Raw genomic sequence first — 65,967 nt, forward strand, 5'->3', positions numbered from 1 at the left:
TTTTTTTCAGAAGTTTATATTTGTATTAATGCTTTTACTAATTAGGTGCACTAAAGTTATGTATACTAAATTTATACAATAGTCTCTCTGAAAAATTCTGCACAGCTCATTCCATTTGACGGTTTTTGGTAATTTTATTTATTATTGTTTTTTCATTTCTATATGTTCAACTCAAATGTTTCGTTTCATGTCAGGAGTGATAAAAACCGAACCAATTTAATTAAAACTGAAAAACCTAATAAATAAAATCAAAAACCGGATAAACCAACAACAACAAAAATGAAAAAACCAAAAAATTAATTGAATCGATAAATTTTTAGATCCAAATTTCAAAACCTAGTCGATCTAAAGTAAACCAAAATCTTATATATACTTTTTTGAAATAATATTTTACTTAATAATATTTTGTATTATCCATACTTAGTTATGAACCTTTCTATTATAACTCAAGCCAAGTTTAATTCCCTCTCTTAGGTTTGTACCTATATTATAAGAACAGTAGGATTGATAATTAATATAAAATTGTAGTCAAAATTTATATTTGTATACCGATATATTTATTTAAACTTGTATTTAATGTATCTGATAAATTATTTTACACTTGTATTTGAAATATTTTAATAGAATTAATTTTTTATATCTTGATAAGTTCATATATATATATATATATATATATATATATATATATATATATATATATATATTTTTTATTTATTTTCTGATAAAAAAAACCGATGTAATCCAATCCATGAAGAACATGCTCCCTGTCCCCTCAAACACCATTTTGATGGCCCAGACTTCTGAGCTTGCATGGACAAACTATTCTATTTGTGAATTGTGACAACCTATTATATTCAAGGCCACCTAATTTTCAGATGTTCACCCGTGACCTAACCCAACTACATGAATAACATGGAAGATGGAAGAAAGAAGAAAAGAAAACAGCTCAATCATAAGCAAATAGTGCTTTTTTTTTTCTTCTTCTCTTTTTTCCAGCAAAATTGATTTCCAAACAAGTAGGAAAAACTCCCCCAATAACAAGCTCATACAACTATACAAACAAAAGGGACTTTTTTTTTTTTGATAAACAACAAAAGGGACTTTGGATCTATTTGATTGTGTTCTGATTTTTTTGTTCTTAAAATTATTTTATAGAACAGTTCTGGAAACATGTGTTTTCTGTATTTTTTATTTTTAAAAAAAAATTAAAAGTCAAAACACAAAACAAAAACAACTCAAAAAATTCTCTAAATTTGATTTCTAAAACAAAAAAACAGTTTTAATTTTTTAATTTTTTTTTTTTACAAAACAGACCTTATTAAATGATTTTTTTATTTTTTTGTTCTGAAAATAAAAACCTATTTTTAGAAACAATATTCATACCTTAGTTTTTAAAAGAAAATAAAGGGCCTCTTTTATATATCGATACAACACAAAGCCCACAAAATTAATCGAACCCCTTTTGTTTAGACTTTAGAAGACTGATGAGCAAGGATATGCGCTGATGGCTCTTATGATTGCTAATGGTACGCACTAAATTGAGTAATACAGTTTATTTAACTAATATGTATGATTCACATAGACAAAGACTTAACAGCAAAAATTGAGTTAGGAAGCATCATGGGGTTTTCCAATTTCTTGAAAAGTCATACAATATTAACAAGCAAAAAAAATTCAAAGAAAGAAGAGGAGGAAGAGGAACTATAAAAATGAATGATATAACATAAAAAGATCAAAATAAAATATCACTCAAGTTTGGATGATCCTTACACAGGGAGGCAACCAGGTGAACCTGAAATTATTACACAATGGTAACAAGCAATGCTTCTGATATTGGTGATTCACCATATTAGCCGTAACGTTATAACCTAAATACTAATATTGAAGCACATCCCTCCCCTTCAATTGGATTTCTCAAACCATATTTCTCGACCAACATCTAATTGAATTATTAGTTTTCTTTACTTGTTTCAAGGCTGCTATAAAAAAATGATCTAGTTTGTAAGTTCAAAGCAGATTTCATAGTTTGGCTCCGGTTGTGCACTACAACAATTTAAAATAATTGGAACAAGGCTAGGTGAAGTAACACGAACACAAGTGAATGGCCTAAAGGAGCTTCGTGGATGATTAGTTGATGCCCTGGAACATCAATGGGGCTTGATGCACTTCTTAAGTTTGAGGTGTTACCTAACATGTTACTACATGACTACAGCAAAACATTCATATAAAAGCAAATGCTGCAATCTGGCGAAATATTTTTAGTTGTGAAACACGATTTTAATTCCATTCTTTCCACATGTAAAGAGGGAAGAAAAGGGGTTTTGTAACTAAGTTTCAGAAGGCTCCTCCACAATTCATAAAGAAATAATGTGGTGGAATAAGGAGCATATGCAGACCTGCTCTATCAGCTAACTAGGTCTCTTGGCATGACTCAAATAACATGGAAGAAGTTTGGAGGGGCCAAGGGAAATTGGATTTCAGGGAAGATAGAGTTTATTTCCTAATTCCTACTATATAACCCATAATGTTGGGGGAATACAACATTCCCTTCAATCTAAATGACAATACCATACTCCCTCCATCAGAAGCAAATGTTAATATTAGTGATTGGGAAAAGCATCACAAACAAATTATGCACAATTTAACAACATTCCAACATCCACGGATGAGAAGGGTAAAATCTACTATCAAATACAACTCTAGCTCACAGGCTTCCTTAGAAAACAATCTTTCTCACAGTCTCATTCTCATTCTCATAACCCTTACAATTCCATGATACAACTAACTACCCTTATACAAAACAACGTCTCTGGTTTCTTAATAAAAACAAATCCCTATCCAAACTCGTACACATCTTTTAAATCTCTCACCAATTTTTTACCTATCTTTTACATATCTCACACATATCTACCAGCATAATAAGAAACTATCGGGAACAATCTTTAATGAATTTTTGGTCAAACCCAACACATAATGAAGTAGTTGTTGAAATATATAAAATCATTAATGTAGTCTCACTCAATGGCTTAAGCTTTTGGGTGAATTGGTTCTTTACATGGTCTCAGAGCTTGAGTGACTACAAGGTCACAAGTTCGATCCTCACCGCCTCCCACTTTAAAGTAGAATTAAAACAAAAAGCACAAAAAGATAAACCAAATATTGGGCCTGTGCAATATCCACACTTCAAGTCTTTAGAGCTGTGAGAGGGTGTGTTAGAGATTAATATAAATCATTAAAAAGGCCCTCACCTAACACCTTAAGGTTTTGGGTTGAAGTGGTTCTTTACAGTAGTAAAGAATAAGTAGCAAGATATGGTAACTAAACTGCAACAGCAAGCATGATGGTTTGATATGCCATCAAGAATCACATATTAAATAAAATTCTAAAGTGCAAGAATTGATAAACAAGATTTAAATCAAAGTGGTTCCCAAGCAGGACGTGCAAATATTTTACATAGTTGGTTACAATAAATATACATTATCAGAATCTCCTATAAAAGTATTTTCACATCTTATAGATACACAACAACAACAACAACATCTAACAAAGTAATTCACATCACCTACATTCTAATTTTCATCAATCCCGGTATTCTTGTCAACAGCCACATCAATTCTTTCATACCTGATATCTGCAGGGTGGTCAGGGATTTTAGGAAGAGACTCTTCTTCATGCTTTTGGAAAAAGATCACCCACATAAACAGCACCACAAACGTCACCAACGTAACACACCCAGTGCCGAAAATCACCCTAGCAAGAACTTTCAAGGGACGAAATTTCCCATTCTTCTTAGCATCGTAACCAAGAGGTTCCGCAGGTTGAGAATGCAATGACTTTGAAACATTCCTCAAAGCAAGCTTCCATGAATAGACACTAACAACCTGCACCGACTTGTCATCATTGGAAGAGCTTACCCCAACAAACACAGGTTCACCACCCCAAATCTTAAACAAATCAACGGAATGCGAAATGATTGGATTTGAAGGTCTTGGTTCTCCCATTTTGCTCAACCTAACTTCCAATGTCTTAGAACTAGCCTCATAATCAACCCAAGCATTCATCTTTTTTCCACTGTTGAGAACCAAATTCACAGCTGAAACATTTGCAACAGCCACGGACACGAGGCTTCCAACATCGATGCCCACGTGATTCGCGTTCAGATCACCCACATTGTCATCCTTTGAGGTATCAAACTCAATGGCAAGATATTTGTTCCGTGAAGAAAGCCCGAAGGAACCGTTTCCCGGGAACGAGGCGGCGAAATCGCCGGGAACCAAAACGAGGACGAGGCCGTCACCGCCGTCGGGGGAGACGGAGAAGGAAAATTCGGCGGAGAGGGAGGTGGGGTCCGCAAAAGTTACGGGCTTTTGGCGGAGGAGAAGGCCGGAGCTAGAAGGGGTAGGTCGGGTGAGTTTCACGTGGGACCCACCGTCGGAGACAACAACGTGGGCATCCCCGAAGAGGTCGATGTCGGGGTCGAAATTGGGGAGGGATTTGGTGGAAGAAGGTTGTACGAGTAGAAGGATTAAGGAACAATAAATGAAGAGGGACAATGCAACCATACTTGTAAATTTCGATTTCTAAGGAACAACAACAACAACTCTCTTTATGTCTATGGGGTTAATCCTTAATCCTTATTCCTCTTCGCAAGCTAATGTTACTTGTTTTCTGTTTTTGGTAGCGCACAAAATCTATGCATTTTTTGTTTTGTTTTTTTGCACTGTGGCCTCCGGATGTTGCTGCTAGCTATGCCTACCGCTCGATCAAACATTTGGTAACATGAAGTTATCTCAGAGGATTTTAGTTATGCAAATATAGATTAACTCGATCCTTTATACATTCGTTGTCTCAATACATTATCTTAAATGATTGAGATGTGTGATCTATGTTTTCCATTCACTCAAAATTCAATTGATGACCAGGCAAATTCGTGACGGTGAAAACAAGTTAAGATTTAATTGGACTGATTTAACTAATTGATGATAATATTAGGATGAAGCTTATAATTATAACATCTTTTTATGATTATTGAATCAAAATCAAATTAACAGTTACAAAATAATATCAAATAAAAGTAATTAATTTAATTTTGATACAACAATCATAAAAATAATTGTAAAAAGTTGTAAATAACATCACCCTAATATTATTATTCAATATCTTTTTTATGTTTCGTAATATCTATTTTATATCATTCTATTTGAAATAATTTTTAATACTTGGCTTAATTCATTTATATTTGATTGATAATAAATTGTTATTTTGTTTATATTAATAATATTAATAAAATATATCAAATATAGATTTTATTTTGTTTGCAATATATTTAAGAAAAATATTTATTAAAATTTTAATTTTCAATAATATTGATAAAAAATATTATTTATAAATATTTTTATATTAAAAAATTCAATTAATATGCCAAAACAAATATAATAATATCTAAATTGTGCATCTATTGTACCAAAAAATATGTATCTCATAGCCGCCTCAAAGAGTCGAAGCTCGTGGGGATACCGGAGGGAGCCAACTCGTCTCAAAGAGATAATTAGGGTTGGGTAACTCCAAAAAAAAAAAAAAAAAAAAAATATGTATCTATAGTCAAACTTCAAAATAAACTAATTGTATATATATTTATAAACTAATAAAATTATATAGTCATTAAATTTTAAATATAACTCTTAATTGTATTTTATGATAAGTATATCTAAAATTTTAATCAAAATATTATTTTTGAATATTTTTACTTATAAAGTGTTCATTAGACAAAATAAATTAATTTAAATATACATTAAATAAATTTTTTTGATACATACATTAAATATTTATTATTAAATAAAAAATTCACAATAATTTAAATATACATCTTTTATTGAATTTAATTAAGCTGTGTAATGCGCGAGTAAGTTAATTAGATATATTTATTATTGTTTGATGCAAGAAAAATGTGAACTCATATATTTTGCCAAAAGAAAATAAGGATCCGTTGAAAATATCATTTTCGTTGTTAGCACAAAACTCGGTTGATCTTATTCATAAGCTAGCTAGTTTTTTCTTCAACAATATTTTTTCTTGTGATCTTATTGTAATAACAATAATTGCATTCAGAGCTGGCTTCCAATGGATCTTAAGGAGCGTTTGCTGTGCAAACAGAAACTGATGAATTTTTCAAAGCGGGAACAGGCTCATCTTAATTATAGAAACATTTATTATTTTGTGTCGGTGCGTATGCGTGCAAACGCGTTGGATTTGGGCATATGCTTCTCGGAGTTTTTCCTTATAGTCTTTGGAAGAGTGACTAAAATGTCACTGTTCATCAAATTTTTTATCTAAATGCTACACGAACCAGTGTTATTTTTTAATCTGCCACGGGGCAAGTTTGCTATCCGGTATAGCGAACTCGATTGTCTGACGTGCCACATTTCTAGTGGACACAAAGTTCGGTACAAGGGGTAGCGAACTCCATACTTATTTATTTTATTTTATTTTAATTTGGTACTTGTTATCCAGTAGAAATGTGACACGTCAGCAAACCGAGTTCGCTACACCGGGTAGCAAACTTGCCCCCGTGACAGATTAAAAAATAACACTGTTCACGTGACAGTTAGGTAAAAAACTTGGTGAAGAGTGACATTTTGGTTGGTGTTCCTAGTATTTTGCATTTGTTCAACTATACAAAATTGTGTGGAATTCAACCAACCGGATATTCTAAAATTCCATCGGCAAACATCAACCTAGACCAATTGATGTTATATTGTCAAATACAACCTTAAGCATATAAATTATTTATAAAAAAACCTATTTATCAACTTGTAGTTTTTTTTTTTTAAAGATATAAATCTATATTAGAAGTCTTAAAGGGTCCGATTGATCTAATTTTGGATTTGAGTTTTTTTATCTTTTTCAGAAATTGCAACTCTAAATAACTTTTAAATACACAAAACTTAAAAGTAATGTTATCAAATTCACTTTTATCAAAAAATAATAATAAGGTATATACTAATTGCAATTTTATTAATTTGTCGGATTAATTGATGCAAATTAGGGCGCGACATTAAAGAATATGGTCCAAGTCCCAATTGGTCCAGATAGTAGAGCCCGATCAAATAATTTTAAGGAAACATTCAATAGGTTGATTCAATCCATTAAGCATCACCTACGTTTTCAAGAATATGACTTCAGAAAATTCGACGATATAAGAATTGGATGTGTCTTGAACATGAGCTTAACGAATGATAGATTTTATTTAATTGTAATTAATTATTTTATCTTTATATTTAGAAACTTTTTTTACTTTTAGAAAATTGTTATCTTTATTTTTAATTTTAGAATTTTTAATTGGGAAAAATATTTCTGCAGTTACTGCAGATAAGTTATCTGTATTTATTTTCAAAACGACGTCGTTTTTTGGTATTGAAATCTTAAAAAATTATAAATATAAAGACTATTACAATCCTGAAATAAATTAAAATTATAAAACACCATAATTTCTTCTCAAAACGACATTTACTACAGATAACTTAACTTAACTTATTTGTAGTGACTGCAGAAAAAAGCAAACCCTTTTAAATTTTGATTGATTTGTAATTGGCCTATAAAAGAAGATTAAAGACCTCCATTTCTATTATTTTGATAAAAAGATGATTTAGATCTATAGGGTCGTTGGCTTTCTAAAATGGATGAACAAAATCGTGAAGGTTGTGGAAAATATGGTTATAGTGCTAGAAGACGTAGAATCAGTCTCAAAACAACCGCATCAAAGATATCTGCATGAAATAGAAAATGAAGGGTAGAAAAGGCGGCTTTAGGATTTGAAACAGTTTGGGTGCTCAATTGAAAGAATGAGCGGAGTCGAAGGACATATTTGATGATGAAGAATGTGATGTCAATTCTTTTAGGCTGGAGTTGGTTTTAGGAGAGGAAGGAAATGAAAGAGAGAGTTTTAGTAAGGTCTTTTCTTGTTTGTGAGTTTAAAAAAAGGAGGGGAAGAATTTGAGAATTTTTACTAAACTCTCAAAAACCCTCATTCTTCTTAAAATTAAAGTTCTCCTAATTTGGAGGGTTGAAGGAAAAAAATATTGAAAATTACTTATCTACCCTTAGCATTAAAATGTTAAAACTACATAATTGTAAATTATTTTTAAACGCGATATTATTAGAAAAGTCTCAGATATCGACAGAATTTATTGACAAAAAATATTTCGTCAAAAATAGTGATGAAATTTTTGATGAAAATCATATACGTCAAATTTTTTTCGTCAAAACTAAAGACAAAATTAGAGACGAAACCAGATTTTGCCATAATCACTAACATAAATTTTGTACGAAAAAAAAAAAATCAGTCAAAATTATTAATATAATCTAAATTTCGTCGAAACTTTTAACGAAAATATTTCCGTCCAAAATTTTGGTGAAACACATTTCCATCAAAAAGTTTCGACATAAAACAATTACGTCAAATTTTTTTACGAAAAATAGTTTCATCAAAATTTATGACTAAAAATATTTTTGTAAAAAATTTTGACGAAATTTTTTTTTTGTCAAAATTCTTTACAGAATCTATATTTTGCCAAAATATTTCACAAAAAACATTAATCAAAATTTTTGACGAAAAATATTTCTATCAAAATTTTCAACGAAACACATTTCTATCGAAAATTGTTGACGAAAAAAAATTCCATCAAAATTCATAACAAAATTTAAATTCTATCGAAAATTGTTTGGCAAAAAAAATTTCTGTTGAAAATTTTAACGAAACACATTTTTATTGAAAATTTTCGACGGAAAATATTTTTGTCAAGTTTTTTGATAAAAAATATTTCCATCAAAATTTTTGAAGAAAAATATTTTGACAAAAAATTTTAACGGAAAAAATATTCCGTCAAAATTCTTTAAAGAATCTAAATTTCGTCGAAAGTTTCATTCGAAACATTTCCCTCAAAATTTCTAACAAAACAATTTCTGTCGAAATTTTTGTTAGAACATATTTCCATTGAAACATTATTGACATAATTCTTTTTTCGTTTAAAACATTTGATGGAAACTAAATTTCAAAAATTTAGTTTTAAAAAAATTTTCATCGGTTGAAAAATTCCGTTGCTTTTTGACGAAAAGTATTCCGATGAAAATAATAATTTTGTGATGAAATTTTCATCGTTTGCAACGTAAAAATTTCATCTAAACTATGATCTTTTCTGGTGTTGTGAAAAGTACATACATAATTTTGTTAGAAATTTTAAATTTAATTTAATTTGTAATATATAATAATTATATTAATTTTAAAAAAGAGAGTAAAATGATAAAAATATCTCATTAACCCTCAATTTTCTTTTTTTGCCATTTTTTTAACTCCCAAACAAAGGAAGCGAATATCCTTCAATTTCCTTCCCTTCCTTCCCCTCCCTCCTCCCTCCTCCCTTGGATCTCCTTCCTTCCCCTCCCCTCCAAACTCCCAAACAAAGCCTTAGGATTTGGAAAATACAATTGAAAAATTGACCTCTTTTCAAAAGAGGTTCCATTTTTTACCATCAGGCATGTCCTTCAACACTTCAGCGTAGCGTATGATATACTTAAAATAATTCAATTTAAGATGAATATAATGAAAAACAAGAGTATGAAATCGAATTTATAACATGATTATAGATAGAGATATTTGGAAGAATTTTATAACCTTATTGTTAGTGGTTAAATTTTATTTTTTTTTAATAATCAGCTTATGAACAAGGATCTTTCCTTTTAGATCTCAATTCTTCTATTTAGGCATGATTTGAATTCTTAATCCTCATTAATCAATCCAAGAGAACCGTGAATATAGACCATATAGTTGTAATCAATATCTATTTGTACATTCGCGGTGGTCTATAGAAGAAACGTGGTAAGAGATGATAAATCATTATGCATTAAGAGGCTCAAAACAGTTGAAAGTGGGTGTGTACACAATAACAATAAAAAAACAGGAATCAGAAAATATATACTTGAAAAGTTTAACCCTTTATTTATAAATATAGTTTCATGTTGGATAAGGTATATATAAGGTGATATATCTTATCCCTCATAATCTAGACTGTTTGTCTATTCTAATACTGGATTGTTATTAATAAATGATGTGAGACCCATATGTTGAGTCTAGAAAACTCAATTTTTAATTTTTTTGATTGTCAATTTTTCAATTTTTAGTTAGTTGTATAGGAGCACATTATCATAGAAAACATCGTGTTCTTTTTTAATTGAAAAATATAATTATCTCCAGCTGAAAAATAATTGTAGTGATAACTTTCCTTGTCACCTTTTCGGGAAACAAATTTTTTTCCTGTCAAGCTATTGTGATGATGAGACTGGATTGAGGGAGTTTCAATAGATCATAGTTAAGTAGGGCCCATATAACGTGGGCTCAAGCTTGGTGCGCATACCCATAAGCCTTTAATGCTGGAGTCTGGGTTAGTCGAACTCCAAGCCCAATTCACATTTTTCAGTGGCTGATATTTCTATCCCAACAAAAAATTCCCATACCCAAAATTATATGGGCAAGCTCCTTTTTTTTTCCTTTCTTTTTTGGTTACGACTTAGGAGAGAATGAAAAAAAAAAGAGAATTTAGAATACCGAGAATTTATAAATACTTCAATTATATTTTGATAACTTATAAATGAGCTATGAAGTTGTTTGAAATCGAAACACAATTCGAAAACAATAAAAAGAAAGAGAAGAGAGATTTGACACAGTGATTTATCTTGATTCATCGAATGCAGGCTATGTTTAGCTTGTCTGTACTATATTCATCTTATCGTCATTCGTTTCACTCAATTTACGAGGCAATTTAAATAGTATTTAAAAAAAATCTTAACATAAGTTTTTTATGAGCCCAAATCCAAACTACTAAGAAAAAAGAAAATTACAATAAGTCAGAGGATCAGTACCATACCTCTACCGGTCAATTAACTTTCTGCCGGGTCAATTAGCTTTCTGCTAATCCCACAAACAAAAACTCTCGTAAGTATACAAAGTATACTACTTACGTGGTCCTCCCACCTTCACTCCCACATAGCGCCAATATTGATAGTACTGCCATCCCACTAATGTGCAATGGCATTGTTGCCATGGTTACTCATTCATATGCAGTGCACAGGTGCTGGACCACGCTAGCTAGTAGCTACCATTACCATGCCTTTACCCATAACTAAACTTTGGCACACAAACCTATACACTAGCTATTAACCAATGTCACGCTTGACGCTACCCTTCTTCTATCCTGTTTATGCACTTTGTAATATGTATGGTTGAACTGAAACCTAGCTGACTATTTCTGATCAGTCATTTGCATCAAAGACATGATGCACATATCCCTTTAAATTAACTATAGCTAAAATAGAGAATCCGTAGCAGTATTCATTGCTTCTTTCTGACCTCAAAACTAGGGTGCATGAATTGATTTGCTCGTTTCCACAACATGGTCACCACTTCTCCTCATTAAAGGAATAGTTTGAAAATGTACATTGGGAGGTGCTGATTTCAGTCAAATTCACTGTTGCCTTAAGTTCTAATACATGCATTATTATTACCTTAAGGTCTGTGCAACCGATGTTGAAACCTCACAAAATCAGGGATTTTGGTTTGGTTACTTGCAATGGTCCATCATTCAACAAGTAGCTAGGTTTATGGTAGTATATATTTTTTGATCAAAGAATTAATTATCAATTCACAGATTATTTTAAAAAAAAAAAAATTGTTGATGTGTGTGCATAAAAAATATAATCCATTAAATATCAAGTACACAAATTTAATATCTTAAAAATTCGAAATAAAAATAAAAATCAAGGAATTAGAATACGTAAGATATTATTAAAGAATAATTAAACATATTGTGCAATTAAGGATAATCGTGGGAGATAATGTGCAAATAACATTTCTAATTAATGTTTATTAAAAACAAAATTACATTTTTTAGCTTTCAAATTTGACCTCTTATACCAAGATGCACATCATATGTATAACGGGCAATAAATACAAATTTCATTTAAAGATTGTTTGATCTGTAAACTATTCGTGTTCAAGAAGGAATAACAGCCTCCCAGCTCCAAGAATGGCATGTTATATAAAGATGAAGATATATAATAACATTCTTTGATTCCCTTTTACCTTAACCTGAGTCTTGTTTTTTAGCAATATTTTATATATCGAATGTTATATTGTATCCTTTTTGTTTAAATAATAAATTAATTAATATTTTTACCGTGGCTTTCTTTAAGTTCAACTTATCTTTATCTAAAACGACGTTAAGGATAGTGTAGTTATTTTTTCAAAAATGCATTTCGTGCTTGAGTTCTTACATTTGTATGTGCAGTTATACTATAGTAGTAGCTGACGTATGCTTGCATATGGGGTTCAAAACAATTTTATGACTCATTACACTTAAAAGGTAATAATATTATCGTTTAGAAACAAGGTTGTTAGAGAGATATAATATAAAATTATTGAAGATCCATCGTTTACAAGCTTAAGGTTTTGGATTGAATTGATTTTTTTGTATGAATTAGATCCTCATTGCCCTCTACTTTCTAGTGAAATTTAAGACAACGCAAGGTAGAAGAAAAAAATGAGCTTATGTAATATTCACATTTCAAGCTCAAATGATTCTTGCGTGAGGGGATATGTTAGAGATATAATATAAAATTATTGAAGATCTATCACTTATAAATTTAAACTTTTGGATTGAATTGATCTTTTACAAAGATTATACAGACTTTATAATTAATCTGAGCATCCATGCATGATTTAAGGTTAAGACTTACGAGTAGAGCCGGCAAAACGGGCTCGGCTCGGCGGGCCAACTCGCCAAACGAGGCGGGGCAGGGCGGGCTGAGTTTTTTAACTCATCTCAAAAGCGGGGCGGGGCGAGCGGACTCATTTTTTGGCGGGTTGATGGCGGGCCAAGACGGATCAGTGTAAAATAAGCTCGGGCTAACGGGCCAACCCGTCCAACGAGACGGGACGAGCTGACTTATTTTTTGACAGATTGATGGCGGAACGTCGGGACGGGCCGCCCACTTTGCCACGAGTGCTCTATATATTTCTTACAACAATAGGCAATTGTATATATTCTTTTTGTTATCTATGCAATTATTGTGGTCGCCAATGACATTTCTTGTCAACAACAGTACTTGGGATGTCTTATACTAGAGTTAAAATTACTTTGTAATTTAATCAAGAGCGTGAAAAAGAAATGAGAAGAGAAGAATTAAAATGAGTAATACATATCTTTTAACTTTATACACACATCTTAATCAAACGATCCCTCATAAGGAAAAGAAAACAAATCTTTAGATCCTCAATTTATGGGTGCAACTTCACAAAGTGCAATAATTCTAAAGAATGAGAAGAAATTGAGGAAAGGAGTTTGAATTTGGAGACAGGTCAAGGTATCTGGGGCCCCAATGTGACGCACATACATTCAATCTATCCTCCAAAGCATATAACTTTTTATGTAAAATCATATAATTTTGATTTTGAGATTGGTCTAATTTCTGTATCAAGCGAGGAACTCACTCTAACGAACTAATTCAGTAATTCTTATAGAAAAAAGTGTGAAGGATGGTGTATGAAGAAAGGAAATCATTTATTAAACTTACAAGTATCTTTTCTTTTTTCTTTCTTGAAAGAAACACATCTATTTTCTATTTTTCTTTTCGCAGCTTATGTCTTCTAAATAAAGTTTTGTGTAGTCCAAGAGGGAGACATTTGAACTACATATTTCACATTTGAAGACAATGTATACACTCTTTTTATGTCAAAAAATTCTTCCTCCTCAGACTATAGGACCCATCTTTGCGTACAATTTTAACTCAATGTCATTTCATTAGAAATTTGAACTACGTACGAGCACCTCTCTAATTTAAGAAAAGGAGAACAGTGAAATCACATATGTTCTAGCTAGCTACTAGATTAGAACAATTGCGAAGGCGATCTTAATTGGTCCAAACTTTTCAGTGTTTACTGATCTAGAATCATATTAATCAAGATTCTAAAATGTTTACAAAAAAAAAAAAAATCAAGATTCTAAACTTTTAATGTCCTTTTATTGTATTTCCTTGTAGCTATGGTACTCATATGTGTACATATATATATATATATATACCTTATTTAAGTTGTCAAACATTTAATAGCTTTTAGTTGTATCATAAATGTTTTAAATTTAATAAATTAAACATAATCAATGAATAATAAAATGTTTGGTAATTCACTAATATAGTTGAAAAACTGGATATTAAATTAATTTCTTTGTTAATTATTTTTTAGTGATCGATGGTGATTGACTACATATAATTTTATGATTTAATTTCGAACCTTATGCAAATCGACTAAAAAAATGGTATTACCATAATTGCCAGATTCAGAAAGTTCTATACCCAGTTTATAGAAGGCTATCAATAGCCATAGGCCACGATTAATTAAAAAAGAGAGAGAGAAGGGCGAAATTTACCAAAGAAACCATTTGAGCAACAATATTAAAGGTTCTATTCAATTTTATTAATGACATCTTAAATTTGGCTAAGGATGACGGTTTCTCTCCTAGCATGTTAGCAGATTTTTTTTTATACGTTGGTGGGAGTTGAACACATAATTTAGTACAACTTATTCAAATCCCTCGTCACTAGACGAATCTAATGACTTATTATTATTAGTTTTTTTTCCTTGCAAACCATACAAAGAGACCAACTTAAGCATCTTTTTTTATTTTTAATCAAACCGAAATATGTTCATATCAGCAATCGAGCACATTTTGGGTCATAAAATATTTAAGAATTGTGAAAATAGCATTTCATATATTACAAATAAACTATATGAGATAATGGATCAATGAAACAAGTTGGAGAACCCTTCATTGTGTGATTGTGTAACTAGCCCTTCCCAATATATTAGTCTAAAATTCTTTTGCCATTTCGGGGCATAGCCGATAAAGAGGTTTAACAGCTCATACTTTGACAGAAGTGGAAAAAAGAGAGTAAATAAATAAATAAAGAAAGAAAGAAGAGAGAAAGTGAGAGTTGAGAAGGTTGGGGCCATGTGATTAAAGGGATAACGAGGAATGCATGGGTTCATGTTTAAAATGTTGGGTTCATGTGCCAAGAATAAGATGGGATACCAAAAAAAGAACCTTTATTTCATTATTTTTTTTTTCATACAAACCCTAATTATTAGCGAGTCGGGAGCTTGGGTATTCTCATAAATTTCAAGTAGTTATGAGACTAATTCCGAGTCAGAACTTCGTTATCTTTAAAACACTAGATGTGAGGCCCCAAGATGTATAACATGCTTAAACAACAACTTTTAATGCCTAGGATTCCAATTAAAGTCCATAAAAGAAAGTGTTTTTAGAGTACAAAGGAGTCAGGGCCACCAATACGCTGTTCCTATGCGTGACCATGAAGCCTATTCCAGTATTCATATATAGCCATTGGAACACTGTTTGGTTAAGCAGAAGATCATGTCAACACAAAACAACTTAAGTGTAACCAGAAAACTATGAGTGCCATGTTTCTCCAGTTAGCTGTTATGCTCAAAATTAAGGATTATTTTGAATGACACCCGAAAAAGAAAAAAGAAGAGACTTTATCAAAAGGTGAAATCAATTTGTTGGATACATGTAATGATCAAAAGCTTCCAAAATGGGGTAGATATGATTTTTACCAAGCAAAAATGCACAGAATCATTGCCTTCTAATTAATCATTGGGTACTGTTTTATTCGTAGTACTGATTGCTAACTAGTTTGCTTTCACTTTGTTATTGTACTTAATCATGATTTCTATTTCGCCAACAGTGGCATCCTCTTATTGTAAAAGCCAAAATATGCGCATCTGTAGCACTAGCAGAAGACAATTTTTTTTTTCTTCCTTCCATTCTAATTTAAACCCATAAAAAGTACCATTCTTACTGATTAAGATCAAGAAAGTTACTTGCAATGGATGAAGTTTTATTCATTATTCTTTAAATACATCTGCCCAAAAGTTTTTTTTTTTTTTTTTTTTCAATCCATATCGCACCACTCAAAGGTGCATAATATAAACATCCAATGACTCTTAACACACAAACTGCAAGAAGGTAGTTCCATATGTACTTCACCTAGTAAAAGTTGGCATTAACTGGCATGTTGTTCTTTTAAAGTGTAATAGATGTCTAGTTTCAGAGAGTGGTCTCACTCTGACACATATATATACACACACACACTCTGACACATAGCTAACATTCATGGAAAACTATTACTTAGGCAAAATATACAGAAGCTATACGATGAAAAAACAGAAGAACTGAGAATGAGATAAAACTTTCTCCAAAAATAATTTCCTTCTCCTTCAAGGGTCAGATCCAGCGCCCCCCAGGCAGAAGAAGTGGGTCTATGTGAATTTTCATATTTGGAATATATATATATATATATAAAGGTTATATTTACGAATTTTTTATTTGCAAACTCTTACAATAACTATTTACTAAGGGTAGTACATAAATCAACTCATATATTATTCTTAATATATAGTTAAATTTATAAACAAAAAAATCGTAAATATAACCTGACCGTAAATATGTGTATAAATTCAAGCAAGCTTAGAAACATGAATAAGGCAATTAGAAAGTCAATTTTTATTTTTTTTACAATAATTAAGAGTATATATCATTGGATTCTGGCAGAAAAAATATTTTGCATATGTGAAATTATTTCATAGATCACCAAAGAATGTAAGATAAGATCAAAGAAATTGCCTAGGTAAGTGCAAGATATTAAAGAGTATGTATGTGGGCTTACAGAAATTATGCCATTGATCTCTTCCAGAAACAAATTGCAGCAGTAGTGTGAAGAACCGAATATTGAAGTATGTAAGTGTTTGTGAAGCAGCAACTAGATGGTTGTTCAGCAGAAAGCATCACGAGCCATCATTATAGAAGCCACTAAAGGAGAAATCCAAAGGGATAGCATGATCCCAAATATTGTTGGAGGGGAAAAAGAGATTTAAAAGCTGAGATTTGGGATCAATGCGATCCCTTTGGATGCCTCCTCAAGTTGCAGTGGAATAACCAAACCTCTCCTTCTGAATTCTTCAGAGTTGAGAACCCTCTATCTCAGGTGTTGGTGTGTGAAGGAAATAGGGTAAGTTTGAGTTTGAGGCCTTGAGGGAGAGCCTTTCAGTGTAAAGAGAAACACTATGGTGCTTATATTATTAACAAGCACTCTCTTTCCATTATCATTTTCTTTTATTTCCAAATTTCATATAAATTATTTATACCACTGATCAGTGTAGATTTGCCATGTCATCCGAAGATGTTTTTCACATATTTAAGATAATATTTATTGAATTGTAGACCCCATTCCCGATCAAATCAAACACAAGGAAATTTTTTTTACCAAGCAGTACTGGGTCAGCTATCCATTATTGGAAATTCCCTAGTAATTGCCTAGCAATTATATTTTTGCTTTTTATATATATATATATATATATATATATATATATATATATATATATATATAATGTTGCAAGATGAAAAACAAGTTTCACATAACACAATAAACACAATAAACTGGTGAGGTCCACTAGTTAATTTTTCTCATTTCTCAGTTCACTTTCTCTCTCTTTATTATTGTCTTTGTCACAAACTTTTGTTTTGTCCTATAACATTATTGTTGTATTTCCCATTATATTTTGTAATTGTATTCTCCAAATTATTTATAGATGACTCTGTTATTGAAGACAGTGGGTGATATTAAATCACTAAGATATTTGAATTCATGTATAAACCAGAAGAGATAGATGAACAAAATTATCATTGTGCGATTGAGAAGAATTAGAACATACTTACTTGATGTCAGTATAATGGAACAGACAGATGAATGTATGCAGTATGAGGAATTAAATTCGAGTCCACAGAACGTGTCTCCTTAAGACAATTTGTCCCCTCACTGATGCCAAAGATTGACAGACACTTGTCTCCCAGGATAGAACGAATTTCGTCTGAAGAGTGGCGGCACTACCAGTCAACAGCCCAAACGAACACAACAAAATGTCAGAGGAATTACACCAGAAAAATAGAAGGAAGTATGCAAAACCGGCAGAGTAACAGTGCAAAAAAAAACTGAATCATATTTTCTGAAGGGGTCAGGGTCTATTTATAGAAAACGTAAGGTCACGTTTCAAAAGGCACCTATTCGACGACGAAACAACACATCCATTGGACACGAAAAGACACATTCGTTCAACACGAAAAGACACCCATTCAAGTATGAAACAACACGTCCGTTAGGATGAAACAACACGTCCCTTAGGATGAAAAGATACATCTGTTTGTCGACAAAAAGACACACCTTTTCACTACCCAACTTCTTATTCATAACCAATAGATTGTCTACACAATTTATATATATATATAAATTCCAACAGATTCTTTTTTTCTTTATTTAAAAAAAGGATGTCGTGCTATTAATCTAATGACGACTTAGTTAAATCTTAGAATTTAACTTGATCAAAAGATAATAGATTCAATTTTTAAAAGTCGCAACTCCTAGGAAGAGCGGAAAAACTCAAACTTAAAACCGGATTTGACAAATTTGTTAGGTAGTGTTTGGTTCAGGAGGAATTTTTTTTACTAGGGATCTGGGGGGGAAAGTGAGTTATATAGGAAAGTTTAAAAAAGTTGTTTGGTTGGGTAAAATTTTACCAGGAAAATTGAGTTAAATTACTGAATGTGTGTTTGGTTGAAGATAAAATATGGATGGGAAAATTTAATCAAATTACAAAATAACCCCAATAAAAATAACCCTGTATTTTTTTAAAACTTATTCAATATTTATTGAAATTACATTCAATTGAGCCAACGCAATCTCTGTCTCTATCCCACGTTGTCTCTGGCTGTCGTTCGAATTTCACCCGTCCCACATCTGGAAAGGTGACGCAAGGAACCGCCGCAACCACAGGCCAGGAAACGTAAGGTTGTTCCCCAAGCGGAGCACGTCGGTCAGAGGAAAACCGGAAATAGCCGTGATTGAACCTTCGTCCCCGAAGGTTTCGTGCATGGGGAGAGTGAGATCTAAGCGTGACCGGAATCGCAGGTTGAGAACTCGTCAGAGGTCCATTTCCTGCTCCTCCGCCACCGCCGTTGCCGCCGTCTCCACCGTCATCAGGCAAAAATCATGCGTTGCCAAAGAAAGAAAACCGGTTTGTTTGAAAGAGTTCGCGTTATTTTCCGGTCCGGCCGAAAAGGAAAACCGGTCCAGAAGCCCGATCTTCCGCCGCAGGATTCATCATCAAAGAAGAGAAGCTGCAGCAGGAAAGCGCGGGGTAGCAGTACGGCGAGATTATCTTCCTCACATTAGGATAAGAGGAGGGGTAAATCTGTCACATTTTTCATCCCCTTTTCAACTTGTCCGGCATTCACAATAATACCATCATCGAAGAGGGCTTCTGCAACAGTGAAAATCTCCCTTTTTTACACACATATGTCGATAGCCAGGGAAGCAGGTTTGATGGAGAAATTTCAGTTATCCCTCAACCAAACGTGGAGAAGTGAGATACCCACATGCACTTTGCTGGGATAGTGAGCATTTCCCCTGAATCAAACACTACCTTAGAATTTTGAACCCCGGTAGGTATTAAAAAAAAAGGCAGTCATTTCTACTCACACACAAAATTCTATCAATACTTGTCTCACAAGGTACACACCATAAATTTATGACACACATTATATATGTGTGGGCTGAAACACGTTTTGTATCAATGATTGGATGATCAATGTGACAGACCAGAAACTAAACATATATAATGGGATATCTGAAGCAATCCAAGCTGTTAGCGGTGTAAATGGGCTAGGTCGGCCTACAGGGACCTACAGCCTAGCCTATATTAGGTCAAACTTGGCCTACTATAAATAGTAAATAGAACAGGTTTAGGCTTTTAAAAAAATCTATTTAGAAAACAGGTCATAGATTTTTTTGTACGTGTCGGGCCTATAAGCCTACAGGTCGGCTTATGTCATATTATTTATTTTAAATAAAATAAATAAAATTATTATTTTAATAATTTTGAATAATAAAGTAATATTATTTTAGTTATTTTTTTAATTGTTGAATATTTAATAGGTTTAAACGGGTTAACAGGCCTAGGTCAAGGCTTTGATTTTTTTAAATATAGGTCAGACCAGACTTGTAATTTGAGGCTTACACAGGCTAATAGACCAGGCCAGACCCAATATTTGTCACAACCTAGCTCATCCTAGCCTATTTATACCCCTACAAGCTGTGTATATATTGGTCAAAGAAGCATATATTAACATTACTTATGATTTTTTTTTTTTGGTAACAATGAATTTTTATTATGTTATATTTAGTTCATATTAAACATAATAATAAAATAAAAAATAATATTGAATTAATCTGAAATTCTATGCAAATAATTTACATGATAGAAACCTATAATGTAAGAAGACCCCTTTTTAGGAAAGTTAATTATCCAATCTTCACAATTTGAAACAAATCGCTATTATCACCTCAAACGATCATAAGACGAAATAATAAACAAAAATTACATAATTTAAGTGATGTACAGTGACACTTAAAGTATAGTGAATAATATATATACCCCCCCAACTTCATTATTCAGAACCTTTTAGGGTACCTTAATTAAATTAAGGCGAAACAGTGGTTTTACTTAATTTTGAAGGAAAGAAATTAAGTCATTTTTGGGATACCATAGTTAAAAGTAGTTCAAATAATTTAATTAGCTAGTCGTTGAAAAGCAAGAGATAGTATTTTTCTTAGATCCCTACCAAGCTTTGAATGGGCAGACAAGTGCATCGTGGGCACCAAAGAAAGTAGCATTTATTTCCTTCCAATCCAGTAAAATTGCACATGAATAGGCACCAATAGGCGGGTATTCCTTTACTTTCTTTATATCTGATGTAAACTTCCCATGTGATCATATAGCTAATATTAAGTGTCTTTAAAATAAAAATAAAAATTGATCAACATACAGCCAGAGTTACATATACCACATTCATGAACTGGCACCAAATCTTAACATGAAATCTTAATACATAGGATTCATGGGGTTCTTTCAGTTCTACATTTCTTGCTTAGTCTATTCGTACTTCTTGTGTAACTTTATCACTCTGATTTGAATTTCCAACATATACACGCTGGCCAAATGTTGCAATCATTCGTAAACTTTGAGGAATGATTTGTTCTTTATTAGCGCAAACAAAAAAACAATACGAGTCCAACCTCATCAAAATCTTAATGTAATGATATATTAATTATTTTGTATCTTTTGTAACTCTTTAACACCACCTCCTTATGCAGGAGTCCTTTGAACTTGATGTGTAGATGCCAACATAAGCTCATTTTTGGGTCTACCTTGTGCCTTTCTTAATTCTACATGACAGTGGAGGTCGGTGAGGATCGAACCCATGATCAAGGCCAGTGACGGACATGTGTGTGTGCAAGTGTGTGCAAGTGCACACACAAATTTTTTGAGGAAAAAAAGAATAAAATATATTTTGGGTCATCAACAAAAATTAAAGGACTCAATTTAATCTCTTAAAAAAAAGTCGACTCGTGATCCCTTTAAATTCAAAAATAGACCCATGTTAGTCCTTTTGAAGGATTAATGTTAGTCCTTTTTGAATTTCAAAAATAGACCCATGTTATCCCTTTATTTTTTTTCCCTAAGAGATTAAATTGATGCCCGTAATTTTTGTTGAGGACTCAAAATGTTCTATTGTAACAGTTTAGTTGACTCTTGATTACTTTTTTTATATCAAGTTAAAGTTTCCTTTTCTTTTTTTTGTTTATATTCTTTTTTATTTTAATATATTTAAATTTTTTTCCTTTATTCTTTTATTCTAAGTTTGCAGACATTAAAAAAAAAATCTAGGTCCGCTATTGATCAAGGCTCTAATACCATGTAAAAAATCAATTTAACCCTAAAGCTTAAACTGTTGGGTGATGATGGCATTTTTAGTCGTTTATATTATTCTCTAACATGAACTTTCTTGTGACTTCCCCACTTATTCTAAGTTTGCAGACATTAAAAAAAAATCTAGGTCCGCTATTGATCAAGGCTCTAATACCATGTAAAAAATCAATTTAACCCTAAAGCTTAAACTGTTGGGTGATGATGGCCTTTTTAGTTGTTTATATTATTCTCTAACATGAATTTTCTTGTGACTTTCCCACATATAATAATACATTTTAAATTATGACATAATTGTTAATTTTCTGAAATATTTAGAGCAGGATATTTTTATTATTGGGTATGACTTATACTTCATTTTCACATGACAACTTTTGTTAGTCAGACGCAGAGAAAGCCAACGGGGATCGCGAAGGCTTGAAACTATTGCAGGTCCTGGGCTTATTTTATTTTTCCTCTTTTTAGTAGTTTAGGCTTGGGCCCTTGAATAACTATTATTACGTAGGGTTTCTAAGTCTATTTATATTTTCCTCGTAAACAAAATATTTTGTAACGGGTGCAATAAGGAGAATATAATAAAATATTTTTAGATGTAGTCCACATAGTCATGTTGGATAAATCAGGGTAAATTTGTGTTACTATTCTTTCTTCTCTTCTCTTTTTACAGTTTTTGCGATTATATATTGGGTGCATCGAATGTCCTGATACAAGACATCCTGCAACTCATTTTTAACTATATACTCCCGGGAAATACATAATTGTAATATTAAAGTTATTTTTTTTAACTATGTACTCCCCGGAGAGTACATAATTGTAATATTAAAGTTATTTTTTTTTTACTATGTACTCCTAATATTTAAAAAATAATTGCAAGAATGAACAATATCATTCCTATTGTTATATTCCCGTTACATATTAGCCTTTATTAAGTTTACTAAATAAGCGGGTATCAAATTACATGCAATACTCCAAAGTCCAAAAGCTGTCACATGCGCAGCCCGTCTCACAAGTGATCTTGTGCTTCTATAGCAATCAGTTGATGGCTCCAGATTATGATTGATAGTGTTAGATCTTGTCCACACTAACGAAGCAAAAAATGACTACAGATCACAGCCGATTGAATCAAAACATTTATGGTGCTTGATAGACCCTACCACAACATAACATTTTACAATGCTCTATGCGATCTCACGTATACACACACAAAAATTTAGTACGATAATGTCTGATGTGATTTGAAAGTCGTAGAAGAGTTTTAGTTCAGCTATGTGACCTCTGAGGGAGAATACATTATATGTTTGTTATTTGAAGGAGACAAATGTTAGTTCCACCAAGCTATAATTGTAAGCTATCGATCGAGTGGAACACAAGTGGCCTTCGAACACGCATGCCCCCCATTGCTGCCTCTACCCCTTGTGTTTTTTTTCTGTTCGTTCTATATCTATGTCCAACGCACATACAACAATTTTCGCTCAGTGCCAACTTCCACTTACATAATTTCCATCTTTTTTATTGCTTTCCACTTTTAAGGTTTCAATCTGCGTTTTGGGGTGTGACAAGGTTACATAATACGAACCTTAATTTTTTTTTTTTTGATTTTGAGGATCAATCACCTGCTACCATCAAAGAAACTTCGTTAAATAGTAACCCTTAAATTGTTCTTTTTTTTTTTTTTTTTGATAGCCTTAAATTGTTCTTTTACTAGATAGAAAAGTTACATTCCAATAAATTTGGTATTTTTTTAATAGGACTCTGCATGAGTATAACTAGTTACTCTTAAGAAACCCATTTGTTTGGATTATATGTATATTTTTCGAATAAGACTCTTTTAAATAAATTTGTTTAAAATGAATGATGTCACAACCGATATTACGATAAGAGACAAGTAAAAAGATATGATTGAAGTCATACATATATATATAAGAAATCGTTAACTATTATAAAGAATAACAAAGTTGAATCCTTTGCGGGGAAAAGTTCAAAAATATCCCCTTGGTTTCCTTTTGAATTACTTGTTCCTTATTTTATTATTAATTTTTTTTACCACTTATCTCCTATGCTTTTTTCTATTTAAACACGGTTAGAAACTTAACCAATATGTCCATTTTACTGTTTTTAGAAACTTGCTAGCCTCCACCATTTGTTGTGATTTGGTATACAAGGATACCCTTTTTATAATAATTTCTAATACTTTTCTTCCTTTAAATAATTAATCTATTTTTGTGAGCCAACACTTGTTGTATTTAAAGAAATTAAGAATATTATATCTAATAAAATTCATTTCTGCTACAATTTTTTTTATTTAATTTCATTTTACAGCCCATATTATGACAAACTATTCCCAAATTATATTAGAAAATTTAAACAATTTCATTAAATTAATTTCAATTAATAAAATATTACATCTAGTAAAGCTCAAGATCACACAGAAAAACTCGATATCTTAGTTCTACTCACAAAGTCTTTTTTAAAAACTGTATATTCTTATAAAAAGAAGGAAAGCATTTTACAACAAAATTTAAAACATGTCTAACAAACTGAAAATTGGATCAATGTGATTAATGGCTGTTGATTTATTTAATTTTTTTTGTCTTCAATGGATTGTTTTTAGCTTTTATCGGTGCAGCTAAAACAAGTATCATAGCTCATTGAAATATTCCAGTCCAATCAAAACTATACTAGAAAAAACGCATGCACAATACGAAAGCGACCATGTCAAACTTGTTTTTATTTTTATTTTTGCAGGCACAATATCTCATATTTTTACATATCCAAAATATTATAAAAATAATCAATACTAACATTCCATAACGAAAAAAAAAAATCACTCATAGATTAAAATAAAAGACCTAGTTCTTCTAGATCTAATTTTCAAGTTGTAAAGTATAAACTAAATTAAATAATGTGGGCTGTAAAATGAAATTAAATAATAAAACTGCAGACATTTTATAATATCGAAAGAAACCCTTGCAAAGTTTTGGGAACAAGATAATACACAAGGTAACTGAAGTATTTTCGTAAGAAGGGTAAAATAAACATATTGGTTAAGTTTCTAATATTGTTCATGATGAATTTGGATGAAAAAAAACATATGAGAATAAGTGATAAAAATAAAAATATAGGGGAATAAGTGATTTAAAGGAAAATCATAAGGAGATTTTTGAACTTTTCCCTTCTTTGTACAATAACAACATATCTACACTTAAAATTCATACACCTTTCTTATACTTAACTATTTTTGAAAAAAACAAAACAAATTAAAAAGGAAGTAAAGAAAAGTGAGAGTAGTTTGAATTTTTTCCGAAATAGTAAATGAATTAAAGAATATATAGATGAAAAATAACATTGTCCTTCTTTTTATATATATGATGAAAGAGTGGAGGTTAAGACTAAGGTACAAAGCTTGATTTGTTTTTTTCACAAGCACATGGATTTTCATTATCACATGGACTCAATTAGGAGGTCTTTCACAAAGGACAAATGAATGAGGGCTGACACCTCCTACCCCATTCCTCTCTACGCCCTACCACAATTAGTTTGGTATCGAACCCTACTATTTCTGATACATAGGGCATTAAATGTCTGCGGAGGAATTAGGGTTTTTGGACCCCCTCACATGCAGAGTATTTTATCTTCTTTTTTTTCATCTTCCTTTTTTTCTCCTTTAATTATCCTTTTTATTCTAAAATCGAAACATGAATTTAGTTTTATAAATGAGAAAAGTATTTATTCAATTATCGGAGTTAAAGTTATCTCCAGTGAATCCAAAATGACGTCGTTCTGAGATTGTATGATTAAAAAATTATAATGATAAAAACTAATATAACCCTTCAATAAATTAGAATTACATAAAACTTTAATTTCTGTCACAAAATGATGTGGTTTTGAACCTACCGGATAATTTATCTCTTACCCTTTATAAATATATATGAAATGAGCACTCGTTGTCACTCAAGTATATATTATGTCCCCAAGCACTTGTCAGTATATAGTTTCACTTAGCCTGCCTAATCACGTCAATGAGATCTTGTTTTCCATAAAAAAACTTCAATCCCCGAATGCACCATAACAAATCAAATTGGGAGGCACTTGTATATGTGTTGAAAAAGGAAAGACCCAATCCACTGGTGCACCTACTTTCTTATGTGGTCCTCTTAGAGGTTGCAATTTTGCAAATTGATTGGGGTCCATGCACTATGGTTGGTTGCAAAGCAAGGTCACCCATTTTTAAAAGCTTGTCATCCTGCTCCTTCATTGACGGTAATGATCCAAAGCAAGTTGTTTTCTTTGCCTTTAATTTTGATCCTCTTTATTAGCTTTTACAAGAAAACAAGTAGAAAATAAAAAAAGAAAACTTTAAAGGAATTTTTTTTTAATGAGCTGGTTATGTTTGGCCATGGCCAAATATGCCAATATAGGGAGAGGGGGAACCATTTGTGATGGAGAATGTAGACAGAAGGCAAAGACTCTTCGACAAAAAAAAATGTCATTTCGTCGGCTGCCTGTATCTTCAATACCTAATTATTCAATGCATATGTTCCTATTTCATAAATAAATAATGTGTTTAAAAGGAAACATTGTTTATATAGTATCACAACCTCTGTGACTAATAGCTTGTTTGACACAAATTTTTTAAGCTAAAGTTAAAAAATAAAATTAAGGAATGTTTAATAATTATATAAAGTTGTTCTTAGGGTTTTGAAGGGAGGGAGATGAAATAATTTGTTATTAAGGTAAATTCTTAGAATAAATGATAAAATTTAGAATAAATGTAAATTGAAAAAAAAAATATGAGAACTCCAAAAAATTGACATATATATTAAAAAAAGCTCTTGGAGGAGCTTTTGGCTTCTTCTTTTTCTTCAGTATAACAAAAGCTCTCTTTATGATAAGAGCTTTTGTAAAATTATTTTTGACTAAATTTCTGCTTATAAGAAGAAGAGAAGCTAAAGATAAGGGCTTCAAAATTGCCACACTAAATGGTCACAAATTCGATCCCATCGCTCCTATTTTATTAAAAGAAAAAAATTATCATTAAAAATTATCGTTTTTTAGCATAGGTATATGTGATCGTATGCATTGTCCACCTTTTAAGTTCAATAGGCTCTTATGTGAGAGGATATGTTAAAAAAATTAATATAATCTCACTTAATAGATAAACTTTTAGGTTAAAATGGTGCTTGTTTACCCAAAAAAAAAAATGGTGCTTAACATATAAAGAACTTCTAATTTAAGTGGAAAAGACTATATAGCTTCAATCCTTCAAGGTTTTGAATTAAAATGTGCCAAATTCATTTATTTTAATTTGATTTCCATATTATTTATTTTGATTTTATTTCCATATTATTTAACTCATTGTTGGTGGCTTCCTCTATTTGGCTCCTTATCATGACAAGTGATATCAGATGTCATCAGTGTTTCAAAACTCAAATCGGACCGACCGGGTTAACCCAGGCTTCAGTGACCCAGTGAGGGTACCGGTTCGAGATGGCCATTGGATCGGCCATGCAGTTGAACCGTTTTAAACTAGTTGAATCGACCGAGTCTCAATGACTCAACGGGCCATATGAAACACAAGTGAAGCTATTTTATAAAAAAAATTCGGGTGACTCTGGAATTCACAGTGAGTGCTTCCTCATTCACCATCTTTATTTCAAACTCTAGCCTCTGCGATCTCATCTCCTTCATCCAAACCACGAAGCCGCAACAACAACGATGGTGGAGATGAATGAGTAGGTTATCCGATGGTGTTTTGACTGGTGCACCGCTCGAGCCTTTTCCAATCGAAGCAGCAACATCAGCTTCTTCACAGGTCTCCAGGGGAAAGAAGGTTTAAGAAGGTAACTTTTCAACCTTAAGAAGGAAAAGAAATGGGAAACATTGCATAGGATACAGATAGAAAAAATGAAAAAAAAAAACCAAAGGCAGGGCACAACCTTGTAAAAAGAATATAAATATTCATGATGAATTGGAAAGCCATGAAGAAATGAAGGGGTCTTTTGCTAAGCATGTGACTTCACAGGAATCAAAGGCCAAATATCAAGTTCCATCAAGTAGTGTGCTCCACAATGACACTAACACACCTTTTGCATGTTCCGATTCAACCACTTGCAGGGGAAGGCTCGAGAAGCTGCTGGATAAGGGCGAATTGCTAACCACCAATGATATTGCTTCATCTGAATTTCCCACTAGTAAGAGCATGCTATATCAGCTTGTGACAAATAACACAATCACTCATATCCTATGGTTACCACTGCAGACATCTTGACCATTGATTCAAATGGGCCACCAATCTCAGCTGTTAAACCTCAAGTCGATCAGCCTGTTGGATCACACGTTGAGGACAAGGTTAGGCTTTATGGGGGGAGCGAGTGTAACGACCCAACCTGTAATGTCTCATTCTAGAATTGGTTTGTTATCACCTATTATGATATTAAATACAGCTACAATCACATAATCCAATTAAAACCACGGGTACAATTTTATTTTAAATTCCCTTTCTTTATGCTTTCTTTGATTATTGACATAAATATTCCATATGCATAATTGTAACATTTAATTATTGCGAAAATAAATCTACAAATGCTTAATATCATGTACCAAGTAGCTCCCATAAGCATACAAGATATTTAAATTTAAAACTGAAGACCTGACGTTGCTCACTAAATTGATCGCTTCAGCGAGCAAGCCTAGAGAACTACCTCATTCTTCGCTGAACAGCTCGCTCAGGCAAGGAGAACAGTGAGTAATTAAACTTCAAACTAGAAAGCAACTCAACTGTAGGGGCTTGCTCGCTAAGCAACTCGCTCAAGCGAGCGTGCCAGCGAGTAACCCCTGTTTTCTACAAGAGTTCTCCTTGTTTTCTTGCACATGCTAGGGGTTTTGATCCCCACATTTCTAGTCTCTTGGGTACCTAATTGACCATACATATATATTCCAATGTCTAAAGTCATAACATCAATTGTTTCATTAAGATTCCATATGATTCTCATTCTTTCTTACATCCCAAGTAATCTATTAATGTCTAACTTGTTTCCTAAGAAACCTTGGTTTTCTTACACTTTGAGTCATACTCAAATGAATTTATCATATGGCCTAGCCAGCCATATATTGGCATAGGCTTTTTTCCAACTTCTCATCATATGGAAATGGACTCTATGTCCTTCAATCCCTCCAATATGGTAATATACAATTTCAACATATAACATGAACATAAATTTCATCATTTTAAATCCAATCTTGACATATATAATTCTCATTTACAAACATCATGGTGCATCCTTATGCACAATGCCATAAAGGCTCAAAATCATTTCTTATCTACTCAACACATAATCAACATAATGGAATCATAAATACATCATGCAATTCCATTTCCTTACATCTTCAATGCTCATCATAATGTGCTCTACATATTCATATGACAATGTCCCAAAATACATAATTACAAGGCAATTTCCAAATTACATAATTTATATGCATGAGCTCTCTCCACTCAAAATACATACTAAGAATCATGCAAATAACACAATGTCTATCTCTAAGTCTCCAAAATACATAGACTTTTGTGAATTCTCAAAATATACAAAATGTCATGTGGAATACATCAAAATGACTAAATCTCTATGTCATGTACATATACACTAAAATGTGATAAATATCCACATGTCAAGCACTCTGAGGCCTCTTTCCTAAAGAGCTCTCACCATCAGTGGTGATACCTGAAATGAAATTCCCAATAGGGGTGAGTCGCGACTCTCAGAAAACCAAGGGCTCTTGGAGGGTCACTCTGCCCTATAGTTCACTTACTGCACAGGCATCATATATACATATTAATCTCATAATTTTTAACACAAACTTATCATTCTTGTAATTTTTTTACATATTCATAACATTCTCATAATTCTTCATATACATATACATATCTCATATCCGAGGAACTCTCGAGAAACTTCTGAATCGTCCCCTAGGCGGCTACCCTCATAGAGGCCATAATGTCATACCCATGGAGAGTTCCTTTAAGGTGTGGTCTTTTCAAGAGCACCTCTGTCTCATAAGAAGCTACCCTTACAGAGGTCTTAATATCATATCCATGGAAAGACCACACTTACTAACTCATGGAGGTCATCCACCCTACCCACTCATGGTTTTCATAATAACTTACCCATGGTGAAGGTCCTTAAACATACCCATGGAAGGTACCAAACACATTCAAACATATATCTACTTGCCAGAGTTTCTCATCATACATACATCATATTCCTAATCATTCTATCTTAATCTTTATTATACATATCATATTCTCAAATATTGCATTATGCAATTCTATATGCTCTCTACTATGTCATGCTACTACCATGCACGAATATCAACCTACTATTACTCCAAAGGAGTATGGTGGAACACATAAAGAGATTAATCCCAAGGATCCAAAGTTTACCTTTATAGCACTCTTAAACCAAGCTTCTTTCTTGAACTAGTAACACAATCACAATTCATCTCACAAAGGCAACATATGGCACAAGGTGAGATCGTTATCAACATATATATTATACATCATAACACAACACACAACACGTGTATTGGCTAGACAATATAATTTCTCTTGAAATAAGACTTATCCACTTAGGGAAATTATTTAAATTCTTAGTCTTAGTCTTCAACAATTGAAGTCTCAAACGGTCTCACCACCATCAAGGTGTCTTCATGCTCAAAACTACATATCCCACACAATAACCACCATCAACATACTAATTTCAAGACTTATTCATGAAAGGTTCCAACACCAAAATTTGACATTTTCTCAAAGTGACCAATTCAAGTATTTCTTTGGATTTCCATCAACAAGAGACCATAACCAACATTTTTAACACTTGTATCAATGTCTCAAACATCCTCTAACTACACATTTCATGAAAATTCCGTGCCACTATTCATATAAACCCTAGGTGTGTACAAAGTCCATGAAATCATGAAAAGTGAAAAGGAATCTTACCATAAACAAGCTTAGAGGAGTGTAGGGAGTGTTTTTCATGCACCCTTTGACCCAAACACCCTATAATGCGCAAACCCTAGGTTTCTTCCAAAGCAAAAAATTCTTCCAAAAGACCACCAAAATGAAAATGGAAGAGGGAATATTGATGAGAAGAGATTTCTAAACAACTTTCATGTTTACCTCACATGCCATCATGGTCTCTAGTGAAATATGTATTTTTAAGCTTTCTTTCTCCTCTCTTGGTGGTTGTCTCGGTGGTGGGTCGGTGTGTTTAATGAGAGAGACCAAAACCTATTCTTTTAATTCTAATTTCGCGTTTGCTCATTGAGCAGCTCGTTAGCATGTCTTAGTGTGTTTTTTTCACATTATTTTAATAAATTAAATTCTCATTAATTATCACAAGTTTTAAAAAAAATTGTATTTACCTAAACCTCTCCGTAGTGTGTTTTATCTGTCATTTTCTATTCTTTAATAATTCATGAAAACTCTTAATAATTCTAATTACTAGGTTGAGATATTATACAATCCAATGGCATACGACCCAAATCCCAATAGTAATATATTCATATTTTTTAATATGTATATCCGAGTCAACCGGTTGAACCAATGACCCAATGATCCAATGTCTCGACCAAGTCGATGATCGGTTCAAATTTTAAGACACTAGATGCCATAGTTGAGTTCATTACTTAGCTTTATCTATCATAACATGCACGTATTTTGAAGATTAAATCAATCATTGAAGCATCAAAAGAATTAATTTGATTCAGTAATTTAACCGTAGATAAACTTATGTACAATTAAAAATGTATTATTAATACATTATAAGAATATATTAAATCTAATAATATACACATTATAATTAAAGATAATTGTAATCTAGTGTTTGCCATTGCTTTTTTTTTACCACAAGTATCCTCTAGGAAGGAAACTATTTGAGCCGGGAACATCTATATCATGGTGGAGTTAGCTTTCTCAAAGGAGATTTTTTGCATTCACAAGGACTTGAAGCCAAGACCTTGCTTAAGCGGACCCAAGCATGTACCATTTGAACTAACCCCTTTGGTTAAAAAAGAAGAAGAAGATAATTTTGCTTATCTAATACTTTATGGCCTCGGTTTGATTCAAATTCATATTCTCTCCACAAAATAAGATAATTTTATAGACACACATTAACAGGATTATGGGTATGTAATTATTGTTGTTTTCAGAATATGGAATATAGAGCACTAGATCTTTAGTAGTTGCATGAAAGTCAGAGCTTTTAATTCAATAGTTTTGAGAAGAAAAATCCCAAATGCAACTCTCAGTGTTTTCCCTTCCTACAAAGCCATTGAAAGTCGTGCTGCCATTTTTTTTAAGTGGTGGGTTCCACCACTATTGTAGATGTAATATGAGATATCTTCTCTCCTACTACAGGATAGTCGATGAGCCCTTATCATTTTGCCTTTTTTCCAAAGTTTATAACTCAAAGTATATATCTGTGACAAGTATGCGTAGCTAGATATTTTTCTCTGTTTTACTTTATGCCATTATTATTAGGTTTGTCGGGCTATTATGATTCTTGAACATTGAGTGTGCCTAATCAATTGGTTTGATTTTGCTATGTACACTTTTTTTGAAAAAAAATAGGGGATTTGATTTCAACTGGGGGAACCCTCCCTTAAGCACACAAACAAGTGTACAAAATATTTCTTCTTATCTGATGATCTTTATTTCAATATTTCAAGGTTTAAATAGATAATACAAGCCAACCATAAAATTAACTACCCACTAACACTAAATAGACTCCACTAATAACTATGACCTATCCTTTAGCAAAGTTGAAATTCAAATAACAAAACAAACAAAATAACCACCCACTACTCAAACAACCCAACAATTCATAAAATAATAAAATAACTGTAACATTCCCTCCCACTAAAAAGTAATCTTGTCCTAAAGAGTAAGATCAACATCAAGTGATTGAATCATCGTCTATATCCATGTCCTCTTCTCCATTGTTATTGATTGGAAAATGTCCTCCAACCATAACTCTTTCTTTCCTCTTCACAAAGAGTTGTAAAAGTGAATTTCTCATTGGACCAAAAATTTGGGGTCTTGGTCGAGAGACCTTATTTAATTGAGATACTTTGATCACATTCAAATTTTTAATAGCAATGGTAGGGGTTTTTGACCCTTTTTCCCCTAATTAAATAATTAATAACCAATTTGCCCCTCCCCCAGAATTATCCACCATCCTGCCCCCATTTAGTCGATTATGTTGCACTTTTAATCGACTAAATGGGCTAAACTCAGAAATTATGAAACGCGAATTTTAGTCGACTAAAAACTCACCTTAATCGACTAAATTGTTTGCACTTTTAGTCGACTAAGCACATTATTTAGTCGACTAAATGTCGCAGATCAGGTTTTTTAAAAACCCCCCCATTTCGCAAAGGGGGTTATTTTCAAACCCTAATCGACTAAAAGGCTGCATTCCGTCCCCTCTCTCCAACCAAGTCCGAATCTCAACCCTTGAAGGTGCGATTGAAGCTTCCTTGGTTCACACTTGCGAAATCGACATTTAGGTAACGTATTCTAACTTGCATTTGGTTTTAAGTTTAGTTTTTTTTTTGGTTTTCTTCATGCATTTGATTTATGTTTGCGGTTTTGTGGATTTAGGTTAGGGGTAGGGTGCTAAGTTTGTTGTGAGGGTGAGGGTTAGGGTTGATGTGGTGCCTTAGGCTTAGGGTTAGGGTTATGTTAGGGTTAGGGTTAGGGTTTACGTTGTTGTTTGGTTTGGTTTGTAGTGTTTAGGGTTAGGAATGGGTTTTTGTGTTCTATTTTAGGGTGTAGGGTAAGGGTTAGGGTTAGGGTTAGGGTTGAGGGATGAGGGTTAGGGTTTCTGTTTCTGTTTTAGGGTTAGGGATTGGGTTTCTGATTTCTGTTTTATTTTAGGATTAGGTTTTGTTTTTTATATTGAATTTTAAATTTTTTGATATTGTTATTGTTCATTGATTTTTGTTTCCACTTGCATTGTAGGTACAGTTGTTCCCATGGCTGGCCGTAGAAGATCGTCTAGCACTGGAAATGAGAGACGACAAAAGCTACGACAATACCATCCGTCTTCGTCAAGGCCACAAGAGGAAGACCCCGCTGCTGTGGACCTCCCATTCGGATACTTGTTCGAGAATGACCCGGTGGTTCATGAATCTTTTGTCCGTGACTTTGTTAACCGACCGATTTGTGGGGCCAAATCACTTGATACAGCCTTTTTTGAACAAGAAGGTTTTAACATTGTGAGGTGGTTGGAGGAATCACATCTTAGGACCTTGGCTGAACTGTCGTGTTCATATTCTGAGCTGCATGTACGGGCCTTCTACCATAATCTCAGCTACCATCACGGTGAGCTGAGGTCTAGGGTCTGCGGGGTGGACATCATCATGACGGCTCCGGTATGGTTGGAGTTACTGGGGTATGACTTTGATTCTGCGCAGACTGTGGAATATGACGCAGACAGCGGGACCATACTTCCAGGATATACACGCGGTGATGCCGTGCAGGAGCAGAGGAGAGTCCGTGGGCAACACATTGCCTATACGGTGGGGTTGCTTACTGTGGAGTCCCGCATACTACACTATGTCATCACCCACATTTTGTTTCCGCGAGCGTTCAATCATTCCAGGGTGTTGGAGCATGACATTCCCATCATGTGGGCTATCCGACATGGTACTTCGGTGAACTGGAGGCACTACGTGTGTTGGATGATGTATAAGGCCAAACACAAGGGTGCACTTCCATTTGCTTGTCTTGTTCAGAGGATATTGGAGCATTTTGATGTTCCCATGGGTAATGTGACCTTGAAGAAGACCACAGGGTATAATCATAAGTTTGGAAAACGTCTACTGGAGCAGTGCAAGATGACAAAGAGCCCCCAAACAGGAGTGTGGCAGTTCACAGGTGCGGCTGATGTTGAGGTTCCTGATGTTGCTCCAGTTGTAGACATGGTTGACCCCGAGGTGGAGGATGATGATGACGATGATGATGAGGGTGACCAGCAGGAGATAGCTGAGCCTGAGGGTGGGTTTTCATTACGTGATGTCATGAAGGGCATAAACGCCACGCTGAAGAAAATAGGAAAAATGGCGCTGAAACACAAAAAATGGAGGAAGAGTCACGTGCAGAAGGGAAATGAAAGATTTAGACATATACAGGGACGGTTCAAGGGTGTTGAAGATAGGCTTGCTCGTCTAGAGCTTGGACGAGGACAGCAGATTGAGGATGTTGCAGGGCAGGGGGCTGATGTGTCAGATGAGGATGACGAGGAGACGGCGTCCGAGGAGGATGAGGATTAGATTTAGGGTTTATGTTTCTATTTTACGTTTCTAGTGTATGTTGTTATGTAATTGACTTCGGTCTTCCTATTTTACATTTGTAGCTTATGTAATATTATGGTTATGAAATGAACTATTTGATGTTCCCATCATGTTGTGAACCGTTTACGTAATTATTGTTGTTTTCTTGTTTACCAAATGAAGGAACAAATATCTTTTACCTTCATGTTTTCAATTTGTGTCTAATCACAGTCCAACGGGTCTAAAATGTCCAATGAAATTCAGAACAGGTGACCTTAACAGAGTTAAAATAAGAACACAAGTTTCGGATACCCTTAATTATTGCATTTATGCAGTACATGCACATTCGTGGTTTATAACCTGTACAATACTATTTTGTACCTGAAAGTGTGTTCCCCAAGTCATTATATGCGTGTACATTGATATTCGATCGGTTCCGTGCCAAAAAAAATCGTGCAAAACAGAATGGGGTGTCAAAACCAGTTATTTAGTCGAGCAACCCGTACTGGTTTAGTCGACTAAACTGTGTAGTCGACTAAACCAGTACGGGTTGCTCGACTAAATAACTGGTTTTGACACCCCATTCTGTTTTGCACGTTTTTTTTTGGCACGGAACCGATCGAATATCAATGTACACGCATATAATGACTTGGGGAACACACTTTCAGGTACAAAATAGTATTGTACAGGATTCGTATGCGATTGGGTACGTATTACCCCAAACCGTTTGTTTACGCTCCCCGAAACTTGGTGATTTCATTTTTTGGTAATATTAGTATTAGTTATGAGTTTCAATCTATCAATATGGACCAATGTTAGATAATGGACTTAGAAATGAAATGTCAAATTACATAATGAGTTAAACAGTAACACAAAGTAACATCACAATGTCTTACAAAAATTACATGAACTCTTACAAAAGACCTTAAATACATGCACAACATTGCTTCAGCTAGGATTAATCCTCATAGGACATGTACGTTTATTGTGACCAATTTGCTTGCAGGTGCTGCATCTAGTTTGACTGCTTGTGGGTTGGGACTCAACCCAATCCATTTCATTCTGTATCCTTGAAGACTTCGGTCTTCCTTGTGCACGAACCAAAGATGCATTTGGGATTAATGTTGGACCATCTATTTCTGGGATCAACAACTCATTACCCATTGGAAACCAATGTGCAGCATAGACCTTCTCAATTTGTGTAATTGAGAACACAGGATCGACATAGTCATAGTGGTTCAATTTTTCAACCTTGCACACCGCTAGCACATGACTGCAAGGAAATCGTCTAGCTGTGAACCGTCCACATTGACATTTACGATTTAGCAAGTCAACCCTCATAATGTCGCCGGCATCATGCGTAGATTGATTGTAGGCATCCTCAACTTCAAACAACTGCAAGTCTCTATCAAAAACACGGACACGGAGACTGACAGTTAACTGATCATTCTTTTGTAAGAAGTCCTCAACCTTTTTTGCAATTCTCCAGCCTTTGTCCTTTACTTTTTGGATCTTTTCACGCCTCTTCACAAAATACTCAACAAGTCTACTTTGCGTCATCTTGACCAATGCCGTTACTGGCAAATTACGTGCACCCCGTAGGACCTTATTGATACACTCAGATAGGTTTGTCGTCATATGACCAAACCTTCGGCCCTCCTCATCATAAGACCTACACCATTTCTCTTTGGGAATCTGATCTATCCATGAGGCTACTTGTGGGTTACTGTCGACAAATTCTTGAAATCTTAAATCAAAGTGAATCTTCGAACACATGTAACCTGCAAAAAATGAACCCAAATTGCAATGAGTTATACATAAACAACATTACATACAACATGTACACATTCATGTAAATAGGTTACCTAGTTTCATCAGCGTTTTCTTCAGTTCCACGTCCCTAAACTTAGTGTTGAAGTTGCTTCCAATGTGACGAAGACAAAACACGTGATACGCAAATGGAGGCTGCCAACCGGCATGATCCTTCACAGCCCTGATGATGCTGGGGTGACGATCGGATATTAGACAGATACCATGCCTACGTGTGACATGGAAACGCATCTGGCTAAGAAACCACAACCAATCATCCAATCTCTCACCCGGTGGAACAATGGCAAACGCAATAGGCAGAATGAATCCATCACCATCCTGTGACGTAGCAATCAAGAGGGTACCTTTGTATTTCCCGTACAGGTGCGTGCCATCAATTTGGATTATGGGTTTACAATATTTGAAAGCCTCAATGCACTGGTGAAAAGTCCAAAATACCCTGCGAAAGACAGCCTTATCGGTGTAGACTCGTCGTTCGTCACAACACTGATCCGTATCAATCTTGAACACAGAACCAGGATTTATCTGTGTCATGTAGTTCAGCCAACCAGGTAAGATGGCATATGATTTTTCCCAGTCGCCAAACAACTTCACAATGGCCTTCATTTTAGCCTTCCAAGCCTTCCTATAAGATATGTTGTATCCATACAAACTTTGTACCCTCTCCTGAATAAGAACTGGTTTCGTGGATGGATCTTCTTTTAACATACCTATACAAAATTCGAAGTCAACACAATCAATAAATATACCGAAAAATTAAACCATAAACAAAAATGAATGTAATACATACTTATAATGGCTGCACAGATTACATCAGAATCCAGCTGTCTATGGTCCCGAGTAAGGCCTTGGTTTAGGCAGGTGTGTTTTTTACCCCACTTACTAACAACCCAACTATTTCCATTCTTGGGCAACATAGCCCGCACGTACCAGGGACAACCATCATTATGGTGTCGACACTTCATCACAAATCTATGGTCATCACTTTTTGCCACCACAGCAGTACGATGAGACTTCATACAATATAATTTGACAGCATGTTGCATTTCAGATTTAGTTCGAAACTCCTGGTACAAATATAATGGATCTCCTAAATGCCAGCCACCGTGGATGTCATCGTCGCCATACAATATCTCCGTCTCATCATTAGGGTGAGCCCAATTAATGAACGAATAGTGTGGGCTGTCGTTCCAAAATGGCTCAATCTCAGACCCTACGTCCAAATTTAAACTTATCCGTCAGTACGAAAGAAAACACAAATATATATATATATGCAAAATTAAAACTTTATATTACAATCTTACCACTGCTAACAGGGTCAACACGGAGCGGTGGCATAACCTGGGAACTCAAGTTTCCTGAACTAGTATCAGCGTCAAAATTCCCCTCTACGTCCGTATCTGAGGTGTCACCCAGCGGAATAACACTCTCGGGTTCACCATCGTCTTCACTGTCCATATCCTCGTCATGCCCATCCTCATCCTCGTCTATTTCCCTCAGTGGTATCTGACTTAAGACAGGTGCAGGTGCAGATAAACCGACCACTCTGTCTTCTTGACTTTGACTTCTTCCATGCACAGGTGCAGATGAAGATTGACCACAGTCTATTTCAACATATATCTCAATAAAGTTTTGAAATTTTCGGTCCACAATTGCATCTATGACACAATCCACATCTTCATCGTCACATATATCATTACCAATGTAGAATATAGCATCCTTACCAACTGTAGACTCTACCCTGGCGATCATCCGTTGAACGCCATGGCTGCCGTGTAGCCCCAATTTTTGGTTAATCCTCCCCTTCAGCTCATTGTACGTAGTGCCCCGTTTGATTTTCAACATTTTCGTTTTTCCTTCAAATTGAACACCGTTGGGGCCTTCATAATGCTTTCCATCATAGTAAATCATGGTAACATACATGTTTGGACTTGAGCTCATCTTTCACACGAATTTTGGGGGTAGGAATCAGATTTTAGGGGTTAGGGTTCGGATTTGGGGGAAACAATTGAGAAATAAAGGAAAATGACAATGATTTCACAATTACTATGTCTTAGAGGTGGTGGGATGAAATGGAAGGGTGATTGGAAGGTTCCCAGCTGACAAACAAGAGAAAGAGACCAAGAGAGAAGTTTTGATTTCGAATATTTTGAAAATGAGCCAAAGAGAGGTCTGGATATAGGGTTTTTCGCGATCTTTAGTCGACTAAATAATGTGCTTAGTCGACTAAATAATGTGCTTAGTCGACTAAAAGTGCAAACAATTTAGTCGATTAAGGTGAGTTTTTAGTCGACTAAAATTCGCGTTTCATAAATTTCTAGTCGATTAAAAGTGCAACATAATCGACATGGGGGCAGGATGGTGGATAGTCAAATTGGTTATTAATTATTTAATTGAGCTGAGCCCATTTTGCCAGTGCTACTACCAACTAATACTAAATAGGATCCATTAATAACTATGACCTATCCTTTAGCAAAGTTGAAAATCGAATAACAAAACAAACAAAATAACCACTCACTACTTAAACAACCCAGCAATTCATAAAATAATAAAATAAAAATAACCATGATTCTTATTATTGAAAAGGCAGGAAAAGATATCATAAAATTGTTCCTTTGACAATGGAATTTGTTTATCACTACATATATTTAGTTAGGGTCTGTTTAGTGTGACGTATAAGGCATGATAGTATAAGCTTATACTATACGGTATGCCATTTTCAGTTGTTTGATGTGATCACCGTATAGTATAAACTTATACAGCATAATCTCTTAATACATCAAAACGATGTATAACTTAATCCGGCCTAAGGGTGAGGGATAAATCCTGATAAGAGATTGATGTATTAACATCGTTGACCAATGTAATTCTCAAAAATTAATATATTATTTTAATATTAATCTATTAAAATAAAAATTAATTTTTCAATATATTAATTTTTAAAATATTGAATATTTTTATTTTTATAAAAATTAATTTATATTTTGGACACACTGATCAATAAACTTTTATAAAAATTAATATCATGACATTTTTTGAAGAATTATATAAATTCTTTATTAAAGGATATTTTTATTAAAAATATTTATTTTTATTATATATAGTATTATACAGTACATTACCAAATACTAAATGATATTATCTTATACAATATATTATTTTATACAATACCGTGCCAAACGCTGGATAGTATTAAAATTTAATCAGACCTTATACTATCAAGCCTTATACTATCGGGCTTTATCCTATACTATGCACCAAACATATCCTTACTCTACTTCTCCATTAAGCCATCGAAAAATAAAAGACATTGGGCAAAAGAAAAGGTGACCTATGTACTAATTAATAGCTGGCGTAGCATTAATTATAGTTTTTACCACTGTAACGTCATGAGTTTGTAATTTTTTCCTTTGACTACTTTTCTACATCATTTTTAGATTTTTTTTTGTAAAAACAAAAAATAATGAACCATAGTATCATGAGAACATATAATGAAAATAAAAAGTAAAAACGAATTAGGGCAAATCACTCAGAAAGAAAAAAAATCTCGCTGCATGTGTAAATTAAGCCTCTCGTTTTATTTATTTTTAAAGAAAATGACTCACTTCAATTCTGTTGGATTCGCGTTCAGAAGTTAACTTTTGTTTCAATAAAAATTTATAAACCTATTTATATGTCTCTTGTAAACTGGATGCTGTAACGAGTGCGATGTAGATAATATATTGAATATTATTAAACTTAACCCATATTGAATGAACCAAGATAAATTTTGTGTTTTCGTTTTCTTCGTTCTCTCTTTTATTTACTTTGAGATTGTATGTGATTGTTAGGGTCCCAACAATTTACCATTATAGTTTGCAAAAACTAAAAAATTAAATCATAAACCAAAAAAAAGGAAAAAAAAATTCGATTTATGGAAAGCATTGAATTTACTCATTCCTGTTTGGGTCCGGGACCACTGGGCAAAATATTGGAGTCCAAATACAGAGTCCAGGCCCAAACACGCAAGTTTGTACTGGAACGGTAAAACAGTAATGCAAACACACGTTTCAGGTTGATTGATTAAACTATGCCTTTCTAAATTATTATTTTTTATTAATTTGTCTCATTTTATAAAATATATATCAATCTATCTCCACTAAATAATTTATTCCAATATGTGGGATCATCAACTCAATTAAATTAAATTGGCCTAATTAATATTAAATTTAAAATTATTAATTTATTAAGTCAAATAATATTTAAAATCTTAAATAATTCACAATTTTCTGGTGTAATCTTTTAAATACTTGAAAAATCAAAAACACTAAATTTATTTTTGATAATAACTATTGGACAATTATTTTTTTCATAAAAAATTTCAATTCACTCTATTTTTTATTTCAAAAAAAAAGAAAAATAATTATTATATCATTATTTTTGAATTTGCTGAAATTTAAAAATATTATAATTTAATTCCTAATTTTTTTCTTTTCATCCAAAAAATTTCAATCCACTCAATTTTAAAAAAAATTATTAATCATACGGTTATGTTTTAACATCTTACAAATTTAAAAAGATTAAATTTATTATCTATAACAGTAATCTAAAAAAAAAAAAATGATCGATGTACGCAACTACGCAATGTTCAATTCGAAATTCTAATTCCAAAGCTGATTTGATTTCTCGCGAAGTGGTAATACGGTATATCACGTTCAATATAAGTGTCAACCAGTGGAGTAGTGAAACTGCGTCGTTTTGATATTGACGCGGCGTATTCCTAGAGGAAGAGGAAAGGGGACATAAGAGTCATTAAAAAAAACCGCCTTACAAAACGGTCAAAAGAAAAGAACCAAAGACATCAGCTAGCGACTGCAGTTGCAGTTAGGCGGTTAGGTATAGTCTCCTGCGTTTCTAGAGAGATAAAGTTAGAGAGAGAGTGAGAGGCACACATTGTGATATCAAACAAACACAACTGACATTTAGCGAAACACAAATCAACAAACCCAATGACCCAACAAGACCAAACCTCCTCGGCCTGCGACGCCGAGTTGTCGGTTGTTGTTGGTGATGGCAGAGTGAAGGGTCCATGGTCCCCTGATGAAGACGCTGTTTTGAGCCGATTAGTAGAGCAGTTTGGGGCGAGGAATTGGGGCATGATCGCTCGAGGAATACCCGGTCGCTCCGGCAAGTCTTGCCGTCTCCGGTGGTGTAATCAGTTGGACCCTTGCGTAAAACGCAGACCCTTCACAGGTATTAAGCCATTAATCTCTATTGTGTGTGCTATGAATGTGATTGGAAAATATTCTACTTGATAACAATCTTTAAGTATATGTTTCTGGAAATAGGGTATTTAAATAGCTTTATTGTTGCTGGATTCTGTATGGTTTCATTTTATTAATATCAGCGTGGAATTGAAGTATATGTTGTTTATTGTGTTTGCAATTGTTAGGAGTTAATGTAAATCTCGTGATATATTATTTTCAGCTAACTTGAGATTTGTTACAGCATGTTATTCCTTTGTATCTCCCTTTTCAACTTGTATAATGATCATTTTAGTTGAAATTTCTGACAACTTTGTGGTTTTATATATCTGCATTGGAATTTCGTAAAGGGTTAACTAATTGTGTAGCTGAAGAACGATATCTATGATCAGACTGTATTTACATCAATCAATGATCAACTTTGCTCTGCTTGAAGAGTCTTATTATACCAGCTTACCTGCAGCATAAAGGAAAAGAAGAATATTTTCAACAAGATTAACATTTGCATACTTGTTCTCTGGTGCATGTGTGTATGAGTTCACAAAGTAATTGGTGGCAAATAACTATATTGCTGAAATTTGGGGCTATCCTTGCTGAAGGTCTGATCAATTTATTGGTGAAATTGTTGATGATTTAAGTTTTAGTTTATGTGAGACACTGAGACTACAACAATGTACCTTTATTTGGTATTTTGACCCACAGCAGAACCGATTCTCCTATATGTCTTCCTACGTTTATATCATTGTTTTCAGTGTGTGATAGAATCTTCCATCTCTTTCTTTTTGAAGCAACAGTGAGTTGGGCAAATTTCTATGCTAGGAGTTCCATAGTTTGGGATTTGGGATAATTGGCCAATTTCTGCTTAGACATTATTAACAGCAATACTGGTCATATTTTGCATTTGGTGTTCATTAAATATGAATAACATGATCAATAATGTTTTGAGCTTGAGGACCTCCATGATGTTGTGCTCCTGCATATGCTATTTGTAGCTTTTATTTTGGAGTCCCAATGAGTTACACGAAAAGAGGTACCTTGATGGTTGATACGTGCCTACTTGAAGCTCATATACAATCATCTGTTATTCTGATTCTTTTCCTCTTGTGAATTCTCCAATTGTATGCTATATATTAAATTGAAGTAAAATTGTCTTTATTTACTTGTCAAATTAATCTATGGTGATGTAATGTGCCTGTAAAAGTCTAATGAAAATTGAATTGCTGACAGAGGACGAGGATCGTCTTATAGTTGCAGCACATGCAACCCATGGAAACAAATGGGCCGCAATTGCAAGGCTTCTTCCAGGTAGAACGGATAATGCTATTAAGAACCATTGGAATTCTACTCTAAAGCGCAGGTGTATGGAGCTGGGAGGATATGTCCCAGCACACATTTATGTTGCGGAAGATGGTAGCTATGAGAAAACAAAGGCATCCTCTGAAGAAACCATGTCCGTTGGTGATATCAATGCAGTGATGAATCCTACAGAAGTTAGAAATGTTGTTCTGGATAATGAAATTAAACAGAATGAAGACAATCCTCCAAAAAAAGATGGTGCTGAACTGGAGGGACATTCTACTATATGTCGGCCGGTAGCACGTGTTAGTGCATTTAGTATTTACAATCCTCCAAGCAGACCAACAACTGAATCTGCCCATTCAAAGATGATCCAAAAGCAGGACCCTTTAATTCAACCATTCAAAGCTGAAGTAGGAGCCTGCAAGTTATTTGATGATGTTGGCTGTGAGCCCATGATTCCATTGCAATGTGGCCATGGCTGCTGTGCAGCAGAGACAGGGAGAATCCACTCTCATGGTTCACTATTGGGTCCTGAATTTGTTGATTATTTGGAGTCAACCTCATTCTCAAGTCATGAATTGCTCTCTATAACCACGGAATTAAACAATATTGCTTGGATTAAGAGTGGCCTTGAGAATCATGTAGCTTGGGAAACTGAAAATACAGCAAACTTGACAAGGGAGATGCAAGAATTGTTATCAAGGCAGATGCCACGACAACCTTTTGCAATGCCTGCGGAAGTTTGATGGATACTTGAGCTTCCTCTTGTGGATTTTTATTTTTATTTGTCTTACAACAGTTTAATCTTACGGCGGAGGGCATTAATGTATTGAGTAACCGTTTCTCTTTGACATGAAGATGCCGAGCACATTTTGATTGTGTGCTCCTGGAGCACACGCTCCTTCCATTAAAAAGGTGGCATTGGATTAAAAAATCATTTTCCTCTCTTCTCCGTACACACATCACATTCATTGTCCGGTTTTGATTGGCTCACATCACAGTCATTGTCCACTTTTGATTGGCTCTTCCCACTAAGTGAGTGGTGCTTCTAGCTTCACGAATAATAACTTTGAAGTACATCATGAACATCTTATTAGAGGTTACAAAATGACGTCAAGTAAAAGCTTTTGATTTGATTTTGATTCAAGGATACTTAAAATAATTGTAAAAGGTGGAAGTATAACCTCTTCTGTGTTATAATTTGTTTGAAAATTTTAGAAACATCGGTTTAGGAGTTAGCATCATGTTGGAAACTCGATTCCTTCAACTTGGCTAAGAAGTCTGTTAGGAGCTCTGCTCTTCAATTAGAGGTCGGTCTGAATCACCAAGTGGGCCAATGCAACGAAAAAACGAAAAACACAGAGGGGAGAGAGAGAAGAACACAACAAATTTTAACGTAGGAAAATCTTTTCCAATGTGAAGAAGTAAAAACCCACATGGCACTAGTCCAGAATCAAACTTTCATTATGAAAAGAATAGGTTATACAAGATCAAACTTCACCAACAATGGTGGTACACTCAAACCTCACCTACAGTGGTGGTTTTCTCTCAAACTTCTCTGAGGAGATATAACACTCAAGCTTCTCCGTAGAGGTGTTCTCCAAATCAAAGTTTTGAGTTTTTCACTCAAAACCCTCAAAAATCTCAGAAGCCAACATTTTCTCTTACCTACCTCTATCCCACAACTAATGTATTTATAAAGGAAGAAAGAGGTTTAGGGTTTTAAAGTTTCTTAAACCCTCGTGGACTTTAGGCTTAGCATTAAGGAGGAAGCCCAACACGTCATCCGAGAGTTCTATCGTTCACTTATTTTCCTAATCTAAAACCTATATCTGAAGCTAATTTGTTTCATATGATAGTTCTATTAAACAATTTTTTTTTTCTTTTATAGAAATTTGGAGGTATTCTCGTTCAACCTCTTTCGGCCATCTTATCCTCGAAATAGAACCTCAAAGATTACCTCCTTATTAAAATAGCGGTTTGCATAGGACAATGCCACGAGAGGAAGATCTATTAAAGAGTCTTTCATAGTGAGTGTAGTGTGCAAATAAATACGCAAAAATTAAAAACGCACTTATAAGTCATAAGCGTGATGTGAAAGCTGAGGAGCACAACACTCAAACACTAGCAAAAGTAGTTGTAGAGAGCAATGTTGTCAAAATCGAGTTTCTACTTAGAAACAGAAGGGAATGGTAAAAACGTAAATCGTAGAAACGACACAAAACGTAAATGTTTACTATTTAAGGTCAAGATACAAAATTATATATATATGCATGTAAAAAAAATATCACATAAGTCATTACTCAAAATTCAATGAATAACTACATATTTAAAAGATATAAATCACATAACTATATAAAACCAGAGTCCAAAAACACACAAAAAAGTTTAACAACGCCTATAACCAAGTTCCACAACATCAAAAGAATAAAGTTTAACAACTCTTAAATAGAAATACAGTGGCCTCGCGTGAGGAATTTTTTTTTTTAAATAGGTAGAAGAAGATATTGTACATTTGATTTGGGGAAATGAAAATAGGGTTTTTTTATTTTATTTTATTAAAAATATAAAAATAAAACCAATCATGCGTTAAAAGTTGACCTGGTTTGATTTTATGGTTTAAATAAAAATGTAAAAACTTGTGTTTCTACCGTTTTTATGTTTTTACACGTAGTTTTTACTTGCGTTTTAAGACGTATCACCTTAGTAAAAACGTAAGTTTTTACATTTTTACACTAATTTTTAACAAAAACAGTAGAGAGATCTTTACATTTAAAAACTATTCATTTTAAAAAAATAAGTTAATCCAAACATTTCAGCATGAGTTAGAGGGATTTTTTTTTTTTGGTACATAGAGGTCTTTTTATGTTTCAGATTTTACAAGATATTTTAAAATTTAAGAAATCTTAAAATATTTAAAAATAAATAAAAGTCTTTAATAGTCACGTCAAAAACATTTATTTTTCTCATTTATCAAATTCTTTAAAAAATCCTAATTAATTAAAACTTTTGGATTTTGAACATTGTTAACAAATTAAAAAGGAAAAATTCCATTTTCATTCCTTGTGATTTCATGGTTTTGAACTTTCACTTCCACTTATTGTGATTACAAATATATATCTCTTAGATCCTTTGTAGTCTTATAAATATAATTTTTTTTGTTTTTCCGAATTTTATTTTATATAATTATGATATTATTAAATAAACTTTTGACAAATTTAATTATTAAAGATTAAATAATAAAATATATTTAAAATTAAAGTATTATTTAAGATAAATTAAAGATGTATTATCAATATTATAACATCATCAAATAAAAATATTAAAAATTAAATAATTTTTGTCTTAAAATTATTTTCAAAATAAAAAAAAAATGAATTTTAAAAATTCATTTTTTTATCTATTTGGATTAAATGCATTAGATGATAGACGTTTGTCTCTCTTAAATAATATTTTTTACATTTTTTAAAAAAATTATTAATTTTACCATAATTTTCAAATAAATAATTTTATATTTTTAAATTTTATTTTTAATAATTAATTTTATAATAATTTCAATTGATACTATAAACTAATATAAAAGAAAATAAATTTTTTTATATGTATTAGATCATAAATATCTAACTGATATTATTTTTAGTTAAAAATAAATAGTAAATTTAAATTTAAAGTAGTTATTCATATTTATGAATATTTTTTTTTACAAAATAATTTTTCTAATTTAACTTAAATAAATTTAAAGATAATATTTTTTATATCTTAAATAATTTTTTTAATTTTAATATAATATAAATAAACATTTATATTTTTGAATAAACAATTTATTTATTAAGATAATGTTTAAATAATTTGTGAACACATTTTTTTTTTTTGGTAGACATGAACATCAAATTTTTATTTTTAGGGAAAAATATTTGTCATACACAATTTTGTGTTATTTTAAATGAAACTGTTATATTTTGATGGGTTTTCATCTTCTCTTTACTACACAATGCTCTCCTTTTCTCTTTCCTCCTAATCTTGTGAATGAGAGAGAAGGTAAAATAATTGATAGTTTTACTTGAAATGACACAAAGTTATATATTTTGTTTTAATCTTTAAAACTTAATTTTAATATAATTTTAATTTTTAATATAATAATATTATAAGATAAAAATTAAGAGATTTTTTTTTGTATATATATAAGACCATCAGATATCTAAAAGATATATTTTTATAATCAAATTGGTCTAAGTGACAAGTTTATGGGACAACAACCAAAATGCTACATTGTTGACAAAAAATTACCTGAATGCCACGATTTGATTTTTTTTTTCCAAAATGCTACATCACCTAACTCGCTAAACACCTGGCGAGTTATGTATGTACATATGGCAACAGGTCCATGGCCACGTAAGACGCTACACAGTATAGCAAGATTATGTAGCAGACAGCTTCTACTATAGTCTACCACGTGGCCTAAAACGCTAGGTATCGTGGCATCTTAGGTGGCCAAAATCGTTGTATAGCCTAGCATGTTACGTGGCAATCGTACAGCCACGCAACGCATTTAGTGGTTCCCACCACTATAAAATCGATCCCCCCTGCCTTTCTCCCGAAAGTAGAATTGGCCTTGAAGGCTGAAACATGCGTGAGGGAAGAACAAAATTTTTCACAAGCGGAACACACATGCATATCAAGATACATACTTTAAGACGTATGTCATACCTTGTTCGTGAAAACTCAAGATGATCAAGATAGGTCTGAAGGGTTCAGACCCTCTAACGTTGATCCACACCACCCGCGTCTAGATACAGGAACTCCTTCCAGTAAGGCCGCCGATTGATCACCACAATAAGGCTTACTATGCGCTCAGTGTGTGATGCAGGAGGCTAGGTAAAAGTGTTTAGAAGAGTGAAGTGTTCTAAGAGAAAACCTCACAAGGGGGCGCATAGATGAGTAGAGAAAGGCTTGACTTTTCACAAAAACCTAAGGAGGAACTAACTATTCATTAAGCACACAAGATGAGTCTTTTAAGTTTCAAAAACAAATCAGATTTTTCTCCCAAAAATCTGATCAAAGTGGCGCCCTATGGGGAGAGAATAAGTGGAGTTGTTGCATTTCAAAAATTGTCAACAACATCCCAGAATATTCTCTTGAGACTAAGTTCAAAACCTAGTCAGAAATCTGATCATGAATCATCATATAATCAGCTATATGGTGCGCCCCATATAGCCTAAAAGGTGACAAGATACATTTGAGTTAGTTGCATTTCAAACTTAAATCAACTCACTCAAATATTCTCCCAACAGACCGTATATCTTCTGGAGCTGATTTTGATGATCAAATCTAGCCAAAATCAGCGCCCCATTATCCTTGGATTATGTCCAAAAGATCTCCTCCTGATATGTTCCAACAAAATCTCATCTTATCCTTTTGTTATGAAACAACTTTTCATAGCCAATTCAAATTTGAATTTCAAATATTTTAATTCAAACTTTCAAACACTTAAACTTTAAATTCAAATTCAAATTCTAAATTCAAATTCAAATTCAAATTTCAAATTTCAAATTTCAAAATTCAAAATTCAAATTTCAAAATTCAAATTCAAAATTCAAAATTCGAATTTCAAAATTCAAATTCAAATTTCAAATTTCAAAATTCGAATTTCAAAATTCAAATTCAAAATTCAAATTTCAAATTCAAAATTCAAAATTTAAACATTTGATAAATAATTTAACTAATTAAATTAATTAGTAATGTCTTGGACTATCCAAGCCCATTACTTTGATCCATGCGCCCTCCACCCTATCTGTGGAGTTCCAAACTACTTCTTGGGCTAATAACAATTGTTAGGCCCAATACCTTTAATGCTAGAGCGTCTAGACAATTAGGTGTTAGTGTGTGACCCATTAGGTCCAACATAGCCACTGACATAAATGGGCTTGGGCCCAATAAGCCCACAACTCATCTAATGACAACATAGAGCACTAGCAATGCTTTGTTGCCCAAGAACTAGTTAGATTAATGACTTGATCATCCTATTACACATATTTGGTTGCCGTATATATTTCCTTTCGTCTCGGTTACCTTCCCATAAAACCTAGGGTAAGGAAGCGTATCAACCCCTACGGTTTAGGGTAAGCTTTATTCAAAATAGGGAATCTTCAATTTACAGACTCTAAAGGCAGATCATCTCATGATCTCTTTTACTATGCATAGATTCCCGAGTCCCTGTAAATGTCATCCTGATTTCTCCGATTTACAGATAACCTAATCTCTCACAGAGATTTGACGAATTCCTTCAGCTTATCACCCTAGCCCTGTGTTCTTTCAGGACAAGCCCAACAGTATACCTATGAGTCTCCATGTTTCAGGAAGACGAGGTGCACAATCAAAGCATGCCTTCCAGAACACAGTCTAGGTAATAACTTCTGGTCTTAGGAAAAACACACCCAAATATAAAGAGACTACTCTAATGATACTCTCTGTGAGAGTTCCTCATAGAGTCTCTTTGTGGGTCTGTTCAGTGCGAGCTATACCCTTATAGGTCCACCCACGACTTTAGCTAAGACATCTCCATATCTGTAGCTCATGAGGTCTTTACCTTGCATCCAAATACAAGTAGATAAGTCGTGCTAGTCTTACCCGAGAGAGTAAATACCTTTTTTGGTCCTCAGAAAATTTCACGAGGCCCGTTTTAGTCCCTAGAAAATAAAAAGGCCCATCGTGGTCCCTCAAAAATTCAAAATGACCCATTTAGTTGAAATCGTGGTCCCTCACAAATTCAAAAAAGAGTCATATTAGTCCTCAAAAGGACTAAAATGGGTCCAATTTAAATTTTTGAGGGACCACGATGGGCCTTTTTATTTGCTAGGGACTAAAACGGGCCTCGTGAAATTTTCTGAGGACCAATAAGAGTATTTACTCTACCCGAGATCACTGATCCTCATTCTCAGTGTCTCTAGACTAGGAACATAAAATTAGGAATAAACATGCAGTATCCTTGAATCCTCATGATCGTGATCTCATCACAGATACTCAAGAGATACCTATTTTATTCCAAGGGGTTTATCCAGTTACTCATATAAATATTAATAGTAATATTGAGACAAAATATGAAACAGGATAAATAGTGATTTTATTTGCGAAAATATAAAAGGTCTACACATGTCCTAATATAATCAAAAGATTGTCTCTAGGACATCCATATACTAACATCTCCCATCGCCCCCCTCCCCCTTGCACATTATCATCCTGTTTCCATTCTTTCTCATAGGTAAGTTTAATTTTTTTCACTACAATTTTGTTTATTGTTTTTATTTTAAATTTTGTTATTTTGTTTAATAGATCCCTTGCACACCAAGTGATTCCCATTGTCTCTCACAGGTTATTTTTTTTTTCACTATAATTTTGTTTATTGTTTTAAATTTAAATGATGTTATTTTATATGATAGATGAGATGATATTTTTTATTAGTATAGGAATTAAATCCTAGGATAGATTATATATTTAGATATTTATTAACTTGCTAGTGTAGAAATTAAACCTAGGATAGATAACATGATTTAAATGTTTGTTGAATGAGTTAGTATAAATAAATCATAGGATAATTTTAATTATTGAATTTTTTATTTTGAAATAAAATGATTTAAGGAAAAATAATATTGGTTTGAATATTTTAGGTTAAAATTATTTAATTTAATTTAATTTAATTGTGTTAATTAATTTAAATTAATATAGGAGTGTTAATTAATTTAATTTAATTTAGTTTATGTTAAGTTAAATTATTTGTAACAGTTAAGGAATTTAATTTAATTTAGGAGTGTTAATGAATTAAATTAAATTTATATTTGTTAATTATTTTTGTTTAACTTAATCTATATTAATTTAAATTATTTTAGAACTGTCAATTACTCATTTTTAGGAGTGTTAATTAATTTCATTTAATTTAGCTTATGTTATGTTAACTTTTTTTGAACTGTTAAGTAATTTAATTTAATTTAGGAGTTTTAATAAATTTAATTTAATTTATGTTTGTTAATTATTTTAGTTTAATTCAGTGTATATTAATTTAAATTATTTTAAAAATATTAATTAATTATTTTTAGGAGTATTAATTAAATTCATTTAATTTAGTTTATGTTATGTTAACTTTTTTTTTGAACTGTTATGTAAGTTAATTTAATTTAGGAGTGTTAATGAATTAGATTTTCTTTATGTTTGTTAATTATTTTAGTTTAATTCAGTCCATATTAATTTAAAATATTTTAGAACTGTTAATTACTTATTTTTAGGAGTGTTAATTAATTTCATTTAATTTAGTTTATGCTATGTTAAACTTTTTTTGAACTGTTAAGTAATTTAATTTAATTTTGTGAGTGTTAATGAAGTAAACTTAATTTATGTTTGTTAATTCATTTAGTTCAATATCGTCTATATTAATTTAAATTAGTTTAGAGCTGTTAATCAATTATTCTTAGGAGTGTTAATTAATTTCATTTCATTTAATTCAGTTTATGCTAAGTTAAAAAAAAATTAACCGGGAAGTAATTTAATTTTATTTAGGAGTGTTAATGTATTAAATTTAATTTATGTCTCTTAATTAATTTAATTTAATTTATTTTATATTCATTTAAATTATTTTAGAACTGTTAATTAATTACTTGTATAATTTTTTGAAATAGATTCGTGGAGTCTCCGTATGATTTGTCGCCAGATTCACCGCTTGGTCGATCGCCCCGTGAGGAGCATGAGCCTGTGTTTCCTGGCTCCCCAGGATCTCCATGTAGCTTCATTCACTGGCTCCATTAGATACCTCTTTCCTGACGTTACAGGAGAAACACATTTCCACATATGTGTGGAATGGCCAGGGCGATCGGCGACTTAGTATCAGACACGTCGCCACATATGACCTGTTGAACATACTTGATGACATCGAGCTGTACTTGAGGTAGGCTGGATTCTATCACGTTGCGCGGCTCTGCAACCACGATGTAAGTATTCATTTATTGTTGTTTTTTTATTAATTTTCATTTAGTTGTACTTATTTGAAAACACCATCCATTTTTATTGTTTCAGATTGACCGTGCCCTTATTTTCGCGTTTGTTGAGCGTTGGCGGCCTGAGACACAGATATTTCACATGGAGCATGGTGAGACGACGATCACCCTAGAGGATGTACACCATTTGTTGGGTTTGCCCGCGGATGGTGATGTTATCTCTGATCGTGCTGGACAGTATGATTGGGGGCAAGTAATATCTGAAAACCTAGGTGTTCAGCCACAGACATATCGTGACATGACGGGTGGTCAAGTGAGCCTTCGGTGGTTGCGCAGCGCTTTGGTCATTATGGCCCGCATGCTGGGGTGGAGGTCGAGCAAATTAGGTATACGCGCGCGTTGATTATACGCATCTTAGGCGGGATGCTGTTTATGGAGACTGCCTCCAATTTTGTGCCCATTCGATTTTTAATATTCCTGCATGAGTTTCTGGGAGCAGACACTTTTAATCTGTTACCGTTTTATCATGATACGAGATTCTGCGGGGATGATCATGGACCGAGCTAGACCACCTTTGTTATGTATGGTGATGCATTATGGACATTTTGATATTTTTTTGTTATCCGGTATATGTATGGTGATGCACTATGGACATTTTGATATTTTTTGGTTATCCTAGTTATGTATGATGATGCACTTTGGACATTTTGATATAATAAAACCCCTACTAATAAATCAACATAGTTATAACACTTACAGATATAATACATATATTGGGAAAATGTTTGCCATCTTTAACATTTTTTCACTCTGACAAAGAGGTGGGACCCACATCTTTAAAACTTTTTCCCTCCACTCTCTCTTCCATGATTTATCTCTTTCTCTCACTTAAAATGACACAACTTTATATCCTATGAAATGATACACATTTTCCCCTATAACATTTCTAAACAACTTTTAACTAATATGTGGTAGAAAACCCAAAATGATCAACATTGCGTAGCTGGGTTCCGCGCAGGACAATTGCGCTTATTATGGCCAACTATCCTATAAAAACAACATCGTGTGCGAGTCATGGTCCCTTCTCGTACGTCCATCTCATTACGTATATGGTTTCTTTTAAGCCTTCCTTTCTGACACCTCATCGACACATCTGGGATTACAATTGGTCCAACACTGGGTGGTATGAATTCCTCATTGTTGATCGGGTACCATTGACCTGAGTATACCTGGCATTGATATGCAGCACTGTAAGCGGGATCAATGTATTGCATTTTATCATGGTTTTGTAGCTGTGAAAGCTGCTATGACATGGTTGCACGGGTACCTAAAGGTAGTAAATTCACCACACTGGCAGGTCTGATCAGGTAATAAAATCAACCATTTCTTACCACCCCAATGAGTACGCTGGTTGTACGTTTCTTGGACCTCAAATCTTGTCTTCTAAGGATCATAACATGTGCAAAATGTGTGGCAGCTTTTTGTTGATTTTCCAAATATGCTTGTTAGAGTACTTTGGTGAACCAGCCCCCCTGGCCTTCTCCTCGCGGGCCTCTTGTCCATATTCAAGAAAGTATTGCACGAGATGCGCGTATATGAGATGAACCAAAGAAGTGATGGGAAGGTTTCTTACGCCCTTGAAAATCTTATTAACACATTCTGACAAGTTCAAGGTCATGTGACCAAACCTTCTATCCTCTGCATCATATGCGATACTCCATTTCTCTTTTAGAATCTGATCTATCCATGCGGCTATTTGTGGACTTGATTATTTTAATTTCTCTAACCCAGCATCAAAATCCAATCGCGAAGTTGTATAACCTGCGTACAATAACAAAGACCGAAGCTTCAAGAAATATTCCACACAAGTTGTGAAAAGTATATGAATAAGTCAAAAATTATACCAAACTTCTTCAATTGCTGCTTCAACATTACATTCTTGAACTTGTGGTTGAAGTTACTCGCAAGATGTCGAATACAGTAAACGTGGTATGGTTTGGGTGGTTGCCAGCCCAGTGTCGTATTGTTGACTGCGGATAGTATGCCTGCATGCCGGTTAGATATAAGACATATGTCTTCTTTTTGTGTCACGTGCATCCGTATTAATGCTAAAAACCACGACCAGTCATTAAGATTCTCCCCATTTACAACCGCAAAAGCGATAAGCAACACGTAATTGTTTCCATCCACAGTTGTTGCAATTAATAGGGTCCCTCGATATTTCCCATACAAGTGGGTACCATCTATTTGGATAACGGGCTTACAATAATTGAAGGCATCGGCATATTGTTTAAAAGTTCAAAAAAACCCCATCGAACACCTTCTGAGATTGATCCAGCCGGTTGTCAACAAAACGATCATTTAAATCCAACTTATAGTCAACCCCAGGCAAAAATCGCAACATATAATCCAATCATCTTGGCAAAAAGGACGTATAATTCATCCCAATCCCCATAAATTTTGACAATTGCCTTTTGCTTTGCCTTCTACGCCTTCCTATGAAACCCATGATTTGTATCTGTCCATTCTTTGATTAGTGATATTTTAACATTGGGTTCTTCCCTTATCTTTTCTGCATGTCATAAAATAATTATTTATTATTAACTTCATTCAAAAATATTAAAATAAAATGCGGACATTTGACATACATAGAATCATTGAACAAATAAAGTTAGAGTCCAGCTGCTTGTGATCTTGAGAAAGAGTATGGTTTACACAATTATGTTGGTTAACCCATATGCCGATAATCCACTCGGTGCTGCCCTTTTTTATGTGTGCTTGCACCCTCCACGGAAAACCGTCGTTGTGATTTTCACACACCATGATCAATATTGTATCACTTTTAGCTACAACGGTTATATGATACTCCGCCATACAAAATTGTTTTATAATCATCTGCACATCATGCTTGTTATCAAAAACCTGGTCTTTATACAGCTCTTGACCCATTTTCCAATTAGGTACTTGTGTTTCATCCATTGCCGACAACTCCAGATCTGGGTGTGCCCAATTGATAGTCGTATAGTAACTTATTTGAGACCAAAAAGGAACATTCTCGTCTCCTGTATCAGCACATATTCGCCACAATCGTTCAACATTGTTACATAAATATAATATTCAATTAATTTTCATGAATTTCGGTTACTAACCTGCCACTGGCGGGTCTTGCCCTCCAACAATGCCCGGTGAAGGAATTGGATGACATATGGCACTGGACGGACATGAATCGAAATTGCCCTCAACATCGGTGTCTAATGAGTCGCTTTCGGGAATAACCCCTTCATTCCTCTGGTCGTCTGGGCTGTCTCTACAGCACGTTAGAGCATACTCATCTTAGGTAGGATGCAATTCAAGTGATATTGGTACCAGTGGTGGAGGTGACAAATATCTATTTTCAGGATTCACCAATGACTCTCTATTCATGTTAATCGACTGAATGGAAGAGTCAGAATGTTGACTGCTTAACTGTCCACCAGCGTCTATTTTCGCATACAACTCAATAAATGTGGAGTCTGGATGCAGTCAAAATGCATCTACTATTAAGGCGATATCTTCATCCTCAACAATCTCCACCGGAACCCAACTTTCTTTACCCGAGGCGCATTGAGTAGTCAAGCGAGAGACAGAGATTGACCAGGTTGTAATCTCAATTTCTTGTATATTGCCTTCTTCAGTTGATTAAAGCTACATCGCGGGCTCATGCGAAATACTTTTGTATCTCCTTAAAAAACTTGCCCATTAGGACCAAAATATTTCCTCTCATTTTATTATACTAATGCAATTAATGAATCATTGTTATCACTCATTTTGAAAAAAATTGGGTGAAAAAAAAACACAACAGAAATTAACTGTTGAGAGAAACGAACCCACACTGATGCATGAAATGGGAGCGAAAGTGGTGTATTTATTAAGCTAAAAACGCTGGACATGTAAAATTCTATGCTGCACAACATGTTCGCCTCGTGTCAAAAAAGCTGACATGTAAAATGCTATGTTGCATAACGTGTTTTACGCGTGTCAAAAAAGTTGACACCTAAGACGCCACGCTGCCTAGCATTTTAGACCACGTGGCAGAAGTTGTCTGCCACGTAATCTCACTACGCAGCGGCTTACGTGGCCATGAATCTGCTGCCACATGTGCACACCTAACTCGTCAGGTGTTGTAGCAAGTTAGGCGACGTGACATTTTGAAAAAATATAATTTCAAATCGTGGTATTAAAGTAAATTTTTGTGAATAGTATAACACTTTAGACGTTGTCCCAGAGTTGGAAACTATAAAAAGTCAAGTAATAGACCGTATATCCCAATTAAAAATAAGTATTAAATGAACACAGAAATTGATATTTTAAAATTTAAAAAATATTTATTTTATTATTTAAATAATTTGATAAATCTAATAAAAAAATTAAATGCTTTTTTACCTTAGTACCCGTATGGTACTCCTTAGCAAGATCCTCTCTTTTTTCCCTGAGCCCTGAAGGAGCTAGATGCCATCTTCTAAAACAAATCCGTATATAAATGGCATTAATTTGAAATTATGTAATCCAGTTAGAATTATGTGTTTATTTTTTTATACAACTATGATACTGATATACAAACTACCCAATCCTTTACCATTAAAATTATGCTTTTGTTGGATCATTGAAAAGACTTGTTTTGCACCAAGGTAGTTATTATGATTTGTATTTGTTTAGTTGCGCCAAGGAAGAATGGGTTCGTGTTCGAGGACAAAAAGCTGAAAATAAATAAGAAAAAGAGGTAAAGAAGACAAAATATTTATGCTTTTGACAATTTTATCTGTCGTGTCCTGAAGCTACAAGAAAAAGCATTTTGGGTCACCATATCAATCATAAGCATCCTCAGTAAATAAATCTGAGACTCTTTTTTCCTTTTTCTGGCATATAATCTCAGACTCTTTTTACTATTCCTTTTACTCTTTCTCTCATCTTCTGCTCTCTTACACTCATGGTTTGGCATCTGGTCCCATCATAGAACCAAATCAGACAAACACTTTTATAATACATATTCTTCTGTTAAAATTATAAAAACAAGCAAGTGTGTTAGTATCATATATTTCTTATTTTAGTGAGTGTATACTGTATAGTATTATTGAAACTTTATCGGAGAAACACAACACCCTACTCATACCAGTTACCATATTCATGTCTCACCCACAAAAAAAGAGAGAGGGGCCCACTCGCTGAGTTAAAGCATGTCATTATGAAGTCATGAACCCCCCCACCCCAATGAAGAATCTAATTTTTTTAACATGGAAACAGGAAAAAAAAATGATATGGGGGAAGACAAACAGTTTTCCTTTTCTTGATTGATAATTTGATATCTCTCATTCGCTGACTCTCCCTTTCCTTCAAGTCATGTCAGGGACTCAGAAGACACAGACCCCTTACCACACTCTATAATGAACTTGTTTGCTTAATGCCTTACCCACTTCACATTTTACTCTTTTCCTCTGCTCCTTTTTGTTGAGGTTCAGCATAAAAACTGCGACTTTTTGTTCTAACCTTGTTGGGTATTAATGATCTCTGCCCGGTGGAGCCATATTATTACATGAAGATTCTCAACTTGGGTATTTAAAATGTCTGTTGCAGAGGACAAGTCTGGCGTTGTTGTTGTTGTTGTTGACATTGACATTGACATTGACAATGGTTGTTCTCGGAGCGAAGGGTGTTCTGAGTCAGATGAGGAGCAAAGGTCTTCGCAGGAATCTGGTTCCGAGATTGTGGGAATGTCTGAAAAAGAGAGGGGATCCTCTGTGTCTGAGTGCTGTGTGGTATCTGTGGATGTGGATCTGAAGGCACATTTTGCTAAGGTGGAGAGGGATTGCAGGATTTGCCATCTCAGCATGGATATGACCAACCATAACCATGAATCTGGGACTCCCATTGAGCTGGGATGTTCTTGCAAAGATGATTTAGCTGCTGTCCACAAACAATGTGCTGAGGCTTGGTTCAAGATCAAGGGTAACAAGTAAGTGTATTGTGAAGAAAGGGTTTTGCTTTCTTGCTTGTTTCTATGCTGTGTCTGGGTAAACTATTGATCTTCATGCTCTTGGTGTAGTTAATTTGTGAGATTGGTTCTGGTAGAATAATTGCTTGATTTTGTAGTTTTTGTTGTTGTAGTAGTGATTGAGTATCCACTATTTAAGGCACTCAGGTGACATGCTCACTAGTCACCATGCTTTAATTTGAGGCATAGATAGTCTTTTTCATAAGGAGAACTAAATTGAGCTACGCTATTACAAAAAAGTGTTTAAATAAAGATGAAAAGTTTTTTTTTTTCTTTGGTTAAGAAAAAAGGAGACAATTAAGAGGAAGTAAAAACAATTTGCTGTGTGTAAATCATTATGTGTACATAATTTTTTGTATAATTTTATGACTTTTCCATCATAAGCTCTCAAATTGATTCCCTCTTGGAAGGTTGGATTGTTGCAGAAACAGTTTAGTCATTTATATGTTTATTTATCGCAGGTGCTTTTATGATGGATAGCAAGCGGAGAATTGCTCTAATAATTGTCAAACTGTACTTAATCCAGTTGTGATTTGATCTGGCCTTTCCTTACTGGTTACAAGTAAATTGAATAAACTGCTGGCAAGTTTGAAAATTGGATATATGCCATTTATTTTTTTTCCTGTTATTCTTTATTTGTCATTTTGGTTTGTAGTTGAGCACTCTGTTCTGTAATCTGTGATAAGAAGCCTGAAGGACAAGATCCCCATTTGCTGGTCATTTTATTTAATAGGCTGGCCAATTATCATATACAAGTTGGACCAATGAAAAAGTAATATCTTTGTTAATATTTTGCAATCCTTTTGGTGCCTTTTCAAGCTTTGGGATTATAAAAGGACTATTGAGTTTTTACTTAGTTATCAATTTACAGACCCTACTGTGTGTGTCAATTGTTTTTCCTTAGCCACTGTTGTACCCCACAAAACACAAGAGGGGACAATAGAAAAGATGCCTACACGAAAGAACAGGAAGTAGTTCTGTAGGTCAATGATCATATGCTGTTGTTTGTTTGTGAGATTATATATCTAAAACTTAGACTGATTCATGTGGATTTGGTATGAAAGCATCTCGGAAACTCTTGTTAGCTGAAATGCTTGGAAATAGGTTTGTTCGATTCATATGGCTTTACTTGTTTTTTGGTAAAAAAATGCCTCAATATCAATAATTTTCTTCTAAAAGATGAATTCATGATAACAGTGGTTTCAAGCATGTACATGATTTTAAACAGTTCTTGCATGTGCTTTTGATTGGTACTTAAGGCCAAGGGGAGAAAAGTTTATTTTAAAGAAAAAGGGCTCAAATGTTTGTCAGAATCATTTAGGGAACTTTAATGGATAGGCTGTTTCTGAATCCATTACCTTCCTTTGTGAATAGTGTATTGCTTCTGTGTTTAAATTTCTTATAAAATTTACTGCTTTTATTTTTCACTTTTTTTGGTGATAACTATTATTTCTTGCTTGTACAATTAACAGAACTTGTGAAATCTGTGGATCCATTGCACGCAATGTAACTGGTGTAGTTGAAGTTGAAATGACAGAACAATGGAATGAGGCAAATGATGCCTCCATGGTACCACCAACTGGACCAGCCCCCCCTACAGAAAGTCGAAATTTCTGGCAGGGTCATCGGTTCTTGAATTTCCTTCTTGCATGTATGGTCTTTGCCTTTGTCATATCCTGGCTTTTCCACTTCAATGTGCCCTCATGAAATCCTGTAACTTCAGGATAAAGCAGGTAAGATGATTGAGGGTTATTTGACAAGCCTATGGCCCTTAACACAGGTACCATACTCAATACCTGTCTGTATCTCCTTATCTTGATTGGAGCTGTGTTTTTGTTTACATTATATGATGTTCATGTAAGCTCCACTGTGGCTGACTACAGTAAAATTTTTGCTGTAATACTGTTGATCCTATTTTTCACAACCTAGAATAGTATCATGGACGGTTATAACTTTGTTTCCTTACCTTAATGTTTCTCTCATTTTAGTCTTCTCATCTTGGTTATCTCCATCATGTATAAAATGTATGAAAATGAATGGTATCATCTTTGTTTCTGTAACGACCCGAAAAAAATAAAACAAAGGAGTCGCCACCAATTTTATTTACTTTGGAAAAATTGGAAAACCTCTTATTGCAAACTGGTCTTTAAAACTTTAGATCAAAGGTTCGGGAGTCTAATTACGCGCAGGGAAGGGTGAAAACTTAATCCCACTGCACCCCTGACACATCCGTTAAAAAACGATTACCTAGAATTAATTGTGCGAATTATTAATAACTTTTAAAAATATTTGCTTCATCCCTTAAAATAAATATGATTATTTAATTAAGAAAAAAGAAGACTAAAATTATTAAAATTTTATTTTAGCTTGACGGAAAAAGTTCCTCTCCGACGTATCCTCCGGTGCAGTGAAGAATTCAAAGCTACGTCGTTCTTAATAAAATATTTGTGTGTTGATTCATTTTAATTTTGAAAAAAAAATCATTTGATTATATTCGACGTTCCCGGATTACCAGGTTGTCCCAACCAAAATGATCCGAGCAAGACGTAGGATTAACAAGCTGTCTCAACTCAGCTAATCCGTAATTTTAGAATTATAATTTTATTATGAGTCATGGATCACCAAGTTGTCCCAACCAAAGTGACCCAAAACACAAAAAACGTCGGGTTAACAAGTCGTCACGACTCAGTTGACTCCCATTTTATTTAATGATAAATTAATCTTCTTTATTCTTTATCTTCTAAATTAATCTAAGATCAATAATTTTAAACAAAAATTACAATTGTTTATTTGTTCATTGATTACTGCTAGACAGTCTAAAATCACCGTATTGTCACAATCAAAATGATTCTAAAAAATAAAGGGATTAATGATATCAAAAAGAGTGAAAATAAAAATAAAATAGAAAAAAAATAAATAAATAAATAAAAATATAAAAATGTAGACTAAAAAAAGCACAAGAAACATCGCTCATCTTTCCTTCTTCTTCTTCTTATTATTATTATTTTTTAAAATGATAGCTTAAAATATGTCCACGAACTACACCATATGCTAGATAAGGGATGAGTTTAGCTAAAATATGTTAAAAAGAGGTGCAGTAACATAGTTTCATGGGTTGAATTAGATCAAAAGAAAAAAAACAAAAATGTAGTTTGAGCCCATAGCTTAAAGTTACTATTTACATTAAATAAGTGATAAAAAAATAAGAAAATAAAACAAATCTAATTCATTCATCGATAAACCTGCAATCTAAGAATTCTAGTGCTAACGAATTTAAGAATATCAAGTGGTTGTGTTCTTGCATATCAGTAAACAGACCAAAGATTTTTTTTTTAGAAGTCCCTGACATAGACAAAACGAAAACGTAGAGCGAACAACTACATATAGACAAGACCAACAGAAATTCTTTTACACCTAAGCCAATTCAGCCTCCAACTTTTTCCTTTTACTTCTTAGAACAGAACAGACACATATAAACTTGGGGAACATCTAATAAGACTAACTCAAATCATCAGAAGGATTAACAACTACATACACCATATTTTTATTTGTTAACTCACATTAGACATAATAGTTGTGAAAAGAAAAACGTGATTAAGAAAGAGAGAAAAAAATGTGTTACTCACAGGCTGTTTTCTCAACTATGAAATGAGAAGTGCTAACCACCTCTTTGACCAGAATCAACTTTTGAACCTTGCAATATGTGCCTTGTGGTCCTTCTGTCTCTGGATCAACTTTTCTTCCCCTTCTTGAGCGCCGATCAGAATGCCCTCAGGCAATTTTTCCTTAAATTTCAAAAACAACCCTCTCTTAGTTTTTGTGTAGAATGTTTTTTTATCCCCTTTGGATCCCAGGTAACCCTCTAACACTAAGTCACATGTAGTAGTAATACCAGACTTGCTAAAATTTCCCTTCCCTTCTAAAAAAAACCTCATTCCTCAATCCTTTGTCGTTTGCTTTTATAGGAGAAACTAGAAGAAACCCCTCCTCAATGAGTCCAATGGATTAAAGAAAACCTAGGGTCCTTCGATGAATTGCAGATACTCAGACTCGGATCCTTCACCAGTCTCCTCCGATTTCCTTTTTAGGCATTGCTTCTAGGTCTTGGTTCCTGGTGATTTCTACTTTCATGCTCTGTCCTTCGCCGGTTTGCAGGGGCGGTGCCGTGCGTGGGTAAGAGAGTTTGCAGAGAGCTCTGAGGATGAGACATCTTCGACCATGATGGGAGCGTTTCATGAGGTCGTACACAAATTGGGGATACTTGGCGTAAGATAAAGAAAAGGGAAGAAAACTAACTAATATGATTTCTGAAGATACTTAAATCTGATAAAAAAGAAAAGAGTTTTTTTTTTTTTTTTTTTGTTGAGAAAACGGTGCTCACAATTTAATAATAAATTTTTATTTAGAACAAAATTAGGTGTTCACAGTTGCCCCTCTTTATTTGTTTCTTACTATATAATATGACAAATTGTAGTTGACATATTATCATTATAAGGAACAAGTAAAGACATGAATCCTAATTTTGTCCTAAGTGAGTAGAAATACATATGGATAAGATGCAACCTAAAAATTAAATACAGTGAGCCTCTGAGCTCGAAATAAAAGATATGAATATCCAATGCAAGGCCTCTAAGCCTAAAAATTAAATTGTAATGAGCCTCTAAGCTCGAAATTAAATAACTTGAATTTAAAGTCTACAATCTCTGAACCGAGGAATTTAAATTACATTGAGCCTTTGAGCTCGAAATGAAATGACATAAATTAAAATGCATGGCCTCTGAGCCAAAAAATTAAATTGCAATGAGCCTCTGAGCTCGAAATTAAATAATGGCGAGCCTCTGAGCTCAAAAATGGATAAATTTAAAATGTATGACCTCTGAGTCTGAAATTAAATACAATGAGCCTTTGAGCTCAAAATTAAATGGCAGAAATTTAAATTGCATGGCCTTTGAGCCGAAAGATTAAATTGCAACGAGCCTCTGAGCTCAAAAATAAATGACATGAATTTGAATTGCATGGCCTTCGAGCCGAAAAATAAATTGCAATGAGCCTCTGAGCTCGAAATTAAATGATAGAAATTTAAATTGCATGGCCTCTGAGCCAAAATAAATAAAATAAAAATAAAAAATAAAAATAAATAAATAAATAAATAAAATAAATTGCAATGAGCCTCTGAGCTCAAAATTAAATGACATAAGTTTAAATTGTGTGGCCTTTGAGCCGAAAGATTAAATTGCAACGAGCCTCTGAGCTCGAAAATAAATGACATGAATTTAAATTGCATGGCCTCCGAGCCGAAACATAAATTGCAATGAGCCTCTGAGCTTGAAATCATGAGCTCGAAATTGGATGCTTGTGAGAGAAATAAAAAATTTAAAATGATGAGAAAAATAAGGTAAAATTGTTAAGCTTTACTTAAACGATGAGAAAATAAAGTAGAATCAAGAAACTTTCCATTCTTCGAACGAAAAACCAAACTGACGACCAAAAAGAACTAAAGCCAATCAAACCCTCATTCGTGAGACTTTCATCAGGTCTCAAAACCTCTTGTGAACCCATTTGTCCCATCCTTTTCGCCTCTTTGTTCTTCCTGCCTTTTCCATGAAAATTCACTCCCAACAACATGATTATACCACTCCCTTATGACTTGTGTTCTAAATTATCAAGTTCCACGATCAAAACCAATAATCGAAGAATTGCTACGAGCAATGTTAGTCACATTGTTAAACTTAAATTACGTTACTCGAGACATAAACTTGATAAATAAATATGCATTCATGAGTGGAAGAAGGAAAGAGAAATGAAAATGATGAGATAAGCAAAACCATTCCATTGATATGAAAGTTGATTGTACATGAAATCTTTGTGGGAGGAGATATTAGACACGAAAAAAAAGGAAAAGGACAAGAGAAATTTTGAGATCCCACGAAAAATTTGCCCCAGTATCAGTTTCTTGTCATTCGTTGAATTGATTCTCTTAGCTTTCTAGCTGCATCACCAATGAAGTCATGGTCTCTTCCGCGGTACAATCCTCTGTTTCCTCTCTGGATCCTGCCCCCGTGTGCGTTACTTTCTTCAAAAATCTTGGGCAGTTTAGTTTCGAGTCTTTAATGTCCAAGTTGCACTTGCGGGTTTTCAACCTAACTGATTTTGTCTGCCTAACTTTGCTTGAGTGACCTTGTCGAGTTTTCAGCCTAACGAATTTTCTTTTTATCTGCCTTAATTTTTGCTTAGACCGCCCTTCCGGGTTTTCAATCTAACAGGCTTTCCCTTTTTTGTTTGCCCTAATTTTTGCTTAGACCTCCCTTTTGGATTTTTGATCTAACATACTTCTTTTTTTTTTCATATATATATATATATATATTTTTTTTTTTTTTAGGCATAGAATCTTTTGACAGCATCAGTATTTATTGGTCTTCGTAACTCCTGCCCTTCCATGTCTTGTAGAATTAATGCTCCCCCAGAAAAAGCATGTTTGACCACATAAGGGCCATCATAATTTGGAGCCCATTTTCCTCTAGCATCTTCTTGATTAGGCAAGATTTTTTTTAAGACCAGATCACCTGATTGGAATTCCCTCGGCCGGACTTTCTTGTTAAAGGCTTTAGCCATTCTACCCTGATACAACTGCCCGTGACAAAGAGCTGTCAATCTTTTCTCTTCAATCATGTTCAGTTGTTCATATCGTGCTTTCACCCATTCGGCCTCTTCTAATTCTGCCTCCATCAAAACCCTTAATGAAGGAATTTCAACTTCTATCGGAGAGATAGCCTCCATTCCATATACCAAGGAGAAAGGTGTTGCCCCAGTACTCGTACGTATATTGGTTCGATACGCGTGTAAAGCATAGGGTAACATCTCATGCCAATCTTTATAACTCACAACCATCTTGGCAATGATCTTTTTGATATTCTTATTGGCTGCTTCAACTGCACCATTCATCTGAGGTCTATAAGGAGCTGAGTTGTGATGCTTAATCTTGAAATGCTCACATAGTTTTCGCACTTCTGCACCGTTAAGATTAGGAGCATTATCTGTAATTATCCTTTCTGGAATCCCTAGTCATTGCAGCCAACGTGGCTAGAGCATCTGCAAATCGATTCTTGTCTCTAGTTAAATGCGAGAATTCTATTTCTTCAAACTCTGCAATCAATCGAGTCAAGTACTTTTGGTAGGGCACCAACTTCGCATCTTTAGTCTGCCACTCGCCATTCACCTGGTAAATGATAAGAGTTGAATCCCCAAATACTTCCAACAGTTTCACTCCTAAATCGATCGCAAGACGTAGACCGCTTGCACAAGCCTCAT

General features: G+C 33.7%; 3 protein-coding genes across 3 annotated transcripts; 2 read left to right on the forward strand and 1 right to left on the reverse strand.

Annotated features, from left to right (window-relative positions):
* Positions 1-3,493: 3,493 nt before the first annotated feature.
* Positions 3,494-4,586, reverse strand: LOC133301122 (L-type lectin-domain containing receptor kinase VIII.2-like). Its single transcript, XM_061500734.1, has one exon. It carries the CDS (start codon positions 4,560-4,562, stop codon positions 3,570-3,572), a length of 993 nt encoding a protein of 330 aa, XP_061356718.1. The 5' UTR covers positions 4,563-4,586; the 3' UTR covers positions 3,494-3,569.
* A 37,434-nt stretch (positions 4,587-42,020) lies between these two features.
* LOC133301121 (transcription factor MYB1-like) lies at positions 42,021-44,645 on the forward strand. The gene is made up of 2 exons (XM_061500732.1): positions 42,021-42,340; positions 43,579-44,645. Exons 1-2 carry the CDS (start codon positions 42,097-42,099, stop codon positions 44,394-44,396), a joined length of 1,062 nt encoding a protein of 353 aa, XP_061356716.1. The 5' UTR covers positions 42,021-42,096; the 3' UTR covers positions 44,397-44,645.
* Positions 44,646-58,228: 13,583 nt separating this feature from the next.
* Positions 58,229-60,366, forward strand: LOC133301107 (uncharacterized). Its single transcript, XM_061500715.1, has 2 exons — positions 58,229-58,620; positions 60,132-60,366. The coding sequence occupies exons 1-2, from the start codon at positions 58,229-58,231 to the stop codon at positions 60,364-60,366; spliced, it is 627 nt and encodes a 208-aa protein (XP_061356699.1).
* The last annotated feature ends 5,601 nt before the right edge of the window (positions 60,367-65,967 follow it).

Source organism: Gastrolobium bilobum, unplaced genomic scaffold, assembly GCF_033153095.1.
Source record: "Gastrolobium bilobum isolate Gb01-03AN ecotype WA unplaced genomic scaffold, APGP_CSIRO_Gbil_v1 utg10099, whole genome shotgun sequence".
Taxonomy (NCBI): Eukaryota; Viridiplantae; Streptophyta; class Magnoliopsida; order Fabales; family Fabaceae; genus Gastrolobium; species Gastrolobium bilobum.

What these genes read in the sequence shown, in the direction of transcription:
- LOC133301122 (XM_061500734.1), bottom strand. Translation starts at nt 4,562, where the DNA reads ATGGTTGCATTGTCCCTCTTCATTTATTGTTCCTTAATCCTTCTACTC.
- LOC133301121 (XM_061500732.1), top strand. Translation starts at nt 42,097, where the DNA reads ATGACCCAACAAGACCAAACCTCCTCGGCCTGCGACGCCGAGTTGTCG. An exon ending in AAAACGCAGACCCTTCACAG is followed by an intron (nt 42,341 to 43,578) that starts GTATTAAGCCAT and finishes AATTGCTGACAG; the next exon opens with AGGACGAGGATCGTCTTATA.
- LOC133301107 (XM_061500715.1), top strand. Translation starts at nt 58,229, where the DNA reads ATGTCTGTTGCAGAGGACAAGTCTGGCGTTGTTGTTGTTGTTGTTGAC. An exon ending in TTCAAGATCAAGGGTAACAA is followed by an intron (nt 58,621 to 60,131) that starts GTAAGTGTATTG and finishes TACAATTAACAG; the next exon opens with AACTTGTGAAATCTGTGGAT.